At 53.7% G+C, this 68,155-nt stretch overlaps 5 protein-coding genes across 7 annotated transcripts in view; all 5 read left to right on the top strand.

Annotated features, from left to right (window-relative positions):
- The first annotated feature begins 12,262 nt into the window (after positions 1-12,262).
- nipal3 (NIPA like domain containing 3) lies at positions 12,263-16,075 on the top strand. Its single transcript, XM_018746130.2, has 11 exons — positions 12,263-12,525; positions 13,134-13,202; positions 13,298-13,469; positions 13,627-13,686; positions 14,038-14,183; positions 14,312-14,408; positions 14,887-15,022; positions 15,173-15,261; positions 15,356-15,419; positions 15,602-15,696; positions 15,814-16,075. Exons 1-11 carry the CDS (start codon positions 12,466-12,468, stop codon positions 15,996-15,998), a joined length of 1,173 nt encoding a protein of 390 aa, XP_018601646.1. The 5' UTR covers positions 12,263-12,465; the 3' UTR covers positions 15,999-16,075.
- Positions 16,076-25,385: 9,310 nt separating this feature from the next.
- rcan3 (regulator of calcineurin 3) lies at positions 25,386-34,403 on the top strand. Its single transcript, XM_029258779.1, has 4 exons — positions 25,386-25,611; positions 30,915-31,088; positions 31,343-31,514; positions 32,234-34,403. The coding sequence occupies exons 1-4, from the start codon at positions 25,525-25,527 to the stop codon at positions 32,386-32,388; spliced, it is 588 nt and encodes a 195-aa protein (XP_029114612.1). The 5' UTR covers positions 25,386-25,524; the 3' UTR covers positions 32,389-34,403.
- Positions 34,404-42,708: 8,305 nt separating this feature from the next.
- Positions 42,709-46,817, top strand: ncmap (non-compact myelin associated protein). Its single transcript, XM_018746131.2, has 4 exons — positions 42,709-42,810; positions 44,042-44,138; positions 44,907-44,991; positions 45,488-46,817. The coding sequence occupies exons 2-4, from the start codon at positions 44,048-44,050 to the stop codon at positions 45,762-45,764; spliced, it is 453 nt and encodes a 150-aa protein (XP_018601647.1). The 5' UTR covers positions 42,709-42,810; positions 44,042-44,047; the 3' UTR covers positions 45,765-46,817.
- A 540-nt stretch (positions 46,818-47,357) lies between these two features.
- Positions 47,358-60,150, top strand: srrm1 (serine/arginine repetitive matrix 1). Of its 2 annotated transcripts, XM_029258342.1 has the most exons (17): positions 47,358-47,470; positions 49,491-49,580; positions 51,113-51,235; positions 54,099-54,269; positions 54,430-54,533; positions 54,654-54,881; positions 55,510-55,689; positions 55,787-55,906; positions 55,996-56,252; positions 56,380-56,460; positions 56,822-56,908; positions 57,160-57,316; positions 57,845-57,937; positions 58,025-58,435; positions 58,532-58,718; positions 58,825-59,007; positions 59,143-60,150. In XM_029258342.1, exons 1-17 carry the CDS (start codon positions 47,450-47,452, stop codon positions 59,248-59,250), a joined length of 2,601 nt encoding a protein of 866 aa, XP_029114175.1. In that variant the 5' UTR covers positions 47,358-47,449; the 3' UTR covers positions 59,251-60,150. The 2 variants fall into 2 exon arrangements, with proteins under 2 accessions (XP_029114175.1, XP_029114176.1); XM_029258343.1 differs by lacking the exon at positions 56,822-56,908.
- A 4,841-nt stretch (positions 60,151-64,991) lies between these two features.
- clic4 (chloride intracellular channel 4) overlaps positions 64,992-68,155 on the top strand; it is a 9,383-nt gene continuing 6,219 nt past the window's right edge. The window contains exon 1 of one of the 2 annotated variants that reach the window (XM_018746142.2): positions 64,992-65,306. In XM_018746142.2, coding sequence (XP_018601658.1) covers positions 65,238-65,306 — 69 coding nt within the window. In that variant the 5' untranslated portion in view covers positions 64,992-65,237. Of the gene's footprint in view, positions 65,307-65,361; positions 66,105-68,155 lie in introns of those variants that run through there. The other variant, XM_018746143.2, reaches the window with a different exon arrangement.

Raw genomic sequence — 68,155 nt, 5'->3', positions numbered from 1 at the left:
ATTCAGCAGCCCTGAGTGACAGAGGGAGGTCATTCCACCACATCAGCAGCCTGGTTGGGGTGTAGAGCGATCATGTGTTGTAGGTGTCAGAGAGCAGATGTGTCAAACTGTTCCTTTTCAAAACCTGCCACTGGCTGAAACGATACGAGAGGACCTGGAATTTGTATATAAACTCTTTTTCCAGTAAAATGACCACACGACAGGAAAAACGCGTCGGCACCTCTCTCTTCGTCTCGTTGTCTGTCTTCTCGCTAATGTGATGAGCACACTGTTCGATTTGGAGAAAAGTGTCTGATAAATGAATGGATGAAAAATGTAAATGTAAAAATGCCTTAGTACTGAACCTCGGTGCAGCAAGTGGTAGGTAACAAACTAGGTTTAGTTGAGAGTCGCATGTCTGCAGCTGTGTCTCCTTCTCTTAACGGAAGGCATAAGTTGTACTTTTGCTGAGATGTACGTCGCTTCGGACAAAAGTGTCTGCTAAATGAATAAAGGTAAAATGTAAATGTAAAGCGGAGGGGGTGCAGTGGCGCAGTGGGTTGGACCACGGTCCTGCTCTCCGGTGGGTCTGGGGTTCGAGTCCCGCTTGGGGTGCCTTGCGACGGACTGGCGTCCTGTCCTGGGTGTGTCCCCTCCCCCTCCGGCCTTACGCCCTGAGTTGCCGGGTTAGGCTCCGGTTCCCCGTGACCCCGTATGGGATGAGCGGTTCTGAAAATGTGTGTGTGTGTAAATGTAAAGAGGGCGTGGTGGCGCAGTGGGTTGGACCACGGTCCTGCTCTCCGGTGGGTCTGGGGTTCGAGTCCCGCTTGGGGTGCCTTGCAGTGGACTGGCGTCCTGTCCTGGGTGTGTCCCCTCCCCCTCCGGCCTTACGCCCTGTGTTACCGGGTTGGCTCCTGTGACCCCGTATGGGACGAGCGGTTCTGAAATGTGTGTAAATGTACTGCATGATACAGCCATTGTACTGAAAAATGTACTTTATAGTCTTTTCTAGTGCTTTTTCATGGTATGGACTCTCTTACAGGAGTGCATGAGTTTTCCATAGGAAACACACATACACACACACGTATCCCTGCCTGTGTGTGTGTCTAAGAGGTGCAGGATACCTCCTTGGAGGCTGTGCGTATTTTCCTTCTCCGATGGTATCTCCTATTCCCACACCCCCACCCTCACCCCGGGATCTGGGATATTCCCGTGGGATCCTGGAGCCCAAGTGCTTTCCAGGACCTGTTGCCTCATTGTGGACGTGTCGAGACCACCGCCTTGCCCTCCAAACCGCGTGTTTGGGCCCACGGGGGGCGTGTTTCCCAGCGACTCGGAGTTCATCTCAGCCCGTGCGCCTCATCAGAAACACTCACGCCGAGTTTCGCTCGGGTGCCGGCGGCAGGTTCCGTCTTGCAGGGGAGAAATAAAAACATTCCCAGAGGGCCGTGCAGCCGTGTCCCATTCCAGGACGAGCCGGGCGCCAGGTTCGCCTTTCCGCACGCCCTCCCCGAAAGCCCGAGGCGAGCCTCAACCGCCGCGGACGTCCGCTCGCTCCACCGGCTGGACCGGCGGCTGGAGCGAAGGAGCCGGACGGCGTTGAGGCTCACGGGTCACGGGTCAAAGGTCGCCGGTCCTGCTGAGCCGGTGACCAAAGCCAGCGCTAAAACCGGCATGCCTCACACATGCTCACACACATGCGCAGAGCACAAGTGAGTTAAAGCAGCTCCGTGAAGTGCGGGCAACGCTCGGGACAGGTACGTGTCAGACGGAACGTGCCGGAAAGAGTGTCTGCGACGGGCGAGGACGGGAACCCGAGCTCGGAGGGACGGGGGGCAGCCGCCGAGCCGCGCGCGACAGCGGAGGGTGCGAGAGCTTCGGAGAAAGCACCCGCACCTGCACGGCTGTTCCTCAGGCACCTGTCGAGTTGATCCACCTGCTGGAGGGGACTGAGCGAGCGTCGCCGACAAGCGTGCGTCCTCTCATTATGTGGCGCGCTCGCCGAAAGACAACCGGTCGAGGAGAGAAATGCTGGATGTGGGGGAGGGTGCGCGGGGGGGGGCAACGAGTCGAACAAGTTTGAATCCAAAGCCAACAAAGGAGTGTGATTAGCGGGTGCTGAAAATACGAAGAAAGAGCCAAACAAAACAGAAAAAATCAAACAGAGCCTTTTGTTCGCTCGCCGGCGGTGTCGCCTCTCGGGTTCCGCCGGGTTCGGGCACTTCGGACGCCGCTCTCGGTGCCGGAGACACCGGGTGCGAGGCGTGACCGCGGAATGGCTGTCTATGTAGCCGAGCGTCCTGCAGCCATTGTGAGGGGTGTGGGCCCGCACACACACACACTCACAGGCACAATAGACACAGGCGTGTAGAGTCACACACAGATGCACGATATGCTGATAAACACATACATTCTCACACACTTTTGTCATCCTCCTTGTTCACGCTGATCTCGGGCTCCTGTGTGTCGGTCAGCTCCTTCCTGTGTGTTAATGCGTCTCCTTCCCCCGGATCGCTGTCTGTACAGCCGTCTTTTCCGAACATCCACGCGCATCCCTCCCTCTTTCGTTTCCTGCTGCTCCTCCTGGGCTGTTGGGGCGTACGTTCGAATACAGCTCAGTTTGTGTGGGTTTCCCCCAGGTGCTCCTGTTTCCTCCCACAGTCCGAAGAAGTGTGTTTTGGGTGAACTGGTGGCACTACATTGCCTGTAGTGTGTGAATGGGTGTGTGTGTGTGTGTGTGTGGCTATGCTGAACAGGCATCAGATCCAAGGTGTACCCTGAGAGTACCTCACATGACGTGTATACACACACCTCACACAGGCGCAAACCTGAGGTCATACAGTGTTGTAAAGTACCTGTGTGGGTCCTCATCTGAGCCACACACATCTACAGAGACACCAACTCGGTGTGTGTGTGTGTGTGTCTGTTTGGAGACTGACTATGATCCTGGTCAAATGTCAACAGTGAATGAAGCACACATGACACCCTCACCTTCCACAGGACTCCGCTCTAATGAGCGGGTAAAGAGCCGTTAGCTTAGCAGCAGGCGCTGGAGCAGTGCATTGTGGGACATTAGAGCGCAGGGTGGAGAGCGGAAAGAGCCAGGGAGTCTGAACTATCCGTTCAAAGCGGATGGTGCGCATTTGCCTTTCCCACGCGTGTGTCGTGAACTCACCGTCATCTGCAGGAATATCTCCCGTGTGCGGGAACCCCAGTCCCAACCGCGGTCCAGGTATCTGCGCACGGTGCTCGAACGGCCTGGGCTTCGGCGCAAAGGGTGCGCGGTGACTGCCGTTCCCATCGAGCACCTTTGGCGAGGACCCGCTGCAGGTCACCGGTGTCGGTGCGCATTTCCTAGCCAAGACACCACGGTACAATGGTGTAAATTGGCACAGTGCTCAGCGTGTCGGGTCGGGTCGGGTCGGGTCGGGTCGTCAGCGTGTTTGTTCCGTGTTCGATTTTAACGCACGCGCCTTGCAGAAAAGAACTGTCATGTTTAACACTGGACTCTTCAGCGATGTTACGGAGCATCGTCAGCTCTCAGGCTCTCGATTCTCAGCGCACACGCGTGTCCAAAGTGCAGTGTCACTTTTTTAAGGCGTAAACCCTTTGGTGAGCGTGCGCGTCTTAACAGACGTTCTCACGCAGAGCAAGGACCCTTCGGACATCGGGCGCGTGCGGCGCGTGCGGCGCGTGACGGGCTTCCGAGCCCGAGGCCCGCCGTCCATCCGTGCGGGGAGCGCGAGTGACGCAGCCGGGCGTTTGGGCGGATCCCGCTGGATCATCGTTCGTTTTCCCTCTGAAGAATCAGCAGGTGCTGCCAAGTTTCTCTCGGGACGCTGACATACATGCAGATATTTCTGCTATTCGGGTTTAATTGGAAGTCAGCTGAAAGGTATGCATAAGTGCAGACAAAATTCGGTTGAATATTTCCTTTCATGACACTTGTCGCTTGCGAACGCGCAGTCGACTCCCGGCACGCCAAAGTATGCGGCGGGCAAGTCGGAGCAGGCGGAACATTTTGGAAAATCCGGCTCGGCCGACACCTGGCAACGGAAAGGCATCGCCTCGCGGGCTGAAAAAAGTCAGCGGCCCGGTCGAAAGGAGCGCCGCCGATACGCTTCGGAGGCTCGGCATACTTTGTAACGAACACACATTCCTGCGTTTGGGAAAAATGCGCCGCCCCCTTTCTCTTTGTGCTTCAAAGCTGTTCTCCACATGTAAGCAGGGCTCCTCCGCTGCGCTGCGCTGCGCTGCTCGCCTGCTCCTAACGTCCACGCATTCCTCCAGGAGGCAAGGTATCGCCCACATACAGCGCAGGCACCTGTTCCGCCGAGAAGGGAGCAGCAGCAGCGGCAGCAGCGGCAGTGTGCCTGCCTGCGTGCGTGTGTGTCGTGTCATAGTTACGAAGCTAAAGAGTTGTGCAAGACACGGGTCTGATCATCTCACATGGAGGCAGCGAAAGGGACGCTGGACGTTCAAGATCTTTAAGGACACGGACCCAGCGCTGCGTGGTCCCTTCACCTGAAACACACACAAATGCACACTAAAGTTTTCACACTGGCTCCTCTGGTTACAGTACAAACATTTTGATTTTTTTCTTTAAACTATTTTAGTTCGTCTTGAGGGGGGTGTGGTGGCGCAGTGGGTTGGACCGGGTCCTGCTCTGCGGTGGGTCTGGGGTTCGAGTCCCACTTGGGGTGCCTTGCGACGGACCGGCAACCGGCGTGTCCCCTTCGCCCTGTGTTGTCGGGTTAGGCTCCGGCTCTCTGCGACCCTGTACGGGACCAGCGGTTTCAGATGGTGGGTGTGTGGGTGTGTGTGGAGTTTCTCTTTCTTATTTACACCGATCGGCCAAAACATTAAAACCACTGACAGGTGACATGAATAACACTGATTATCTCGGTTCAGTGCTACCTGTCAACAGGTGGGATATATTAGGCAGCAAGTGAACAGTCAGTTCTTGAATTTGATGTGTTGGAAGCAGGAAAAATGGAGAAGCGTAAGGATCTGAGCGACCGACAAGGGCCAAATTGCGATGGCCGGACGACTGGGTTGGAGCATCTCCAAACCGGTGGGTCTTGTGGGCTGTTCCCAGTATGTAGTGGTCAGTACCTACCGAAAGCGGTCCAAGGAAGGACAACCGGTGAACTGGAGACGGGGTCCTGGGCACCCAAGGCTCACTGATGCGCGTGGGGAGCAAAGGCTACTCCATCTGGCCCAATCCCACAGAAGAGCCACTGTAGCACAATTTGCTGAAAACCTCAATGCTGGACACGATAGAAAGGGGTCAGAACACAAAGAGCATCGCAGCCTGCTGTATACGGGGCCGCGTGGCCGCAGACCGGTCGGAGTGCCCATGCTGAGCCCTGTCTGCCGCCGAAAGCGCCTACAATGGGCGCGTGAGCGTCGCAACTGGACCACGGAGCAATGGAAGAAGGTGGCCTGGTCTGACGAATCACGTTTTCTTTTAGATCGTGTGGACGGCCGGGAGCGTGTGAGTCATTTACCCGGGAAAGAGATGGCAACGGGACGCACTATGGGAAGGAGTCAGCGTGATGCTTTGGCCAATGGTCTGCTGGGAAACCTTGGGTCCCGGCGTTCCTGTGGATGTTACTTTGACAAGTACCACGTGCCTAAAAACTGCTGCAAACCACATACAGCCCTTCATGGCGACGGTATTCCCTGATGGCAGTGGCCCTGCCACACTTCAGAAATTGTTCAGGAATGGTCTGAGGACCATGACAAAGAGTTCGAGGTGTTGACTCGGCCTCCAAATTCCCCAGATCTCAATCCGATCTCCATCTGCGGGATGTGCTGGAGAAACAAGCGCGGTCCACGGAGGCCCCACCTCGCAACTTACAGGACTTAAAGAATCTGCCGCTAACGTCTTGCTGCCAGATACCGCAGGACACCTTCAGAGGTCTTGTGGAGCCCGTGCCTCGACGGGTCAGAGCTGTTTCGGCGGCACGAGGGGGACCTACACCACATTAGGCACGTGCTTTTAATGTTGTGGCTCATCGGTGTAAAGTTCACCTAAGAAGAACAGGCGCGTGGGTCCACCTTCGCTCAACCCCCTTCCACGGTGTCTACGGCTGGACTCTGCTCTTCCCGAGTGTCGCCGATCCATCCCTAGATGAGGAACACAGCACATGTTTTTGGGGTGAATCGGTCAACAAACGGTGAGAACAGCCGTTTGTGGAGACGAAGCATTTTTATCTTCAGTCATTTTAATTTGGCCAAAGTGAATATAAATATTAGGAAGCATCCATTTTATTTCTTTTAATTTTATGGGAGGCTTTTACAGAACCAAATAAATGATAAAAGAATAAATAAGTAATAAGTAAGTAGTGTATCTAGCAGTGTAAGTCACTGCGGTGAATAAGGTGTGTGGGCTGATAACACTACACAGAGTTCATTGGGAGTCGCTTTGGAGAAAAGCGTCTGACTGATCAATAAAAAAATGTGTATAATGACTGTGTCCTCTCGGTAAAAATGAGTTATGAACAGACTTGCCGGAGCAGCCGTGTTCCTGAGCTCTGCGTAAATGTGTGCGAATCTGTCTGCGCAGCTGCGCATTTACTGAATCAATTAGTCGGCCGGGCGGTGCCACACGCGTGGCGAAGGTGCGGTCATGTGCTGGAGATCTGGAGCTCCGCAGGGACCCGGGCAAGAGCCCAACATGTTTGTCTGCTCGCCTGCAGCCGCGTGCGGCGACGCCCCGAGCCTCGGCGTAGCCCCGGGTCCTGCTGCGCGGCTCTGCCGGGAAACGGCGTGCTTCCTTCCGAGAACGCGGCGGTCGTTCGCACCCGGTCGGCGCGCTGACGGAACACGTGAGAAACGTGCCTCAGCGACAGAACAGGCCGTACAATAAGTTGCTGACAAAATGTTTCACAACCAAACAGTAAAACCATTACCTGGATTGCCGAGCACTGCAGCGACACAGCGAAATAATGCAGTACTTCGGGACCAGTAGTCCTGTGTCTCTCAGTGCGGTGGACAGATACGTGTGTGTGTGTGTGTGTGTGTGTGTGTGTGTGTGTGTCTGTGGCCGCCGGCCATTTAGGACAGAAGTGCACACTTTAGGAGCTGAACCAAAGAGATGCCCCCGGGTACCAGTCATTACTTTGGTAGAACCGGACAACAGGTGGCGCAGCGGTTAGAGCTGCCGCTTCCCTAAGGTACAACTCCCACTTCCTATTGCAGTACCCTTGATCGTGATACTTTACCCCAAACTGGCACAGTAAACAGGCAGCATGGCGGCACAGCAAGCAGCGCTGCTGCCTCTCAGCACCTGGGTGGTGCGAGAGGATGTGGGTTCGATCTCCGGTAAGTCTGCGTGGAGTTTGCATGTTCTCTCCGTGACTGCGTGGGTTTGACAAGCTCTTCAAGTTCCCCCATAGTGTGTGAGTGACGCAGAGAGTGTGCTCCACTGATCTATGGAAGAGTGACCCGGTGTATCTAGCAGTGTAAGTCACCGTGGTGAATACGGTGTGCGGGCTGATAACACTACCTAGTATCCATTGTAAGTCGCTTTGGACTCTGGAGTTCATTAGAAGTCGCTTTGGAGAAAAGCATCTGATAAATGTAAAATCTGCCCTGCTGTGTAAGTAGATAATACTGGAAGTCATTCTGGGGAAAGGTGTCAGATAAATGAATGAAAATACATGTAATGTAACGCAGCAACAAGACGAAGAGCAATCACGTTTACTGCGGTATCAGTATGTACCCAGGAGGCTCGTGGACCTGGGGTGCCGCGTCACTCGGAGACTGGGCTCTGCAAGCTGATCGGTGTGGTGGAGCAGCCTTAGCTGGGGGTGCTTTTACCCATGATGCACCTTGGCACACATCCAGTAAGGAAATGAAAACACTTTTCTTTGGCCAAAAAAAGCCATAACGAGGAATATGAAACTGCATTTTTCTGCTGTGCACGAGGGCAGCATGGTGGTGCAGGGCATGGAACTACTGGGCTGTGGGTCTGCACCCAGCTCAGGCACAGTGGATTATGGATCTTCTCACCATGATCATGAGGGTCTCCTCCAGGTGCTCTGGTTTCTTCCCACAGTCCAAGGACATGTGTTTCAGGTGAACTGGTGAGCCTAAATCTGCCTGTGGCGTGTGTGAGCGTGTGTTTGCCCTACAAGTGTCCCTTCAGGGGTCTACCTTGTCTCACACCCTGCCTTTCCAGCATAGGCTCCGGAGCACGGTGACCCTGCACTGGACAAGCGGTTACCGAAGATGGATGGATGAACGGAAGTTTGCGTTGAAGTAAACAGGTGAAAAGGGTGTGTGTTGTGAGCCACGGTGTGTATTTTCCCTCTGCCGTCCTTTGATTGCACGGAGGTCGTTGTTTCTTGCGATCTCAGGCTCCAGTTTATGATGCTGGTCATTTGGGTTCATCTCTTATCACCCTCAGGTCTGAAATACCGTGAAATGAACCTGAAGGGAGGCACTGTGTTTGCAAACGGGTTTTCTGCGGCCCGAGCACCTTGAACAGGTTCATTTTTCTCTCTCGCTGCGTCTTATCGGCTCGCAGGAGTGAGCAAAACAAAATGACAAAGCCAAATAACTTCTGCTCCTATCTCTCCATCGAGCTTCCGCACTGCAGAGCTGGGGATACGGCGCCAATATCTGCCCGCCATCAACGTCCCTCCAGGGGTGTGAGATGCTCCCACGTCTTTCTGCCTTCTCCTGCTGATCACACACAGCTAAGTGCAACACACACCTGCAGCTCGCACCTGGAAACTTTGTTACATTAAAGCGCTCGTGCAACAGCAGTAACAGTTTGTGGAATGTGAAAATGCATGAACTTCCACAATGAGCAGTTATTCCAAATCACTGCGCAACAGCCAGCGTCAGAGGTCAGAGGTCAGAGGTCAGTGCCTTAGACCTGGGGCCATTGAGCCTTCCTTTCGGCTTTTCTCCTTGGTGGGGACGCGGCCCTTGACAGTCACAACCAATGGGGACGTAGCATCTTTTTTTCTGCATATTTTTCTAGGGAAACAAGGTAGGAACCAACATAGGGCATCACAGCTGATTTTATAAGATGGGGCAGCGAGAGGAAGTTTAAAAGTGAATGATCAGAGCGCGGTTCCACCTGCGACCCACGACCCACGGCCTCCAGGAACGACTGGGCCTATCGGTGGAAGGGATCGGCGCCCTCCGATGGCCGAGAGCGGCGCTGCGCTCTTGCCCTGAGTAACGGGTCCACCACATCCGCATGAGCTTCATTGGATCGGTGTTTTTAATTTAATTCACATGAAACCTCCAAATGCAGAACATTATGTTTTTAGCTTAACCAACACTTTTACCTAATGAGCTTTATTATTTCAGCCATTCTTACAGCAGTCACGGGCCTGGATCTTAACCCGTTCATCGGCCCTCGGGGACACCCGCCGGCCCTGAGACAAGGAGTCCAAACCGAGCCGTGTTTGCGGTCATGCGGGCGGGTGCCGAACAAACGCCAAACTGGATGCGACTGAGATTTTGTTTCTAAAGGCTACGGATCACTGCTGTTATGTGGGTCGCTGTTCTCCATTCCAGCCTGGCCGGCAGGTGCCAAAGCGCGTGCGTCTGTCAGCAGCCTGATGCTCGGGAGCGGCCCAGCGCCTGCGGGCCTTTTGTGACGCAGCGCCAAAGCATGCGTGCCGTGTGTTTTGTTTGCGTCAAGTGATTGAGTCCAAGGCTCCTTCTCATTGTCCGTGGCATTTGGGAAGGAGGTGACGAGGCAATCGCTCGGTGTAAGAATAGCTCTGGAACTAAACCAAGATACACAGTGTCAGTTTTGGTATTAGAGGGCACACTGGGTGGGACACGGTTATGCAAGTAACCCAGTGTTCCAGAATTTATGTGCCTCAAAGAGACTTCATGAGCAACTGCATTACTCTGGTAAAAATGTACATTTGCATTTGCATTTATTTGTTTAGCAGACGCTCTTCTCCAGAGCCCCTTACAATTGAAGGAAGCAGAAGTGTTTTTGTAAACGGACGCACAGCTGTCGACGCAGTCATTGGGTCCAACAGCAGCCGTTTTCTTGACAAAGGTTTGAGACCTTTGTTGAATGTTGAAGGGGGTTCAGCAGCTCTGAGGGACATGGGGTGCTTGCTCTGCCACATCAGACATAAAACTGGTGTGACAGGTGGGACAGCTGGTAGCATAGTGGTCAGAGTTACTGCCTTTGGACCCAAAGGTTGCAGGTTTGATCCTACCTCTAGCTGCAGTACCCTTGAGCAAGGTATTTACTCTAAATTACTCTAGTAAAATTACCCACCTGTATAAATAGGTAAATAATTGTAAGCTTGTAATAACTGATGAGCTGCATCGGGGCAGTACAGTGGCACAGCAAGTATTGTTGCTGTCTCACAGTCCCTGGGTGGTGCAAGTGACACGGGTTCAATCCGTGCTCAGTCTGTGTGGCGTTTGCATGTTCTCCCTTGTGTCTGTGTGTGTGGGGGTACTCTGGTTTCCTCCCACAGTCCAAAGATGTGCTGTTCAGGTTCCCCCATAGGGTGTGAGTAACGGAGAGAGTGTGTTCCACTGAAGTATGAATGAGTGACCCAGTGTAAGTAGTGTATCTACTGGTGTAAGTCACCATGGTGAATGATGTGTGTGTGTGTGTGTGTGTGTGTGTGTGTGTGTGTGTGTGTGGGCTGATAACACCACATAGTATCCATTGGAAGTGGCTTTGGAGAAAAGCATCTGCTAAATAAATGTAATGTCTTACCCTCCTCATCCAGTAGTCACTGTATTTGGTCAGTCAGTTATACCACAGGGTCATTTTTACGGTATCAGTTGAGGGTGAACGCCTTGCTCAAGGCTACTACACCGTCTTTCCAGTAAAAAGTAGCGGCTGTAACCGCTCTGCCACCTGCTGGCGCAGTTTGTTATTCTATTGAATTAATAAGAAACAATTACAATATCAGGGTAAATTTTTAGCATGCTCTTCCTCAGTTACAGTGACATGCTGAACGAATGCAGCGACAGCAGCAACAACACACGATAAAACAGACAGTGCTGTGCTGTGCTGAATGTGACATTTCAGTTTTCTCTTCAAAAGCACCTTTTGTAACCAGAAAAACAATTTAAACAAAAATACGACTCTACACGTTGCGTGTTGTGACTTGTAGCCATGTCTCCCTGCAGATCTAGTGCTGTGCGGGGGTAAAAAAAAGGGAAGCGTCGAATGGGAAGGAAGGAAGGCCGCGCGGCGGCAACAGCCTGCTCATCAGAGGCACCCTGGACAGTGAGCTATAGCGCCACCTAGTGCCCCGTGTCAACACTTCCTGATACATGTCATACTGTACATTTACACTTTTCTTCAGAGCAACTTGCAACGTAAACATAGTACCTACAATTACTTGCCCATTTATAGAGCTGGGAAATTTTCAAACAAACCGGCTGTGCGCAAAACATATAAAGGTATTTCATAGTATATACAGTAAACAATAGTGATTCACACGTCTCCCAGTGCCGTTCAATGGGTGTCGAGTTCCGCTATTTCAGCGCCTCGGGGTATTCGAAGGTAAACAGGGCCCTTCGAAATCCACCGTGCGGGACCAACTTTACTGCAGCCGTGGGACGGCATCTGGGTGTCCTCGCTTCACCGCCACATTTCGCTCAAAGCTCAGTCTTCTCAATCTTCATTCAGCACTTTCGTTTTGGACCGAAGACTCTTTGTTTTATAATATTTCTACGGCAAAATTTTTCTGTAATCTTGTGTGAGAACATCCATCCCTTTGGCTTGTCAGCTCTGTCCTGTCGGCCGGGTTTGCGTTGTCCCATCGATTGCAGTCGATGTGAGGCCACTGGATGGGTGTGTTTGCACCGTAGGGTTAGTGGTGCGTGTGCAGCAGCACCCGGATGGCAGCACAGTCCCGTTTCCTGCCCGAACACCTCTTCCGGCATCGTCTTTTGAGAAGGTTTGCGTGGTTGAACAATATCATGTAATGTAACGTGTTTTAACACTCCTTGCAATCTGCAGAACTGGGGTGTCCTTCCATTAAAAGTGCCTAGTGAAGTTACAAGGCAGAAATCAAGATGTTCATTATTACTACCGTCATCCATCTATTCAATTTCATTTTAAATTTTACTTTGAACTACATTGCGGGGTGACGTCACACCCCGCAACATGAGAGCGGCGTCATTCACATGGGCGTGTCCTGGCCCCTAGTGGGCGTGTCTCCGCTCCTGGCGGGCGTGTCCTATTTCCTGTCGAGGGCGCATGCCCAGCGTGCGTTGGGCGTGTCCTGGGCATGTCCTGAGCCTATGGTGGGCGCCCCCTTCGCCCTAGTGGGCGTGGCCCGCTCTCGGCCTCTTCCTGTTGGCGGCTGCGCTGTTAGCTGTTAGCTATTAGCTGTTAGCTGCTCGATGGCGGAGACGCTGTGCTGCTATTTGCGCTGAAAGAGGGCGGTTCGTCCCACTTCGTTGCTGCAGCTCCACTGCGGTGCGGTAAAACACAGTAAACTGCGGTTCGTTTTCGCGAGGGACATGGCGGCGGTGGAGCTGAGCCGAGTGGACGGAACGCACTTCGAGTCCTCTTCATACACGGTAAACTTGCGCCGTCTTCTTGTTTTTTTTTTTTTTTTTTTTTTTTTTCTTTTCTTCACCTCAGCTGTTCTGCCTTTAGTTTCCTCTCTAGTCAACGTCTTGTTCGCATTGTATTTTTGTTGTTGTGTGTATGTAGATACATAATGATAATAATATTGTTGTTAATGGTAAGATACACGATCTGAACTGTCAGAGCGACAGACAGAATAATTGAATATCATCATCATCATCATCATGATCAGTAGCTCTGTTTGTTCAGTCCCACACTTTGTGACTTTTCCCTCCACTCTTCTTTGTTACAAATTCCACACATACTGGAGCTGAAACGCTGAACACACACCGCTGACAGGTGTCTCAGTTCGTCCACCAGTGTAGAGCACTGTGTGTATGTGCGCGCGCGCTCGATGAACACATCACGAGCTCTTGTGTGGAATAAATTCACACCGTGACGTCATCAGGGCTGGAAAACAAAGAGTAAATAAGCAATAGCATTCGGAACAGAAACCTCACACCCCCGTGCAAACTCATTTTCTCCGTCTTGAGCGTCGACAGTCGTGTCTCTTACCTTCTTCCTTTTTCCCGTGTCTGTGTGTGTTGGTTCTCCGCAGGAAAACCTCATCGGTACCTTGCTGGCGATCTTCGGCAATCTCCTAGTGAGCGTCTCCCTCTGCGTGCAGGTGAGCCAAGGGGACAGCGTGCGGTGCTTTCGCCCTGTTTTACCTGCTCTCTAACTTTGCTTTTACCTCCCTCCTCCGACAACTCGTCGCTGCAGAAATACAGCCACGTCAGTCTCGCCGGGAACAAGGACCCGCGGGCCTACTACAGAACCAAGACCTGGTGGGTCGGCCTGCTGCTCACGGTCCTGGGGGAAGTGGCCATCTTCGTGTCGTACGCCTTCGCCCCTCTGTCGCTCGTCGCGCCCCTCGGCGCCGTCTCCGTCATCGGTACGCTTTTCGCCCGTTCTGCTCCGCAACGCCACGCGCTGTCGTGCCAGTAAGGGGTCGTAATTGGCGGCGCTGAGCCGACAGACCCGAGTGCGTTTGTGAAGAGCCGCAGCAATTTGGAGGCCGCGACAAAAGAACGATATCTGTCTCTCCACAGCCAGCTCCATCTTGGGGTTCGTCTTCCTGCGGGAAAAGTGGAAGCCCAAGGAGTTTGTGCGTAAGTGTGAGCCCGGAGGCGCTGGTCCCTCGTGCAGAGTCGGCGACTCCCCAGGCAAATCGCATGGAAATGCGACACGCAAATGTCCCGTTTCACACAGCACCAAGGGGGAGGCTGGAGATGTGGAGATTTCTTTGGTCAGGCAGCGAGGGATACGGTATAACAGTTTGTCATGATATAACTGTAACAGTTACGCGCACACACAAAGTTTATACATGGAACAGTAATTTATAATGTTTACCACTTTGCTCACATGCGGCTCGTCTTAGGAGTAACGTTGGCCTTTCTGAGCGTGAACCGATTACCGCTGCTTGTGTACGGGATGCAACGTGCTGTGTGTGCACTGTACAGGCCGGTACATCGTTTCGTTTATCGGATGTGCGCTGACGGCCGGCGGGACGTACCTCTTCGTGACATTTGGGCCTAATTCGCACGAGAAGCTCAGCGCAGAAAACATAGTGAAGCACGTCATTGGCTGGCCTGTTCTTCTCTACCTGGTGAGGCTTCTGTTTTTCACCACACTGCATGTACCTCGTAGTTCCAGTACCGCTGAATACTACAGTATTAACCTTGCATATTCACCAGTGAAGTGATTCTTGTCCTTTTTCTGTTGTCATTTTTCCAGCTTCTGGAAATAATTGCTTTTTGTCTGCTGCTGTACTTCTACAAACAGCGGAACGCCACCTACCTGGTGGTCATCGTTCTCCTCGTCTCGCTGCTGGGTGAGTCCGGCGCTTCCTGTTTGCTTGTTTTCCGCCAGCTGTTGAGACCCTTAAGTGGCCAATCTCTGGAACCGGGGAAGGGCCCAGGAGTTCCCAGTCTTGATCCCAGTGTAGTGGAATGAGTTCCCTATGTCCCTCAGCTACTGAATCCCTCCCACATTGAAGAAGGGTCTCAAACCCATCTTTTTGAGAGCCGCTTCTCTCTTGATCTAACAGCTCCATGAGTGAGTCCAGCATCATCTGCTATGGTTATCTGTGTATTTGCTGTTTGAATGTCACTTCTATAGGAGCTACTGGAGGGATGTGAACCAGAAACATGGTGGTGCGAGACACACAAGCTTTGTGCCCATAGTCCTGTGTGTATCTTAAGCTCTTTGTCTGCTTTTGGTGCTTTTTTTTGTTTACTCTGTTTTATGTCACTGTCAGGGCGAGAAATGATTGAATTGAAATGTTTGACGCACCTTGTATCCGGCCTCAGGTTCAGTGACGGCCATCACCGTGAAGGCAGTGTCCGGCATGGCTGTCCTCAGCGTCCAGGGGAACCTGCAGCTCACTTACCCCATCTTCTATGTGATGCTCGTGTGCATGGTGGCCACCGTGGTCTTCCAGGCATCGTGAGTTCACTACAGGTTTCAAGTTTGTAAAGGACATCAAGTTGTGTGTGTTTGTCGCTCTTGTGTACGTATCCCGTTTCTGGGCGAAATGGCCCTGTTTGGGTTGTAGGTGGAGCTTTCAAGTCCCTCTCTTTCATTGATGGATTTCAGATTTCTGTCTCAGGCCTCCAGCCTCTATGATTCCTCCTTGATTACCAGTGTGAACTATATCCTGTCCACGGCGTTTGCCATCATCGCTGGTGAGTGCACTCCGGGCCCAGGCATCCATGCCCCCAGCCCACTGCTTTCCCACAATGGAAAGGTTCGAGCTCCATGTCTGTCCCTGTGTTTTAGGAGCTGTGTTTTACTTGGAGTTCAACCACGAGAGCGTCCTGCACATCTGCATGTTCCTGCTGGGGTGAGTTTGTGAGATCCCCGTACAGTCGCCTCACCAGGCAGAATGAAGGAGCGCAGGACAAAACCGCGGCGAAGAGGAATGATACAGAATTGTAGAGTGAAACAGAAATAATTGCCGAGTTTTGATGCGTTTGAGAATTGGAAAAGCTGGTAAATGAAGCTCCGAATGGTGTTGTCTTGCAGGTGTGTCATCTGCTTCTTGGGGGTCTTCCTGGTCACGCAGAACAAGAGGAAGACAAAGGCCTTTGAGCCCTATGTAACAATGGACATGATGCAAGGTCGGTGCTCCTCTTGAACCGGCATTCTTGTCCTCCATTCTCACGCCGTAGCTGACAGGTAAACGCGTTCTCCATCCTGAGTTGTGCTGAAGTGTCTTTTCTCACCTCTCTCATCAGGCATTCCAACGATCCACGACAAGGGCCGTGCCGTCCAGCCTGACTACAACGGCTCCTTTTCCTACGGCACCCTGGTGAACAGCGAGAGCGTGATCCCCGCGGCTCTGCCCGCCGTGCCCGAACAGGTGTCGGCCTTCCCCGGCGGCACCCCCGTTGCCAGGTCGGCTGCCTTCAAGCAGGACTGAGAGCAGAGCTGCAGGAGCCCCGGAGGAGCGTGGTCAGGAGACATGGGGACCCTTGGGGCGGAGGGAGGCAGTGGCGGCAGCGGCAGCAGTGGTTTGCTCTTGGCGTTGTCTTGGTTCCCTATTGGAGCTGCTCTTCCGGTTCCTTCCCTTGTGTCCGTCTCTGACTCGTAGTTTGGCACCTTTGAAGGACTCTGCACGCATTGGGCAGCTGCAGCTCAGCCCAACTGCTCTTTCTCGCAAAACTGCTGAGCAGGACGGGATCCTTTTGGACCAAGAGCATCTCTCCACCTGTCGCCTGCAGACTGTTGGGCTGCATGGCGATTTAGGACAACTGTGAGACTTGGACACAGACACAGAGCCGTGGCCGGAAAGTGGATCAAATGAAGAACAGGGACTCGGGAGTTGTGCCTTAATGCGTTGCTGTCTTAAGTTTGTCCAACGTGTTTGGAATTTGAGTCTTTGTGCTGCTTAAAATGGCTTAAAATGTTTCAGTGGGTTAAAAAGGCTGCAGTTACTGCAACACATCTGACTGCGCTTTGTGTCCAGAGGCCTCCCGGACCCCCTGCATACCTGTCGTGATCAATCAACAGTACAGTGGTTACAGTTAGTGACATAAGCGAGCTTTGAGCCAAGAAGACTGATTACAGCGGCTCCTCAACTTCCACACAAATATGGGACCAGAACTTGTTTTATTCATTACTTCAGAGTAAACTTTACCACGAAAGTGCAAGTAATGAGAAGTTACCAATACAGACTAAAATACCCTGTAATACTGCAGCTGCAGTAGTACCCTTGAGCAAGGTACTTACCCTAAAAATTGCTCCAGTAAAATTGACCAGCTGTGTAAATAACAGGTAAATAATTGTAAGTAGCTTTGGAGAAAAGTGTCAGATAAATGTAAATGTTGCATCTCTAGAAATCTGACAGTGCTGTAGTGGCAAAAAAGTACTCCAGATTTTCTTTTAATATCTGTACTAAGTTGGAGCTACATTAAAATAAACTAAAAGGGCTGAACATAAAAATACTCCACTGTTGACTGACTGGTCCCATAAACGTGCAGCGTTCCTTGTTGCTGATCAGCAACAGCACAGTGGAGTGTAGACGCTGCAGGTGAGTTCAGTTAAGGTGATTCCATAGTCCCGTTGCGTTTGGATGCTCTGTTCCGCTGGCTGTCTGTCGACTTGGAGGGAAAACACGGCTCGCGATTGCTCGGCTACACGCACAAACTTTAAATAGATAGGCAAAGAAAATGCAGTGATTACATAAAAATAAACAGTTTGAAAATTTGGAACTTGACTATTGTAGGAGGAGCCTGTGAACAGCATCTGCATGGTGTGGGGTGGGGGGGATGTTTACACAGTGACTGCAGGGCAGAATTTAGCGTTTCTGGTCCCAAAAGTCCAACAACTAGATGTGTGGTGTAATGTGCTGTAGCCGTCGTGGTCAACCGCTGCTTTGCCGTATCACTTGCTGACAGTCAGTGCTGTTCCAGTGACAAAACAAGCTGTTTAGTTAAAGGTCAACTTTCTCACACACACTCATTTCTGAAACCGCCGTCCCAAGCTGAAGCCTAAGCCGGTAACACAGGGTGCAAGGCTGGATGAGGAGGGGATGCTCCCAAGATGGGATGCCAGCCTGTCACAGGGCACCCCAAGCAGGACTCAAACCTCAGACCTGCCAGAGAGCGGACACAGGCCAAACCTGCTGTGCCACCACACCCACCTGGTCAACTTTAATCTGGTTCTAATACAGACCATCTGGAGTGCGTACGTGCGTGTGTGTAATTAGTCCTGTTTAACCTCATTACCTTTTGCTGCTGTATCTTTACATGGACTCATAGTGGTGAATAAACCAGAATGTGAATAACTTTCAGAAAAGTGGTTAATGAGTCATGATCACTGGCATGTAAAGGTCATTCTTCAGCTGTTCCATGTCAGCAGTTCTCCTTGTTCATGGAAACAGGTTGGTATTCGATGGAATGCGGATCCCAGTCAAACGGGAAAAACAGACTTCTTTCTGAGGTCAGTGGTTAAACTTCAGAGTTAGTGGTTCAAACATATGAACAGTTCTTCACAAGGCTCCCGGTGGAAATAAAACAGCAACAAATTCAGAACTTTTATTTATTGAATCTCAGAAAAAAGCTCCAGTTGCTTGACATTTTACGGTTCTGAACACTCCCTACGAGAGGAGCCCACATAGCAAAGCAACAAGCTGAAGTTCCCAGACTGGTTCCTATCTGAACATGTTCCTGTTAAGGTCTGCACGACTCTGATCGTCCTTTGTGTGCTTGAGAAGTTGAGAAGAGCAGCAGTGACTCCACATGTCAGAACTACAGGGACCATGTGAATAATTGCAGCATGTTCCATACTGTCAGTCCAATTCCCACAGTACTTTCACAGAAATGTCAGTGTCAAGTGTCCTCTGTACTTCTGGGTGGACGTTGCGTTTTTGTTCTTTGCTGCACGTTCAGATGAGCAGCAGAGCGAGGGCACTGGGCGGTGCTAAAACTCTCTTTCAACGATGTGCTTGGAGTCTGAACCTGAAATGGAAGACGGCACAGTGACAAAACCAGTCAAATCTGCAGTGGGTCCGAGGACCGTGCCTGGTGGAACCTGTCTAGCTGTGATGACGAATGTGCTGGTGTTGAGAAGAAAGGAGGATGCATCAACCTGACCTGTGAGACTCTCCTCTGGCTCATGCTCACCTTGGTCATTCAGGTGGTCCGCTGGCCTTTCCTGCACCCCGTGACCTCCTGCTGCGCTCCCTGTGTGGAGAGGAGAACCTCAGGGCCTTTGGCCTTGGTTCTTTAGGGAGGGAAGTCCTCTCCACATCCCTGGATTTATGCAACTAGAAGGTTAAAAACGTGGATGACATCTAGCTTTGTAGATGTGAAGCAGGAAACGGAATGTGTCTCTATCGTTGTGGAGTTCAGCTCTCACTTTGTATGCGCTGCACCTCCAGCTCTGCCAGGACCTCTGGCTCCTCCATTTCACCTTTATCTGCACCACAAGAGACCTTAATGAGCTTCTCCGTCATTTGAATGTTCCTTCATCCTCCTATGTTCCACAGAAGATATGAAACATCACAAAGACATTGGCTTCATAGCCCTTGTAAATTACTTCATAAGCCTCTTTAGAGATACTAATGTCCCCACCCCCAGTCACATCTTAATCATGGCATCAGGTGGAGTTTCTCTTCACGGACCGTTGGCAAACAACCCTCCCTCCAACACCCGCCCCACTGGTAGGTCTCTCAAAAAAATGACGACCAGCTGTCTGTAGTGACACCACTGAGACGTACAGTATATAAGGCGCCCGGTCTAACGGTGAGAAAGAATGGAAAGGCATTATGGGCACCTTGGTGCTTTTGCTGCTCGTCTTTGACTAGCTCTACAGAGGCCACACCCACCCCCATTTACAGTGGTTTATAGGCCACACCCCCGCCTTTTCCTCTTTCTTTTTTCCTACTGTTTAGTTCAGCAAAGGTCAGTGTCTGTCTGACTTCTGTTCTGCCCACATTCCCTCACTCACCTTCAAAAAGTGTTATTGATCTTTTTCATTTGATCCAGTACTGTGCTGAATCACTTAAATGCAAGTACTACTTGACTTTGAGGGGCTTTTCTCTGAAGCAGCTAACAGTAAGTAATACAGCTGGGTAATTTTAAGATAAATACCTCACTCAACAGAACTCTGGCTGAAGGGGGGATTTGAACCTGTAACCTTCAGATCTAGAAGCAGCAGCTCTAACCAACCATTACACTACCAGCTGTCTCTCTGTTGCCATGGTGATGGCACATGCTGTGCACCCAGCTGTCAAAGCTTAACTGCCCCGTGCGGCCCTCCCGGAGAGCCAGGTTAACGCGGGTCCTCGGCTCCGCCTCCGACCTGCAGCCTCGTGACTGGACCTTTGTGAGCTGCTCGCTGGCGGGGAAAAAGACCAACCGTTGATGGCTGTCAGGTCCTGGACCACTTCGGTGGAGAACGGTGTCGTGGGTCTGTCTGCGACAAAAATAAACGCAGAAGTCACATGGCGATGATGTCACATGGTGCGTATTCAGCGTTAAATGCCGCCCTGCCGTTTCGACAGGCTCCGCAAGTGGCTCTCATCGTTTGTTTGTTTGCCATTTATCTCAGACCCTGCGGAGCTTTTAAAGTTTCAGCCGACATTATAAAAGTGCTCAGTGACGCGTTTTTACCTCACCTCACCTCACCTCATCCATTACTCCTGCCTGTCCAGGCAGGCAGAAGTAATGGATCATGGAGTGGAGAATGGCACTTCTGAGATGACTCCGTGAACGTGTGTTCGCGTGGCACCGTCACACACCAGGCAGACACTTTGGTGTGGCATTAAACCTATAGCCACTCCCTGGGGGGTGAAGGGTCTGCAGGGTCCCTGCCATCGTACCATTGGCAATGTGTCTGTCCTCGAGCGCTCAGTGCTCAGGCCCCGCTCTGTACAAGCACGATGAGTGCGTTTGTGCGTTAACTCAGTTGACAGGTGACCGCGCTGCGCTGTCAGGGGTGTCGAAATGTGGGACGACATCCAGCAAAGCCCAGTGAACCTCGAGGAAAAGAGGTGTCTGCCGGCTACTGGGTAGCGTCCCCTGTGCCGACATCCCTCTTGGGTCCAACACACAGAGGGTCGCACCACACGTCCACTGACTGTAGAACATGGCGAGAACCCGGAAAGGGGACAGTGTGAGACTGCCGTCTTCCTGGGGGGGCGAGTGCCCCAGTGCGCTGGGAAGCCGTCCTACCTGTGGGCTCCGTAGGGGCCTCCGCCGGGGCGTTTCGCTTCTTGATGTCGGCGCTCGGCGTGCAGCCCATGGTCCCGATGGTCCCGGTGGTCGTGACGGTTCCGAAAGCACCGGTCCCGCTACCCCGGCGCTCTCAGGCGCGCTGCGGCCGCACCCCGAGACCCAGCATTGTGTTTGCGCTGCGTCCTCTTCCTGCAGTCCTGTCAAAGGTCTGATCCTGGCAACAGAGACACGGTCGCGTCGCCCCAGACCGCGGGGCGGGGCGGTCCGGTTTCACCGCACAGACAAGGCGTTCTGCGAACACAGAAAGAGCTTAATCTTTTAATAATTCACTCAGTTAATAGCAAAGCTCTGTGCGTGTGTGTGTGTGTGTGTGTGTGTGTGTGTGTGTGTGTGTGTGTGTGTGTGTGTGTGTGTGTGTGTGTGTGTGTGGAGTAGCCAGCTGCCAACACCATGTAGCCCTCATCTGTACCCGTACATGTCCATCGGCTCTCGGCTCTGGCCCATTTTTCGCAGCAGCCGGCACAGTGGTTAGAGCTGTCATCATGTGATCGAAGGATTTGGGTTCGAATCCCACTTCCTGAAGCTACTGTCCATACTTTCCCTGAACTGACACAGTCAAAATAAGTTATATTTAGCTGACACTTTTCTCCAAAGCAACTAATAATGTTAAGGTTCTTACAATTATTAACCCATTTATACAGCTGGGTAATTTTTACGGGTGGGGGGGGGTTTCGTCCCCTCGATTTTGCTCCGCCCCCTCAGAGCCCCTCCCTCTCCGTGCTCCGCCCCCTTCGCACCCTTCTCCAGCATGCTGCGCGAGGGAAGCGCGCCGTGCGGCGCTGGACGGGACGAGGACGAGGTGTTCGGGGAGCCGGACCACGTGTCTCTGTTTGCCTGCGGTGTCCATGAGGCCGTGTTTGAGGAAGAGTGTCACCGGGTAAGAGCGGCCCTCACTCCGTGTGTGTGTGTATGTGTGTGTGTGTGTGTGTTTACACACCCACCGTCATCACCAGCCGACAGTCCAGATTAGAGGCAGGGCTAAAGGGGGAGGAACCCCCCACCCCCCACCCGCAGGGCCTCTGTAGGCCACCATGGGGCCTGGTGCCCTCAGTTCGTCCTTTGTCAATCAATCCATCAATCAGTCAATCAAAGGTTATCAAATTTATCAAATGCACAACAATACAGCAAACAGCAGCGGTTACTGGCAGTGAAACGTCTTTTTCCACAACCTCACTGGAGGGTAAAAAAGAAACAATGTCCATTAAGATTACAAATAAGTTAAAAACGTTTGCAAAACAACAACACAATAGGCACAGTGAGACAGCGAGTAGCGCTGCTGTCTCACAGCGCCTGGGTGGTCGGAAAGGACGTGGGTTCGAACCCCGCTCGGTCTGTGTGGAGTTCGCATGTTCTCCCCGTGTCTGTGTGGGTTTCCTGTGGGTGCTCTGGTTTCCTCCCGCAGTCCAAAGACATGCTGTTCACGTTCCCCCATAGTGTGTGAGTGACACAGAGAGTGTGTGTGTGTGTGTGTGTGTGTGTGTGTGTGCGCGAGCGAGCGAGCGAGCGAGCTAGCGAGATTTTTGTGTAAATGCACTGCTGACTTGTGTGCTGCAGCGCCTCCTAGTGGACACTCAGAGCACAGCCATCCCTCCACCATGTGAACACACAACACAGTGAGCGCAACACCCCCCCCACCCACACACACACACCCATCCAGTTGACCTGTGAAATTAAACCCACTCCGCCCACGCCCCCCCCCGCACTCTGCTCCATTCCATACGCATTGCTGGTGCCCCCAAGAGGCTCTTTATCTGCGTTCAACTGACCCCCCCCCTCCATCACAACCAGAGCTGCTGTACTAATTTCCCTCTGAATACGTGTCGCAGGACGACACCCTTAGGAGAGGTGGACGGCAAAGGTTCGAGAGCCCTGGCCTGGCCCTGTTGGCGAAGAGGAGGAGGAGGAAGCGCTAGCGCCCCAGGGCGTTTGGCTCCTCCTCCTCAGAATGTTCCGGGGACAGAGTGACTTCTCCTCAGCGTCCTGCTCGGGGTCGTCCGCCGTTTTCACGACCTCCTCAGCGCACAAGGAGCATCTCTGCTGGGCGAAGACACTCGTGGCAATGGGGCGAAGGTCTCAATGTAAGCTGAGCCGAGACCCCCTGCGGGGTGCAAATGGGCGGAGCCAAAGGGATCACCGCCTTTCTACGCTCCTCACACACCTTGGTTAACTCGCCCTTTTCGTCCTCCGGAAATACGGCCGTCGAGTGCTTCGCAGGACTCTCACAAACGGCCGCAAAGTGAGAAAACCTCCCCTACGGAACCACGGTAAAACTTCTCGAATTTTCCTCATCCGCCATACTGCCATTTGTACCACGGTAAACTGTGGAACTTTCTGTAAAGGGGGGCAAAGAGGCTGTCCCAACTCGTGCCTCTTTGCGCAGCTGGGCTGTGTGTCTGTCCTCCTGCTGCTCTTTGGGTGTCTCCTGATCATCCGTCTTTCTCACAGACACGGAAGACGAGGGACGAGCGAGAGAGAGAGAGAGAGAGCGGGAGAGAGGGTCATCCTGCTCACCTTGCCCCTCTGAGAGGGTATTACCACGGTCCTTGGCGACCACTTCACACTGTGCCCTGGACTGTACTGCTTTGTCTGCATCTCCACCCGCCTACCTGTACCCCCCCACCCCACCCCCACCCTCTGTGTCGGTGCCCCTAACTGCCCTCTTCATAAATAGCTCGCCCTACTTTACCATGTTTCCACCACAGCAGGGTTCAGGTGGGAACTCTAGTGCTGCAGCTTCTCTCACTCTGAGGGCGCGGGACACTGAGGGGACGAGTGGGACAGGGCACGGGGACACAGGAAGTGGCACTGGTCGCTTGCTGCCGAATGCGTTTCCTCTGATGCCGGACTGCAGCGCCGTGTTGGACTTTACCGTCCGAGCCGTTTCCTCTCAGGACAAACCGAAGAGCTGATCCACCATAGACCGTGATCATCACCGTTCGGCTGATAGACCGGGACCCCCGCTGTGGTCATCGCCGTTTTGGTCTTGACTGCAACAACTGTGAGTTCCTCTCTGTCCATGAAAACATGAAACATGTTCGAGGAGACGCCGTGTTATGCAGACAGGAGGTGAAACCTCTTCCCCCTCGACCGTGTTCTTACGGTTGGTTGAGCTACTCTTTTCGTCTCTTAGCAGACAGGAGACTGAGGACTCGCTGCGGTCCGGAGACACCGTCCCACGTAAACACCGTGATACACGTACCGGGTAAACAAGCCGCGGGTGAACTGCGGCTCCACCTGCCGACAACTGGTCGTGGTCGCAGCGCAGCCGGTCGATGTGCCCACGCTCATGGCAGGGCTTACCAGAAGATGGGCGACCGCGGTGTTACGTAAACCGCGTTTCGCCAGTAGCAGCGTCTGCCAAGAGCTTCGTCACTCCGAGCGCTGCGGACACGATGGCCTCCGTCTGCTGTGACTGGACCGTGATGTTTGTTTGTTTGTTTGTTTGTTTGTTTTTGTGAGGAAACAGAGGAGCTGCGGTCCTCTTCTGGTCACTCACCTGGTGAGACGCCATGCTTTCAGCAGCACTGCTGTTTGGGGGGGGGCGCCTAACGCGGGACCGCCGTCTCCGTGGGACAGGGACAGTGGCGCACGTCCTCGTGGAGGACTGAGGTCCACCGATGGATGAGCGCAGACCTTCTGCAGACCATCGGCCTTCTACAGATCCTTCGCACAGACGAGCGTCAGTCCCCTGCAGACGGTCAACTTCGTAGCGACCATCTAGCAACTCCCTATAGACCGTCATCCTTGGCTTCAGTCACCACAGGACTTTGGGACCACGAGCTCCAGGTCACTGAGGGTTAAGACCGTCCCAGGCATCCGCTGCGTCTCTCCAGGCGGTCGTGACGTGGAGTCCGTTCCTTGCGGAGCCCGTGCTGAAGGTACTGGAGATGCTGCTGGTGATGAGGGTGGTGACGACGCCGGAGATGCTGATGGAGGCGCCGAGGGTGGTGACAGGTGCCCGGCAGCCGCTAGAACGCCGGCGAGCTGGACGTGGACATTCGGTGTCAGGAGGAGGAACAAGCGGAGGAAGTTCTGAGGAGCGCTTTTCCGGAGCGTTCTTCCGCGAACGCGAAGAGCGCAGCGGACTGCGGTCGCAGCCGATGGAAACGCACAGGGATGAAGGGCCGGCGGGGGGCGCAGCGGTTAGAGCCGCTGCCGTTGGACGCGAAAGAGGCGGGTTCGAATCCCACCTCCCGCTGTAGTGTTTACCCTGCACTCGTACGGTAAAACTGAGGCTCCAGTGTAAATGGTGTAAATGGCTTTGGGAGAAAAGTGTCAGGAGGAGGAGGAGGGGAGGGGGGGTCTCCTCTACAGGAATGGTCCAGTGCCCGGTCACCGCTGGTCACCGCTGGGCGCCGAGTGATGCGCTCGAGGCGCTTCTTCCTGTTTGCGGATCGCGGCTGCGGCGCGTGCTGCGGGAAACGGCTCTCCGCAGTGCCGGCCGGTCGCGCCGCACACGAGAGCGCGGAGCGCAGGTGACGTCAGGGCTTTGGCTGCCCGCGCGCTCAGTGGTTGGTGCGTCCGCGAGCGAGCGAGCGAGCGAGAGAGAGAGAGAGAGAGAGCGAGCGCGCCCCCGAACGTCCGGGACGGAGCACCGCGGACACCTGGAACGGAACGGAACGGAACGGAACCGAACCGAACCGAACCGAAGCGGATCATTTCGTCTCTCTCTCTCTTTCTTTGTTTGTTTGTTCGCGAGGAGACGGAATGCCGTCGATCAACATGAAGCTGGAGATGCGGAGCCTGGTCGCGTGCGAGGTGGACGCCGAGGTGTTTACTTCCCCCAAGATGCAGGTTCGGTCCTCGAGAAGTGTGTGTGTGTGTGTGTGTGTGTGTGTGTGTGTGTGTGTGTCTCACAGCGCGAGTTTAAGCGCGGTCTTAACGGCACGTTCACGCGACACTATATATGACGGATGTCGATATGAAGAGACGTGCAGCAGATGGGGGATCATGGGGGATGGGGGATGGGGGGGGCAGTGGACAGGTTAGACGCAGCGGCGACACTGCAGGTGCACGAGGCACAGCATTGCAGGTGGGGTGGGGTGGCGTGTTGTCCACTGGGACAGAAGGCCAGAGAGGTGAGTCCAGGGCCCTTTGAGACACAGCGCACCCCCACCCCCCCGACACCAGTCTGTGTACCTCAGGTCCGCAGCGAGAGTCACTGATTTGTCGCTGAATTGGGGCACGAGGTTCATCTCACTCTGGCTGCACATATTGACACTTCTCTCTCACACGCGCACGCGCTGCGACGCGCTCTAGGATCGGCGGCGGCGGGGGGTCCTGCGGCGGCGCGGAGCTCGGCGGCGGAGCCGTTTCACTAAAGCCGAGCACGCGGGCGACGCGGTCCGGGAGGCCGCGGTCGTCCCTTTCGCTCACCGCCAGTTTGTCTTAACGCGTTCCGCTGCTTTTGTCACATCGTGTCAGATCGTCGCCGTCACCGTCACCGTCGGCGCCGCCATCCGTCACCTCCGCGCAGGCGGCGTGCGCTCGGCCCGGGCCGAAAGACCCGTTGAGCGGGTGAGCGACCGCGTTGCCCCAGCGACGTTTCCCTCTGTCCTCGTGTGTGTGTGACGAGCGGCGGGGAGGATGAGAGAAGAGCTCTTCGGGACCCTCTGCCCTCATTGCTACGCTGCAGTCGCGTGAGCCGTGCCGCTCTCCGATTGGCGGAGGCCTTCGGGAGGCGGACGCTCGGACGCACGGACGGATGATTTATTCAGCCGAGAGCGCTTCGACCTTCGGGCAAAGGCGGCGCGTGCGCCGCGCCCCCGGCTCCAGGGGACCACGGAGACCCGCCGCGGACCGGACCGGACCGGGCGGCGCGGCGGACGCGATCGACGGGCGTCGCATCCCGCGCTGCCCCGGCGTGCCGATGGCAACCTCGCTCCGGGAGCGTGACCGCGATGGCCCCTGGGGGTCTGTGAAGATGCGGTGTTTCCGCACACGGCTTCGGCAAAAGCACGACATGACAGATTTCACTAATAGGATTTCCCCACCCCACACACACACACACACACACACACACCCCAGGTGATTAAGGGTTTTTCGCCTGGCGGCTCACCCCCCCCCAACGACGGCTGCCGGAGAATTCCAGCTCCAGGGTGCGTTTGGTTTTACCTGCAGCGCAGACGAAAGGTGCGTTGCTGCACTGTGAGCGCTCTGAACCCCCCGACACCACACCGCCGCCGCCGCCGGTGTGACATCGCTCTACTTAACCGGTAATTTGCTCCCGTCGTCCCCCAAGGAGCTGCTCTCCGATTCGCCGTGAACTTTCAAGCCCGCTTTACGAGTGCTACGCCCGAGCCTCGTTCGCTGCGGTTCGTACCCTCGCGCCGCTGTTGAAGGCCAGCCTTTGCTGGAGTGCAGGGGCCCCGCTGCTAGTCGTGAGGCTGGGAAAAGTGTCCTCGCTAGCAGCGGCAGCTGTCCAGGAGGTCCGGCCAGCCCTCCGTCTCCAGCCCGGCGAGGGCCTCCGTGAGACGAGCGGTAATGAAGCGGCAGTTAATTACCGACGGCTCCCTCACACTCGGGGCGTTAATCGAGGGGTTCGTTCAGACACCTCTGTCTGGGACGGTATCGTCTTAATGGCTCCTCTCGCGGACGAGCTCGCGAAAGGGCCCCGGCACCGCGGACCGGCGCTGACCTCGAACCCCTACGCTTCGGCAAATAGCGAAGTGCGTCGGCTGCCTCCGTTCCGGCGCAGTTCCCACCGCGCCCGTCCTCGTTCTCAGGCCAACGGGGTTCAGGTGGAGTGGTTCCAGAACCGTTCTGGCCCACCAGGCGTGAGACACCGTGCTCGTGTTGCCATCGCTGCGTCCGCTGCGCAGCGCGTGGACGCGTCCACCACGGCAAACTCTACACGCGCCTCCTCGACCGGAGGACCTCGGTGACGCGAAAGGACCGAAACCCACGTCGCTGGAGGCTCTTGAGCTGCAACCAGGAGCACCGGAGCGTTTCCTGCAGGAAGGAAGGAGCTGCCGACGCATCGCAGCCGCTTCTACCGCGGTCGATCTGAGGGCGTGCGTGATGGGGGCCACCTGGACGCGCGGTCCGAATCGCACCGCGAGGATGGTCGTCTGCAACCCTATCCCTGCGCAGGAAATTAACGGTCATCGAGAGCGCATGAATAAGTGAACACGTGCGCTCGAGTTACACTCCCTGTGGGGCAGGCGGTGGCGCCCGGTGGTCCCTCTGGAGGGCTGTGCCAGGACCGGGTCGGGTCCCGACTGCGCCAGCAAGTCACTCGTAATGAATTAGTTCCTAAAGCTTTTGCCTCTGCCTCGGGGTTGATGGTCTCGGAAGGAGAGCAGGACCGAGACTGGGTCGCGGTCATGGACTGGGAGAGACGGACGTGGAGATGGACCGGGAGGAGTAAACCTGGGCTCAGAAGGTGTGACGCTCACAGGAATCTTTCCGCCAACCAAACCCATTTGTCCAGGAGCGTTGGGCCACTGAGCAGAAGCACAAATCCCTCACCGGGTCTTGACGCCATGTACTACTGCAGCCTCTTTGGGATTAGTGAAGTTCTCATCTGTCTAACCGCGAAGCAGATGTTTGCAGTGTGTCCACGAGCCTCAAGAGCGATGTGGTCGAAGAACGGTCGAAGAGCGGTTATGGTCCATTTCTTTCTGTCCACTCCGGCACAGTGGAGGCTGTGTGTGCTGTGCTTGACTGTGTCCTGTTGGCCTGGAGACACAGCGAGCGTCGCAGTCCTCCTCTTCTCTTCTCTGCTCGCCTCTTCCCTCTGGACATCGAGCACTCAGCATCTCCCAGTCGGAGGGACACGGGGGTGCGTACGGTTGCGTGTTGGCGGCACGGCGGCACGGCGAGTAGCGCTGCTCTCTCACAGCGCCTGGGTGGCACGTGAGGACGTGGGTTCGATCCCCGCTCAGTCTGTGTGGAGTTTCTACGTTCTCCCTGTGTCTGCGTGGGTTTCCTCCGGGTGCTCTGGTTTCCTTCCACACTCCAAAGACATGCTGTTCATCTACAGTGTGTGAGTTACACAGAGAGTGTGTGTTTCACTGATGGGTGACCCAGTGTAAGTAGTGTATCTAGCAGCGTAAGTTACCGTGGTGAATAAGGTGCGTGGGCTCATAACACTGGATAGAGTTCGTTGGAAGTCGCTTTGGAGAAAAGAGAATAAATGTAAATGTACGGCGGTGTGTACCTCCTTCAGCTCGCGTCCAGACCCGTTAAACTCCGAATGGAAAAGCTGTAAGTGTTCCGCTCCCATACCCATCTGACATAACTGCACTCAGTAGAGCAGCAAACACATGAAACCCCTTCATGTTATAGTGGAAGTTTCTCCCCCAAAGGTCACATGTTCTCCCCTGAACCTTAATGGGCTCCGGTTCCTGTCGCTGTGTCTCTCACAGAGGTATAAGACTGCGGTCCAGTAGAGCTCCTCGCCCTGGCCCTCCAGGTGACTCGGACGTTAGAAAGACATCTCCGGCAGCAGAGATGACCTCCAGGAATATCCACCACTCGGTCCCAGTCCATCTCCAGGAATCGTGTTCTCACAGCAGCTCCTCGTTCCGTTGAGCCCCAGGTGGACGTGTCACGAGGTCCCTCCCAACTCTTGGAGCTTCTGTGACAGAGTCTCGTTCTCATGACCGCACGTGGAGCGTTCGCACGCCGCACCTCCCTGGCCTGTCCGGCTTTCTTGCTCGCTCCCCTTTTCCTCCGCTGGACAGGATAGCATGTTGTTTCTGCCACGCCGCACCGCACGCTAACGCTGCGGTACGTGCTGCGGTACACGGATCGGCAGAGACCACGCACCCTTTCGCTCAGCCCTTCGCCGTCCGCGGATGCGCACGTGTTTCCGGGGCCGTGCCGGGGCTCCCGCTGCCACGGTGGGTCCTTCTCGTTAATCGGCGAACCCTTTTTCCGTCTCGGCGGTGTACTTTCGTGGTATAACTGGCCATTGAGGAGGGTAAAAAAAGCAGCAGGGGCTCTTTGACTGGACAGGGCAGTTGCAGCCGACACAAAGAAAGCCCTGTCCTCTCCGGTGGTCCGTTCGCCCCGCGGAGGACGTGTCCGGTCTAGGGCCGAGGCTTCCCGGGACCTCCGGTACCGACCGCCCAGGAGACGCAATCGTTTGGACCGGTTGACCCAGGAGGGGACAGGGACGGCGGGACTTGGTCTCGGTTCCTGTCCCACATCCCGAGGGCGAGAAAAAAGCCTCATCTTCCCTCCAAACCGTGACCGTTCGGGAGTAGGAGCTGCAGATGACCGTCGTCCGTCCAGCGCGTCTCTCGCGGTTCCCCCGGATCGTTGGAGCGGCTGGACGCGTGGAGGAGACTCGACTGTCCTACTTTGGAACGCGCCAGACGGCGGGCCCTGGAAATGGACCCGCTGGCGAGTGGCTGCCGAAGGGACCTGTAACTCGGTGCTGGGAGGTTCGTCCCCCGCGTGTCCCGGCGCGTGTCCCCGGAGAGGGCGGTGCTGGTCCGGCCGAGGGGGTCCGGGCACCGCGGGGGTCCCGTTTCTAGCCCTGGGTGACGAAGAGCGAGCGTGTTACACTGCAGGGCGCAGCGTGGGGAGAAATGCGTGGATGACAACATACACACCTGAGGGGATGTGTGTTCCTTCACCAGAGGACGGCGTGTGCGCGCACAGAGGGGAGTGTGCGTGCAGGTCCGCATTGTTCCCTGAACAGGTGCCCCAGATACTGAAACACTGATCTTTCGCAGAGCAAGTTGGCGGTGAGCAGGAGGAGTTGGCGCTGTTCTCTTCCCTCCTCTCCCGTCCTCTCCTCTCCATTCCGATCCTCTCCTTCTTTTCTCTCCTCCCCTCTTCATTCCCCTCCTCTCCTATCATCTCCTCTCCTCTCCATTCCTCCCCTCCCCTCCCCTCCTCCTCTCCTTCTTTTCTCTCCTGTCCTCTTCATTCCCCTCCTCTCCTATCCTCTCCTCTCCTCTCCATTCCTCCCCTCCCCTCCTCCTCTCCATTCCTCTCCTACCATCTCCTCTCCTCTCCATTCCTCCCCTCCCCTCCCCTCCTCCTCTCCTTCTTTTCTCTCCTGTCCTCCCCTCTCACAGCCACTCGGTTCACTGGAGAACTTTGATTATGGGATGACCCGTCTGACGGACCTTCCTTTGCAGGAACGCTTCGAGTCGCTCTTCAAGATCTACGACGAACACGTCTCCTTCCAGATGTTCCAGAGTTTCCGTCGGGTCCGAATCAGCTTCAGCGCCGCCGAGGCCGCAGCCCGGGCCCATGTGGAGCTGCACGAGTCCGAGTTCAACGGGGAGAAGCTCAAGCTGTACTTTGCGCAGGTCTGTGTGTGTGTGTGTGGGCAGGCACACTGAAAGCATGTTATTGTGCAGGAAACAAAATGTACAGATACCTGGATAAGGGAAGAAAACACAAAAGCAAGAATGTGAGGAACTGCTGGAGGGACTCAAGTGGCTTCATGCTGGACCTTCAGCCACAGGTGTAGGTCCTCCAGCAGCTCCCTGTGAAATACAACAGCAGTTCACACACACACACACACATCAGCACCTTTCACCTCTACCTTTGTCCTCTGCAGGTACAGAACTCCGGGGAGGATGTGGACAAGGCCTACCTGGCGCCCCCCCAGCCCACCAAGCAGTTCCTCATCTCCCCCCCGGCGTCGCCACCCGTGGGCTGGAGCCAAAGCGAGGACCCGACGCCCGTCATCAACTACGACCTGCTGTGTGCTGTGGCCAAACTGGGCCCCGGTGAGAAGTCGTCCCTGCAAACACCGAGGGGGTCTGGGTCTGGTTGCGGCGAGAGACCAGGTGTCGGGTTCGTTGTGTCCGGGGAACATCGGCCGTTGAGGGACTAACGGCTTTTGGCGACGACGAGAGTAATCGTGGTAAACGTGAGTGCAGACAGAGTAAGATGCTTCGTTCCCTGTAGCTGTGCCGTTTGCCCCCGTCGGAACCCCCGGCAACCGTGTGGAAGGGCCAGAGTGGCCGCCCCGCCCCGCCCCTCCGTGACGTCACGGGGGAGGGGCATCGTGACGCCACTCGCAGGGCAGCGTCTCGCTCGGGAGGAAAAGCCTCGCACCCAGTGCCGACCGCTCCGCTCCCGATGAACGCGGTCAGAACGGCTATCGCTGGTGGTCCGTTCACGCCGCGGTGTTACTGCGTTCAGTAGTAAACGTGAGCGCACCGTGCCACCTGCTCCAGCGGGACATCACAGCGCCCCCCCAGCTGGCGACCGGTGGAAGGACAGACACCGGAGAGCTCGGCCTGGCAGACATCAGTGCGGGAAACCTCTCCTCGCGTTCCCTCGGCCTGTCTCGTCTCCATGACAACCCCGATGCGGCCTTCCTGTTTCCGTGTGCGCCTGTGTGTTTGTCTCGGTGCACAGCAGCCCGTCACACGGAAACATTTACCGCGTTTACGTGCTTGTAACGACACGCCGACGTCTCGCTCTTTGGCTCCCCCTCCAGGTGAGAAGTACGAGCTGCACGCGGGCACAGAGTCGACCCCCAGCGTGGTGGTTCACGTGTGCGAGAGCGAGGCGGAGGACGAGGACGAGGCGAGGTCCAAGCCCAAGATGGTCCAGACCCGCCGGCCCGACGGACCCCCCGCCGTCTTCAACTAAGCGCCCCGGCGACGGCCCGGACCGGCCCGGACCGGCCCTCTCTCGCCGAGAAAGACGCCCTTCATTTCAGATTCCAAAAAGAATAAAAGAGAGGGATGGAAGTGCGGCCGGCGACCTTTGAGGAGCTCGCTGTTGGACGGGAGCCGCCGCTCGGGTGGTGTCCGCACGCAGCACGCAGCACACACACGCACCGCACCGCATCGCACCGCAGGGAGCACCGGGGGCCAGCAGGGGGCGGCGCTCCCCGCTGAGAACGCAGCAGCCGTCCATTCCAATCAGCGCGCCTCCTCGACGCTTCCGCACGTCACCGCTCTCCTTTTTTGTGTTGTTACGACCACTGTTATTGTTACTGTCTTTGTTATTGATGATATTGCGATTGTTGTTGTTATTCTTGTCGACTGTGTTCAGGTCACCGAGGCGACGCTTCCTCTGCTGGACGCTGGACTGAGTGACCTGCTGCTTTTTATTTCTTCTCGTGTTCTGATTGGCCTGCTTTGCTCTTTAACGTATCGACTGACCCTACTGGGAACAGACAGACGTTTCGCATCGTTATGGCCGCACGCACGCACGCACGCACGCACGCACGCACGCACGGAGTGTAAATAGCGTGGCTGCCCTGTGTCCATGCTCTTCGCAGTGTGTTTTCCTGTGGACGTTCCGGCATCTTTTCCGCTGAAGGACACGTGTTCGTTTGCTCTATGAGATGTTTGTTCTCCCCACGGACTCCCAGCACAGGAGCCCATCCTTTTCTTTTAGACCGGTTCTGACGGGAAGCTTCCGGAAGTGTGGCGACCAGGTGAAGACAGAAGGGAAGCAGATTCGGTGAAGATTTGGTGAACGCGAGGACTTTGGAGTCTCTGGGACACAGGCTTTATTGACCGTGGACCGCGGGGCCCCAGAACGGCGCTCCTCCTCCGTTCGGCCCACAAGCTGCGAGTCTTGCCGGCGCTCCTAGAGCCGGACTGTGGCTCCCATTCTCTCCGTTGTCCACTCGGCGAGCAGCTTGAGGACACCGATGACACACACACCCACACACACACACACGATCCCATCAGGGCACAGGCCACAACCTCCTGAGGCCTGCTGTCCACAGCAATGGGCTGAAGTGATGCGGCGATGCTCTAGGCGACGTCAGGGGGAAGGGGGGGCCGTGGCGCTGACGGGAATGCTTCGTACTGCTCTTGTTGTCCATCCGTTCGTCCGCAGTGCGATGGGAGCGCAGACACGCTCGCCCTTCTTACAGCTTCCCTTCGCTTCCTTATTTTCGTTCTCGCGCCAGAGCGCCTGTGTAGCCCTGGGTCTCTTCAGCCGAGCGAGCAGCGTGAGCGTAAGGTGCGTGTTTCACGCTGCAGGGCAGGGGCTCTCGTGGCCTCGCGAGCGCTCGTGCGTACGGTGTGTCACGGAGTGCGTTGCCTCTCCGAGGGGCACTTTCACGGAGCCGGTGTACGCGGCGGTCGGAGCGCTCCTGCCACGACTCGAGGAACGATGCTCGGAAGATGCGTATTTGGGCGGCGCTTTTCTGGCCTTCGTGGCCGTGCCGTGCCGTGCCGACACCGGGTGCGCTTTCCGTCGCCGAGCGGCGAGAAAGGCGTCCATTTGTTGATATATTGATCATATTTATGTATATATGCCAAGTTTAGCGAAACGGAGGCCGGCGGCCGTGCAGCGTTTACCGCGGTCTTTTTTGCACCTGTGTCCAGTTAAGGTTCTTCAGTTTTTAAATTCATCACGGCTTTAAGTAACGTGAGAAAAAAATGACTGCGGCCGCGTGCGTCGACGAACTGCGCTGGTGTCGTGTTGAAAGTGGACTCGGGAAGGAACCGTCGCGCTTGTGCTCCTTCGTTCAAATATCGGTTTTGTGTCTTTTACTGCAGTTGAATGGAAAAAGTAGCAGCAAAGCAATAATTTTACAGTGATGTGTGTGTTTCCTGCGTCACGTCTACTGACCCACACAACGGTTTTCTCTCGCGCCTCTTCCCGCTTGTACCTCTGCGCAACTGTCAGTGTCTCTTGTGTCACACGGAAAGATAAACCATTGTTCTCAAACACGTGTTCGAGTCCCATCATTCGCCTCTTCCTCAAGCTGCGGGTTCACAACAAGGGTCTCGAGTAGCTCGTTTCACTGGGTGGGAATCGACGGGAAGCAAGGTAAGCCCCCCCAAGCGGCCAAGTCAAACTCCAGGAATCACGTGTGTCGCGAGTCTCACGCCGGGGAGTCTCCTGGAGCCACGTCCCAGCGGATGGACTGGTCCCCTGGGGGTCCTCTGCACAGGGAACCTCGGTTGCGGCTCCGCTCGCTCTCAAAGAGGCATTTCGGTGGGGGGAGCATAATGGGGCGGGGCGCCGTATGACATGTTGCTCCGTGGTCCTCGTGTTGACCGTTGGACATGGGAGTGGTTCACGGAGACAGCGGAAGGGACTCCGCCCCAAAGACGACCCCAGCTCGTGGAGGAGCTCTAGCTTGGGGCTCTTCTCACCTTCGAGGTCCTTGGCGGCGATGGCAACCTCCTCCCGGCGCGCAAGCGGAGCGAGTTCGGGATTGGCGAGCTGCCAGCAGAGTCCGTGTCTAAGAGGGGGGCCTTTTGGACCCTTTTACTGTTTGTGACATGTGGACATGGGCTCGTGTCCCGCCCTTTGCAACACTTCCTCGGTGGAGGTGCCTCTACAAGGGTCCGTTTCCTCTAGAAATCGGAAAATAGGATGCATCTGACCCGTCGGCCTGCCTTCGGGGAGAGGAAACGGTCTAGGTGTACCTCCCTCCAAGGCCACTCCTCCCCTCACGTGCTGCTTTCCTGCACCTGATACGAAGGGGCAGCTGCTCTCCTCACGTTTCTACCTTCCAAGTTCCACATGCTATCAATGTGTGTGCGTGTGTGCGTGCCCACACATTCAGAGATGCTGTTCGTGCTCGATTCTGAGATTGCCCCGCCCACTCTTGTCACTGCCCTGAAGAACGAGGACGGGGCATCGAGCACCAAGGCATCATTCCCCCTCTCGGCAACTGACTCACAACTTCCTTTCTCGCCTTACACGCCACTGGGTGTGAACTGGAGCGGGCGATCTTGCGCGTGTGTATCCTCTCCGTATCCCGTAACGCACACCGCGCTGTAGGAGTCACGACCATCGGCTGGAATCCGGTAAAGTCGGGCAAGTGCCATGGGCTCGAATTTGAGTCGTGAGGACAGCTCACATAGCATTCGTGGTAAAAGAGGGTACGGAGGAGGTTTACCATGACCTTCTTCAGCGCATGTCTTTGTGGGAGGAAACTCATTTGAAGATGGGGCAACACTCCAACTCCACACACACTGAGTGGGGATCAAAACCCGGATGCAGAAACACAGCCCAGGAGTTGCAGGGCACCGGTGCTACCTGCTGTGCTCTGTGTGTGTGTGCGCGCACGCCCTGCTGCGCTGTTACCGACGCCGGTTTTCCCAGTTATTCGTCCCACACATACCTCCCCCTGCAAGCCAGGTGCTCGTCCTCAGTGATGCTCTCCAGGATGAGCGTCCCGAGCCGAAGCAATAAAAAGGAGCAGGAGCAGACGAGGACAGCAGCTCTGTGTCAACACTTTAATCTCGCGCCGGGCGCCATGCGGGGGGGGGGCTGGACCTGCTGAACCTGCTGAGAGCGCCTCTAACTGCCCAGACAGAGCAGAACCTGGAAGCACCGTTCCATTTTCACAAGGGTCAAACGAGACGGGGTCCCGCGGCCAACCGCTCCCAGATCCCTCCCCGTGCGAGAAGCAAAGTAGCGCAACTGGACACGCAGACGTCCACGGGACGGGGAGCGCGGTGTTTTTCAGCGACTTCGTTTCGGGTTTCTACACAGTTCACAGGGAGATGTCCGTGCTGAGGACAGGAACCCGGAGGACAGAAGGTGTCGGTCACTGACACGCAGCTCCCCGCACTTGTGATTATGATTTGCGTGTCACGGCTCCGCACACAGTTCACACAACATCGTCTTCATTTCACCTCCTGCAGTAGGGGGCAGTAGAGCAGACAGACCTGTGAACCGCAGTTGGTGCGTCTCTCCCAACGAGAGAAAGCTTCGATACTGGAACGAATGTGTGGACGTGCTTCGGGAAAGATGGTTTCCACACAGGTGTGTGTCGCCGAAAGGAGTCGTTCGGCCATCCTGGTGCCTTGGGCGTCTGAAGGCTCCACCAGAGGATCTGACTCCTGTCACTGGATGCTCTGTTGGATGCATGAAGGCCTTCTGCTGTCTGACTATGCCTGCTGATAGGTGTGTGTGTGTGTGTGTGTGTGTGTGTTTGGGGGGGTTGGGTGCCGAGTGAGAGAGTCTTTCTGGGTCACCAAATGGAACGGCCGCCTTTCACGGCGCCTGTGAAAGGAAACTCTACCGTTTGTGGCGCCGCAGTGAAATCCAATGCAGCTCCTCCCCTCGCTGTACCGTTCGTCCACACACGGCTCCCACGGGGGCGGTCCGGCGCTCCCCAGGGGACTCGGCGAGCTGCGCGAAGAGCTCTGCTCTCCCTCCGTGTCCAGAAACAGCCGTGCATCACCCGCCAGACCTGGCACTGTGGGGTAAAGTCCATCACCGCGGCAACTTGGCGGCACAGTGGTGCAGCAGGCAACGCTGATGTCTCACGGGACCTGGGTGGTGCAATCGGACGAGCCGTCCTCTGTGTGTGTGTGTGTGTGTGTGTGTGTGTGTGTGTGTGTGTGTGTGTGTGTGTGTGTGACAGAGAGAGACACTGTTCTGCTGAACAGATGAATGACTGTGCGCAGTTTACTGTACCGTATCTAACACTGTAAGTCACTTTAGATACAGGTGTCACATAAACACGGTAATAATCAGTGTATCACTGTGGAGAAAAGCATCTCCTGAGTGACACGTAGGGGTTAGCTGAGGGTGACGCTCGGAGACAGGGATAAACGGACAGAGAGACGGACGGACGGAGAGCTGGAAAAGTGCATCGCTTCCCTGTCAAGTGGCCCACAGAGTCGGTCTCTCTTTGTCTCCCCCTTTCACTCTCTCTCTCCTCTTTCTCTCTCCCTCCCTCCCCCTGTACACCAGTGGCCATCCAAGAGGGAGATCTGTTCTGCAGATCCTGAAATAAGTGGAAAACAAAGGCATTTTGTGAAAGGGCGGGGGGGGGTTGTGGTTGGGGTCCACAGAGGCTGATGAGGACCCCCAGGTACATACACACACACAAATGGTGCAACTGGACAGGCCATGGAGTTTCCAGAACAACTGAAACTGTCTGACTGTCAGTTGCAACATAGCTAGTGAGTTGTAGTGATTTTTTTCTTCTTTCATTATGGCGCACACACACACACACACACACACACACACACACACACACACACACAGACCTATAGGAGATGAACAAAGCTTTTGGAAGGGGCTATGGTCCACCCCAGGGCTCGAAGGACCTGAAAAACCTGCTTGCTCTGGGGTTGGGCCGCGAGCCGCCGGGCACACAGTCATCGGCCATGCCGCACCTCCTCGCGCTCTGCCTCACGGCGTCACAGGAGCGCCCCCTGCAGCCCTCTCGCTTCCTGTCTTCTCTCGCTTTTCTATTTGACTACTGTCGGCCGTGTCCCCAGCCTTAACTCCTCCTCCTCCGGCGGACAAGGGGGCCAAGGGGCTGAGCTCACCTGGGACACTCGCTTTATGGCCCTCAGACGCCTGTACAGGTAAGCGGCTCACCTGGCCTCCGTCCCTCCCTCCCTCGCTCTCTCGCTTACTTATCACTTGCTCTCGCCCACTCCTGCCATCACTCTCGCCTGTTTGCTCGGCGCAGCTCACAAGCCCGTCTGGAGGGTGTCCTGGTCCTCAAGGCCACGGGTGAGTTTCAGGTGGACTCGGCCGACTCTCGTTCCGGAGCGTTCCGCGTGCGCAGCAGGACCGGAGCTCGTACCGTTCAGCACCTCCGCCCGCCTTGGCTGTGCGCCTCCTGCCAGCGTTTCTTTCGAGTCGCTTGACAATGAGCCCAGTGTAGTGAGAGGGAGCCGCGCTGCACTTCACCACAAAAGTCAACATTAATTCCCGATGGTTCAGTCACGAGAGGTTACAACAGAGGGAGAACGTTTCAGGCTCACTTTAATGTCTCGTTGTCGAGCGCATCGTTTGAAGCTGTGCGTCGTGATTTAGCCATGGTGCGGGAGGTGTCACGCAGGACTACGGACACGTATAGTTTTCACGAGACAAACTTTCTGACAAGGGAAAAAAGATTCCTAATAACAGGGAAAGCTCAAACGCGGAGGCAACGCTTTGAGCTGTGTACCATGTTTTACCCTCCACCGCGTGGACGTGTGCCTCGGTGGGAGTTCTCACCACCACCACGGCTCTGTCCTGGGCTCGGTCTCTCTGCGGGAGCTGGGTCTCGACCACAGAAGTCCCGGCGACCACAGCCGGCGGTGTGGCCAGTACTGTCGTGGCTCTGCTGGTTACGCTCTTCGACACCGGTGCCAAGGGCTCAGCAGGCGTGCTGTGCTCACGTACATCTGGTCTGGTTGCCCACTGTCGGGGGGGACGGTCTCGGGTAACAGAGGCACCGGGAGGCTCTCAGGTGGGAATCTGGGTCCGACGACCAGCTCTGAGGTGCTGTAAAGTCCCTGCTGGCTCTGGCGGCACATCCAAATATTGACTCCGGTTATCCATGTTGGTAGCACCGTTAACGCTTCGCTGTGTTGCGGACCTCAGAAGGAATTTCGTCCGCTGGTTCCGCCTCATGGAGCGTGAGCGTGGACATGAGCGGACGGGATAGTCCATCAGCCTCAAATGCTGCTGGGGAACGTTCTGGCATTCCGAGAGCTGCGTTTGCGCAGTGGTCCTTTGTGCTTCACCATCCAATTCAGCGTGACCCCTGAGCTCTAAAGAACAAGGATATGCAGACATTGCAGAGTGTGTGAGTGTCTGTAGGAGTGGGTGTGGAGTTCGCACAACCTCGTTGCTATGCTGCTTTGGGGGACACGGATGGTCGCGTCCTTCACGAAGGACCTGGTGAGGGACAGGTCAAGAGGGAGGTCTCGCTGCTGCAGGGGGGCGATGGGGAGGCGGGAAGGTCGTTCAGGTTTCTCCGAGGGCTCCCGTGCCTCTTTTCGTTTCACGCAGAGGCACAGGGTATCTGGAGCTCAGATTCCTCAGCTCGCTGCCCATCAACACACTCCATCCACCTTCTGAAGCGGAGTAGTGCAATGCAAACGACCGGCTGATTTGTTGCTCCACCAATGGATGGGCTGCTGAAGAGGAAATGGAAAAGGTTCTGTTTTGTGGTTCACGTGAACAGTGTGGATTGTTGAGCGCTAATCATCTTCGAAAAAAGGGGAACATGAGGACCCTGTGAAACCTGCCGTTGTTCTCCAATCCAGCCGTCTGTCTGATTGATGGCCATGGGGTCGGCCTCTTCCCGAGAGCTGTAAAAAGGTCACACGTGAAACATTTCCATGAATCGTGTGAAATAAGTGGAAATGTTTGCTCTTCTGTTCAGCGTTTCTCAGCGGTCAGCTCTCTTCATCAATATTTACTTGAGGCAGGACTCAATGAACCGACATCATGTCATACGTTTACCTAGCGCATGACCTTACCTCGAGTGACTTGCATAATCTTCAGGTGTACCCAGGTACAGAACAGTGTATTCGTTGAGGCGAGGGTCAAGGGTGTGTCAACGACATCCTTCGTGACACCTGGACCTGCTTCCTGCTCCTGTTGACCCCCGATGAAGAACAATGGCGGCTCAAGGGGATGACATGTGGCAGCTGTCTGGTGGGACAGTTAACAGGAGGCAGTGGGGAACAGTGCAGTGGTGTGGTACTTCAGATGCTCTGGGTCCTGTTGAGGGTCAACAATTACCCATAAGGCACTAAAAGACTAGAAGGAGAGTTTTGTCCTTCTTCCCCAACATGAATGGATGTCCAGGCTTGCTCAGATGTTTAAGTAGTGACTCACCCTCTTAAGTAAGTATTCATTGAGAGCTGCCCAAAGTGGAAAAAACAAGGTTTCTCCAAATCGCCAAGCACTGCTGAGCCAACAGAGATGTTCTTGAACAGAGGTGAAGTGATGCCCCAGCCCTTTTTTGCCGAACAACAGATGTCAGACCCCGTTTTCGAAGACCTCAACGGTGTTCATCACCAGCATGATACTGGAGGTTCACAGGTTCACACTGACTGGTCACACCGATCGAATCACTGTGGAAGAATACAGGAAAGACACAGGAAGCTTGTGCACTTCCGCCCACTGGGCCCGAAACCTTCTGGTCTTACATTTACATTTATTCATTAAGCAGACGCTTTTGTCCAAAGCGATGTACAGCTCAGCAAAAGTACAATTTATGCATTACATTAAGAGAAAGAGACATGGCTGCAGACATGTGACTGAAGTAAACCTAGTTTGTTACCTACCACTTGCTGCACCGAGATTCATCGTTCCAGTAGATGCATAAGATACAGGATAGACAAATCCCGATACCCTCCCACCAATTTTTAAAAAAAAATATTATAAGATACACAAATAAGCAAGTACAATGCCAGAGTAGTGGCTGAAAAAAGGTTGCATCTGGGGATGCTTATGGAATTACGATGCGTGAACAGTTACACCATAGATGAGTTGGAGGTTTGATGGCATTAGCAGGAAGGCCACACAGGAGAGAGTTGCAGTGTCCAGATGGGAAGTCACCATGGCCTGGACAAGTAGTCGGGCAGAGTCAGTTGTGAGGTAGAGACAGATCCTGCGGATGTTATGCAGGATGTATCTGCAGGACCGGGTTGTGGCTTCGATATGTTGAAAGAAAGACAGACTCGTATCAATTGTTACTCCCGGACTCTTAGCGAAGGAGGTGGGCGAAATGAGTGAGTTGTCCAGTTTGATCGAGAGGTCATGAGAGGCGGACAGGCCAGCTGGGAGGTAAAGAATCTCTGTTTTGGAGAGGTTGAGTTGGAGGTGGTGATTGTACATCCATGCAGAAATGTTTGACAGGCAGGCAGCGATGCGTGCGGAGATGTCTGACACACCAGGTGGAAAGGAAAGGAAGAGCTGGGTATCATCAGCATAGCAGTGGTATTTGAATCCATGGGAGGCTATGACCGGACCGAGGGAGGAGGTGTAGATGGAGAAAGAAGAGGACTCAATACCAAGCCCTGCAGAACACCGGTTGAGAGAGGCAGAGGAGAAGAACAAGAGCTCCGCCAGACCACTTGATAGGAGTCAGAGAGGTAAGACTCAAACCATCTTAGTGCCACACCTTTGATCCCAAGCTGGTTAAGAGAGGAGAATAGACTCCGGTGGTTGACTGTGTCGAATGCTGCAGACAGATCGAGGAGGATGAGGACCGAGGAGAGGGAAGCAGCTCTAGCAGCTTGTAAAGGGTCAGATACCGCCAGAAGGCAGTCTCAGTGGAGTAACCAGCTTTGAAACCAGACTGATAACCATCGAGGAGATGGTTCCGGGTGAGGAAATCAGACGGTTGATCACAGGCCGCCCGCTCTAGGGTTTTAGACAAGAAGGAAATGAGGTCTTCATGCTGATGAGGCAAAAGAAGTGATGGGGTTCCCATGGAGCCTTTATATCTCCAGCCACTGGCTTGAGTCTTTGGCAAATGCTTCTCTTCAATAGGATGCAGATGGCTTGGAGGTTAAGAACTTGAACTTATGTGGACGAGAACTGGAATAGTAGAACTCCTCATTGGCCACGTACGTTTGCACATATGAGGAACTGGTTGTGGAGATGCCCCTTGAGACACTTTTAACATGCCAGGTCAGCATTAAAGTAGCAGAGTGAGTATAAAGTAACAGTCTGAAGAAAACACAAGAGAAGCACTAGACAAAAGGCACAGTTATTCACAGGGATGCATCTGTGTGCTAACAGAATCTAACTGTGCCTTCAACTGGGAATATGGATTATAATGTGACCTTGAGACACTGATGAGGGACTGAAAGACAAAAGTTTTTGTGCCACGGTGTCTGAGTCCTGATATTCCTGTATTGCTTCCTACAAGGGAGGAATTGGAACGTGATGGCCCAGGTGCGAAGGGTCTGATCTTGCCTGCACACTTTCTGGTGCTGGATGTGTAGAGGTGGTACATGTAGTCACAGCCAGTCCCTAACTCTAACCCTAACCCTAATAGTCATTAATGTTACAATTTCTCCATTGGTCCCTCGGTCTCCGCCCGTCCTCCACAAGTCCAGAAACATTTGTTGTTTGTCGATTGAGAGTTTTTGTTTTCCTCTCCTCTGTGGCTCTCAAATGTGAACAGGGGGCTTGGCTCGGGACACATGCAGGACCGATCTGTTGGACTGGGGACGGACAAGGCTGGATAAGAGCTGGGGGAACGTACCGGGAGATGTGCGTCAGGTGTGTGTGGTGCTCGGGAAGCGCTCCTGTACCCTGCGACAATTTGGACGGCCCTGCCGAGCAGGCCGGGCTGAGGGAGAACGGTGGAAGGTCAAGCACCTGCGCCAGGTGGGCAGGTCTGTGAGACAGAATGGTGCTCTGACCTGTTTGTTGCGATATTTGTGTAAGGATGGGGGTTTCTGAAAAGGGTAGCTAGAATAGGTCCACATCCAGGTTCACAATGAGACGTCTGTTTAGCAGTTTTGTGACACCAAGAGAGCAGCAGCCAACTGGCACCTGGCCGTCACCTGGCCCACAGGAGAAGTGCACATACACACACCTTCAGAGGTGGCCTGGTTCCTCATTCATCAGCCCAGCGGCTTTCTAAGCCTAACTCCTGCCTGGGACGGCAACGATGCGTCTCTGCAGAAATTACAGAAAATGCTGAAGACGTAGCTTCATGTAGAAAAGCACGTAGTGCCATCTAGGTGAAAGAAGAAGCAGTGAGCCTGCTGCGCTACCCCTACTTGGCCCACCTGACAACAAGCTGTCTTTCTTTAGCCAGCCAGGTGTGACTCCATGTGCTTTCGCACACGTTGCACCTTCTCGCATGCTTAGTATTCAGCGTTGATGCTATCAAAGTGTCTCCCACTTCGGGGTCTTGGTAAGTCGGGGACCGTAGCGATGTCCTTCTGACGTCACCTGTAGGAGGCACGAATTTGGAAAAAAAAGAGGAGAAATGAAGACGTACCTGTGGGGACAAACAGATGAGTCGAGGAGAAAGGGTGGCGATGGGAACCAGAGGACCTCGGCGTTGGCCACCGAGCTCCTCTTACCCCACAAGTGACAGTCGAGGAAAGAGGCGCTGAATCATCAGGAAATGTGTGTAAGTCTGTGAGAGAAGGGCTGCAACACATGGAGACACACTCCTCTCTGTGACAGGAGGGCTTTGGACTCTCCTGCAAGCAACAGGTGACCATCGTCCACTTCCATCAGGTAGTGCTAGGGCTCCAAACTGGGACTCAGACAAGGGCTATTAACCGTCCAGCGCAAACATGTTGCCGCTGGCAACCGGATGGACAGACACTGTTGCCACAGCGAGCACACGGCCAGCGGCTGAGACACAACATCTGCTGCCCAGGATTGAATGTACTGCCAAATGTGTGGCTCCCTCCCTGCTCTCAATGTGTTTCTGGAGCCAGTGGCTTTCTCCAAAATATCTTGCAGAGCTTATATGTTCATAATTACACGCCCATAGGCATGGTTCAGCAGAGGGGCTGTACTCATTACCCCTCCTGCTCTGGAGTGAAATAACACACACACATCCTAACAGCGCTTCTTCACTCCTGTTGTTTTACAGGTGAAAATGCAAAGTACAAGTGCCCAACTTGTGACCAACCTGACCACAGCAGCCCAGAACACCACCACCAAGTCCTATGAGCAGATTCTCATTCAGAGTACGTACCTGAGGGCACAGGGCTCTCTGTGAGTGAGTGAGTGAGTGAGAGAGAGTGTGTGTGTGTGTGTGTGTGTATGTATGCTGTGCTTGTACCTGGCCTCCACACTGACCTCTGAAACTGTGGCATTTACCATAGCTCTGCACAGAATTACTTATGTGGCTTCAGTTACATGGCTGTCAGCTGTAAGGGAAATTTTATTGAAGACGACAGTACCATAGTACCATAGGGACCGAGGGAAAGCCAACGGAAGACAGCATTTTTCAGACAAGACATAATGAGCCTTTTTGTTTCTCTGATGCTTTTCTCCAAAGTGACTTACTGTGTTCAGCTACTTACACCGATTTATCCATTTGTACAGCAGGGTCATTTTAACTCTGTTAAGTAGCATGATTAAGGGTAATACAGCAGGAGGTGGGATTCAAACCTGGGATCTTAGAGTCACGAAGCTGTGGCTCCAACTGCTATAGTACCTGCTGCCTCTATATCTGTACCTAAGTAACATGAAATGCACTGTTAACGAATTCCAAGTACAAAATACAGTAGTAACCGCCGGAAGGGAGAGAACTACGGCACGGTTACATGTCAGGTTGCAATAGATTCCCCAGAAACACCAACTAGGACAAATACTGCAAAGTTGAGAAGCAGATAAAGTGAAGTGAACAAAAGCTGCCCGGTTTCGAGGCCCTTCGGTTCAAATTCACATGGAAGTTCACTGCAGGGCCCAGAGCTCTTCATCACACTCTGCCTCCTCTCTTTGTCAACCAGGCTCGGGAGCCATGATCGCTGTGATCGTCATCGGCATCATCATCATCCTTACGACGCTGCTGATCATTCTCAAGACCTACAACAGGTTTGGCAACATGCGCAACACATTGCTTCGTTCACGAGTCATCGATTTGTTGTCAATGAGTTGAGAACCAGAGAGCCTACAAAGCAAGAGTTGATTTCTTCTGAGGGGGACGCGGTGGCGCAGCGAGTTTGGCCAGGTCCTGCTCTCTGGAGGGTCTGGGGTTTGAGTCCTGCATGGGGTGCCTTGCAGTGGACTGGTGTCCCGTCCTGGGTGTGTCCTCTCCCCCTCCAGCCTTAAGCCCTGTGTTGCCAGGCTAGGCTTTGGTTCGCCGCGACCCCGCTTGGGATAAGCGGCTTCAGCTAGTGTGTGTGATTTCTTCTGTCTCCATCATGCTCATCAGGAACCTTGAAAAGCAGAGATGAAATGAGGAACGCTTCCTACATGTAGACAGCACATCGTTCCAGCCTGAAGGATGAAATCTGCACACGTCCACTGTAATGACCGTTAATATGTGTGAGGGTGTGTTTCTCAGCAAAGTTGTGTTTTCCCTGGACAGGAGGACGCATGCATCCCGCATGCTCACGGGGGGCCCCAAACATCGACAGAAGTCCTCCTCGACCGTTCAGACCAACGTGCCCCTGCACAGCGTGGGAGCAAACTCGAACTCTGTGTCCGGAAGTTTCGGCCAGCCCAACGGCAACGTGGGAAATGGCTTCCGGTCGCCCCAGGTCGACCCGATCGGCCAGGACCGGAACCGCGTGGAGCAGAACAGCACGACCAGCGGTTCCACTGTGGTCACTGTGCACGACACACCATCTCTGGAGAACACATAGCCGCCCTGCGGCACTGACTGACCTCCAGCGCTCGAGGCACGCTTGGGAATGGAAAGGGCGGAGAAGGTACGCCATCGGACCCCCGAGGGCTGGGCCACAGCAACCGGCAGACCCTAAAACACTCAAACGCTCCGTTTAATGAAGGACAGGATCACCACGAACCGGGGCTTCGGTCAGTTCCAGAAGCGCCATCTCTGGCCCAGCTGTGAGGCGGCAAACTTGGAGACTTGTGTGGCGAAGGGCCAGAAAGATCGCAGACCGAAGAGGTTACAGGTGTTCCTCGTAATTTCTGTTCCGTCTCTTTACATGTATGTTTTCTTAATACTAATAATAATAATAATAATAATAACGGATAAATACATAAATAAAATGAGTTGATAGCGAACATGCAGCGTTCCCCATCCCGAACGCAGCGGCCAGTTATTCTGCGCAAGTCGTTCAGCGTAACAAATGAAAAGGCGTCATAACTACCCGAACTGGTTTATCAAGTGCGAGGAAGTGAGTTAATCGTAGGACACGGGCACGTCGGTCTCTGCTCTAGCTACCGGCGCGATTCTGTTTTCGGTGTGCTCGGCCGTACCGAACGACGTGAGAGAAAACGACGAGGACAAACGCGTGAAACGATGACGGCGAACGAAAAGAGCAAAGCGAAGGGGCGCCGCATCGAAGGGCCCGTGGCTGCGAGCGGGAGCGACGACATCCTGGCGCAGGATCAGAAAGAGCCCGAGGACAATGAATGCATCCCCAAAACACACCCTGCTCGCACAGCTTCTGCGACACAAATTTTCCTGGAATCTAAAAAAAAAAAAAGTCTTGTGTTACTGGGCACTGGAGCCAAAGTGAGGCCACACACACACACACACACACACAAAGAGATACACGTTTCTGTTGAGCCTGTGTTGTGTGTGTGCGGGTCATAAATGGGACAGAACGGGCCAACTAAAGTCAGAGACATGACTCTGACGAGTGCGTGTATTTACTTGCACATTCATCCCTTTAATTCAGCTCAATAATATTTACATTTATTCACTTAGCAGATGCTTTTGTCCAAAGCAACTTACAACAGATACTATCATCACTATGTATGTAGCGTTACTAGCCCACACCTTATTCACCAAGGTGACCACGCTGCTAGATACACTACTTACAAGGGTTACTCCTCCATACAGCAGGGAAACACGCTCTCGCTCTCTCTCTCTCTCTCTCTCTCTCTCTGTGTCATTCGATTCGCACACTTCGGTTCGGGTGAACCTGAGCAGCAGCAGCATGTCATTCTCATTGTACAGCCATTGAAAAGGAAAGCCTTCCACTGAGCTTTTATAACGACGTATGCAAGACATGAGAAACGATTATTTAATAATAAAATATATTTAAAAAAAAAAAATACTACTTTATATTATTATCATTAGCAATAATACTATTTCGTGCGAGAAGCCGTACAGTGGGAGTGGGTGTGACGCGTGACGTGTGTGACGTGTTGAAGTGACGTAACGTGCGTGTGACGTTGAGTCGTTTCCTCCGCACGGCACAGACACAGCGCCGCGCGGCGGCTTCTCCTCGCGTCGTTAAACTGTCGTGGTGGCGCGGTGCATTCTGGTACCAGGGGGACGTCTCTCTCTCTGTCTCTCTCTCTCTCCCCCCCCACCCCCCCCCCGCCCCACACGCACTTCTCGAGCTCGAACAAGATGGACGCGGGCTTCTTCCGCGTAAGTATGCGTCTTTTTCCCGGGCCCCATCGGTGTTTCTGGCCGCCCGGGCCGTATGTCGTTACCGGCGGCTGTGTCAGGCGCCCGGCGGGTTTGCTGTGAGCGCACCGCGACGCCGCCGTTTGCTCGTGCGCCATTCCGCGACCTCCGCAGGCGCCGCGCTTTGGGAGCCCAAAAATGGCGGCCGCGCGCTGCACGTTAGCTTGAAGCTAACGGTACGGTGTGTTTGTTCGGCGCCGTGGGCTTCCGTGGCCTGGCCGCCGAGGTCCTTTTGCGTCGGCACTCACTCCGATACGAATCGGCTCGCGTTTCCTCGGACAGATGGCCGTGTGTGTCGGCCGGGCTTTGGGTGTCCTCGGCCTGCCGCCTGGCCTGGGCTCGATCATGGATCACGTCGTCGTCACGTCAGCCGAGGCCCGGTCGGCGGTCCCCCGAGGAAGCTGGAGAGTTCCGACCTCCGGGGGGTTTATGAGCTCTTCTCGAATGCCTCAGTCCTGCCTTCGCAGGGCTTATATTATTATTGCGTCCCATAATAATAGAAGTAATAACAACGATTGGTTGTCTCCTCGTCGCTGGCTGTGTCAGTGGGCGGCCTCCCTCACCTCGTATTACCCTCAGTTGTCGCCCTCACCTCGAGGTAAAAAAAAAATGAAATAAAATAAATAAATCAAAAATAAAGAGCTCACTCCGTCCGTCGTGTTCGTCTCCTGCTCTTCCTGGGTTAACTTATTGCTGCACCACTTTTTGTACTACAGTCCACACGTCAAAAAAGCACCGCTGCCCGAATCATGTGCTGTTCTTCAGCGTTGAGGCCTCAGGGGACAGGTGCGGTGGGTGGCTGTGGCCCCTTCTGGACGTCGGTCCGGACAGAAAAAGGGGGTTCCTCAGATCCAGTACTCGGTCCGGCTCTTTTTTTTTTTTTCCCCCGTCCGCGCTTAATTCCGTTTCCTCGCTCAAGGCCTCTCGTGGCTCCGACGGTCGGCGCTACGCAAAACGACGCCTTTTCTCCAGCCATCGCGGACACATCCTCGCACGCTGCCTCTAAAATCTCCACCTGCGCCACCAGTCGCTGTCTTCAGCTCCACGAGTCAAGGTGGACGTCTTCGGTGTAGCCCTGCTGCTGCTAGGACCTCCCTCTACTTGTCTGTAGCTCTGTTAAACTGGACAGTTTCCTCAACAGTTGACTTAAGTCCCTCTCGGGACAGTGAAGAATCCTCTTGCTAAGGACTCCTATAACAATCAGTTGTAGGGTTAGGGTAGCTCACGCCGCATTGCTTTTGATCCAAGCCGTGACGGTATCGCGACTGGACTACTGCAGCTCCCTCTGTCCGGTCTTCTGACATCAGGTCTCTGCACGTGATTCAGAATGCAGCTATATGAGTTACGCAGGAACACTTTAGCAGGTCAAGTATCTTCCTTCCTCATTTTCTCTCCATTGGCTTCCTGTTTCTGCCTGTATCATGTGCAACACACTTCATGCCCTACAAGATCATCAGTAGATCTGCACCCTGATACCTGCAGGATCTGAGCACTCCTTACAACCCATCAATAGCACTGCTCTGTATTTGGCTGCTCGGTGGTCCCACTCATAAGGGTTCAAATGGAAAGTGTGTGGTTTCTTGCTTTTGGCCTCAATGTGATGGAATGAGCTCCCTGTGTCTCGCCTAGTAATGAAAAAGGATCTCAAACACATCTCTTTCAGAGCCACTGGTCTCCTGGCAGTTCCATAAATGAGTTGAATAAATACCATGTTGTTATTACCATGATTTCAATCAATCAATCAATAAAGCAGGGACAGATCAGTATTTGCTGTTTGAATGTCACTTCTATAGGAGCTACTAGGAAGGATGTAAAACATCAACAAGGTGATGTCACACAGGCTGTGGATTGACAGTCTTGTGTCTAAAGCTCTTCATCTGTTGATGTACTTTTGTTTACTCTGAGCTGTGAGTCATTTTGGAGGAAATACATCTGACAAACATGTACATTTAAGCACAAACCACTTGCTTCTCCCTCACAGGGCACCAGCGCAGAGCAAGACAATCGCTTCAGCAACAAGCAGAAGAAGCTACTGAAGCAACTGAAATTTGCAGAATGTCTGGAGAAGAAGGTAACCCTCTAACCAAATCCCATGGGGAGATCAGACACCTTACTATGTAATATACTGGCTCTTCACCTTACAAACTGAGCTGGGACTGAAATTCTCTCCATAACTCCCTTTGAAAATCCAAAGTTACTTTTAAACTTAATTAATCAAGAATAAGTAATTTACGGTTGTCCAACATTTTGTTCAAGGTTAAGTTTTAGCAAAATCTCAGGTAAAGCTGTACTAATTAAAACTTCACATTTTAATTTCAAACAATTGGATAGATTATTGATCTCAAGAAAATGTATGAGGCTAAAGCACTACCGACAGCAAAGGGCTGTCGGAAGACACAGCCACAGCACAGGAACAGCTGAATCGCACAGGGAGGCAAGAGTGCAGATAAACAAAAGGCAGAACTGGCAGCTCAGATGGAGCAATCCATTTCTGAGCAGTCAAGAGTGCGCAGTGAGTGCGCCGGAGTAATTTATCCAGTCTCACAACTGTAGTATTGATGACATCACTTGCAAAATTAAATTGTTAAAGAGCATCTTATTGAATGCTGGCTGATTGATCACTCATCCATCCTATACATGTGTGCAGAGATTGTCTTCTGCCCACTTTCAGTTTTATCTACTATATCAACACACCTTTAATACAATCTTTCCATTTATTTATAAAATGCTTTTCTCCAAAGTGACATATCTTGGAGAAAAATGCAGTGAATGCATCACATCAACAGAAAGCGATGCAGACGTGCAAGTCTAAGCACAGTTAATTCGTTACCCTCTGCCATATGAACCAGTGGGGGTGCTGTAAAAATATTCTGTATATCTGTAACAAATACTTTTTTAGTTTTCAACATTTTAATTTATATCCACTTTAGAGCTGATTTTAAAATGATTGGGGGAAAAAAAAACCCTGTTCAGTGCCAATTTTTTGACTGATCCTGTAAGCACCCCTGTCTCCTTTCTTCTGATCACTGATGTCAGACTGTGCTCTAAACATGTTACTGCCATTTACTGGCTGGGTGTGTGAATACACATCTTTGTGTAGAAACATTCAAAATAAGTAAAGAAAATTTAGTTTAAAAAATAAACTTGTTGCTTGTTTATGAAATGAGGAACCTCTGAAGAAGGAAATGTTTGAATTGGTCTTCCTGCCAAAACTGAGAAATGAAGTATGAGGCAGAAGAAGCTAGGAACAGCTGGTAGTGTAGTAGTTGAGCTACTGCCTTTGGACCCAAAGGTTGCAGGTTTGATCCCCACCTCCAGCTGTAGTACCCTCTAGCAAGGTACTTGCCCTCAATTGCTCCAGAAACATTATCTAGCTGTATAAATGGGTAAATAGTTGTAAATACCTCAACATTGTAATGTGCTTTGGTGAAAAGCATCAGCTAAATGAATAAATGTAAGAAACTGAGTGTTTTTAGATGGAAGCGCAGACATCTTCAGCCACTCAAGTCCGTGAGGGTAGTTTACTGACCCAAACCTTACTTCAGCTCAGTCACCCTTTGGCAGTGCAGCCGGGACTTCAGTGTTTTATGATTGTGATTTCAGGTGGACATGACCAAGGTGAACCTGGAGGTTATCAAACCCTGGATTACCCAACGAGTGACAGAGATATTAGGGTTCGAGGATGACGTCGTCATTGAGTTCATTTTCAACCAGCTGGAGGAGAAGGTAATATTGTTGACTTGGTTTTGGCTCCTGTTGTTTTTTGTTAAATTGATGAAATAGATTTTATTTTTCCTTTTTTTGTTGGGTTTTCAGTGTGGGTGGGCTTAGAGAACTATATAAGAAATTAATGAAAATGGGGGGAAAATAATAGTAAATGTAAATGAAAGAAATTACATTTGGTGCGTTGACTGTCCAGCTACAGTTTGGCAAAGACAATGTTTGTTGAACTATTGCTGTAATATGTGACAAAGTGACTTTGACAGCATTTTTCTAATGATGATGTGATTTATGATTTAAAAGGCCTGAACCAATATGGATGTTATTCCTTGCATCAGAAGTATAGCACCAACACCTAATTAGGTCTCTCCTGAGCCCAAAGTGTCAATGAGCCCCAGCTCCTTTGATGATGCAGTGTTTGTTTGGAGGTGAGTTGTGTGCAGGGCCGGACTCGTGAAAGTCGAAAGAGCGGGTGGATGCTGCCATGTTCACTTGTTACTAAGAAAGATAGAATCAGGCACTTTGTGTGCTGTAACCTGGCTGTTCATGTGCACCATGCAGTATGCCTTTTTCACACCCTGTTTTTAGGCTCTGCTTTGGTTATCCCAGTAACTACATTTCAAGCTAAACCTGGGTCAAAAGGGGATACTGCTGTAGTAGAAAAAAATAAAAATTTGGATTCAGCTTGATAAGTCTTTTTCTTTTCATTTAAAGAAAGTTTTGCCCTTAGATTAAGAGTAGGGGTGCACCGATCTTCTAATACTCCGTCGTGGAGGGAAACCCGCACTTGTGACACCTGTGCACACATTCACTTCTGTGGGTTGTGCAACAGGTCTGGAGTACAGTTTTGTAAGGTCAGCAATCCTGGTGTAGGTAGCAAGATTGTTGGGTAAATTGTTATATTAATAATGACAGGATTATGTAAAAGCCATTCTGGTTGGGCTTTTTGGAGATTTGCATTGCATCAACACACAACCCAAAAACCAGTTGGATTTCTTTCAGACAAAAAGAAATTCCATGCCTTTGATCATTTAGTCGTATTAAGGCATTTTTTCCCAGCTGATGAGCGAAGAAGGTTGTGTGTCAAGAAGCTGCAGTGTCTTTGCCAAGGACTTGAATTTCATACACATTTGCACAGATTGGTAGCTGTCCTGAGTGATGTGTGCCATAATGTTCATTTGATTAACAGCAGGTGGCATAGTAGTTAGAGCTATACCTTGTAGTCTAGGGACTAGGGATCAAATCCCACTGCTGCTGTCATAACCTTGAGCAAGGTACTTACTGTGAATTAATAGAGTAAAAATTAGCCAGTTGCGTAATAGGTAAATTAGTGTAAGTAGCTTAATTCAGTTTGGAGAAGTATCTAATGGTAATTTATGGTAAAGGCTAATTTAAATATATAATTTGATCAAAAATGTGTTTAGTAAGTCAGATCACATACTATGTGAACCCCCCCCGTTGGCAGGTTCAAGAAATCCTCACCTGGGTACTTACATCCAGTGTGCTGTTGCTACTTGAGTTAAAATTTCTGCAGTTTTTCTGAGGCTGGTGAGTTAGCTAGAGGGAAGCTAACACAATCACCTGTTTGTCATTTAATCGCTGGTCGGGCGCCTACTAGTGTTTTTGGTCGAGAGCCGCTGTCTCCTTGGTTACAGATGTAGCTCAGTCCACCAAAGATGGCCGTGTTTACTGTGCCCAGGCACATCTTCAGCATCTGCCAAACCTTGCTTGTTCCTCTGAAGCCCCTTCCTCCCTTATCGGTGCACCCCTAATGATCAGTGTGTGTTGACCTAACCTTTTCAAGGTGATTTTGACCCATTCTAAGGTATTGTGGGGACTCCATGCAGGTACAATTTTCCTTTTGTCTTACATTATGGAGAAGACACATGTACTGTCACTTTCCAGAACACATAGTTTTGATTTGATAGAGGATATGATAAAGTAAGCTTTGGGGGACACTACATTCTGTAACTGCTAATGTATGACAGCACATGTAATGCTAAAGCTTTGCTCATATTGACTTTGTCAGAGTTTATGAATAGCAAACTTCACCTTTCTCATGGCTTGTGTACTCATTATTGCTTGTTCATTTTTTGCAATTTAGATAAATGGTATAAGATTAAACTCAAGGTGGTTGAGTCTCAAGCAGTAGGGAGGCGGAACCGAGCCCAGAAAACGTCTCTCTCTGCAGGAGACTCCCAGAGCTTCAGAGCGCCAACGACACGCGGAAGACGCCGGAACTGTACTTGCTTTGTTGGTCTTGATGCTCTCTGTTCAAAGCAACTGGTTGCTTAGAGACAAAAACTGACTGTCAAAATAGTGGACGGGTGGGTGATGGGGAGGCAAACCTGAACCCTTAGCAAACAGGGCAAGGGTGTGGCTGGGAGACTTTTGGGCTGTTTGTCATTTGAAAATGAATTCACTTTAGTTAACAGTCCTATCTTTTCCTTCTGTGAAACCTGTAATAAAGGCAATGTTTTGACTGAACACTATAGTAGTGCATGCAAGGAAGACATGTTTTTGACTGATAAATTAACTGCAGCTGGCTCAGGATGCTCAAGGGGGAAATGTTTAGGTTTAATGTTAAAGAGCAAACAGCCCAGGGGACACTGCTGTACCGCAGCGTTCAGCCAACGTGAAGTTACTAGGCCGCACGGCTCCTTGGGCCGTCAAGAAGGTGGCAAGGCTCCCTCCCAGAGCTAGCCTGATGGTCAGGGCTGTACTTGTTTCTGCTTCTGAGCCACTGGAGGGATACTGTAGTTTAGCGGTGAGGAGTAGACTGACCTGACAGCCTTCCCAGTTCTCGCGTGGCTCCTCTGCCCCAACTGAATGGCTTGCCCTTCTCTGCCCCCTCGTATCTGTCTTCCAGAACCCGGACAGCAAAATGATGCAGATCAACCTGACGGGCTTCCTCAATGGGAAGAATGCGCGGGAGTTTATGCGCGACCTCTGGCCTCTGTTGCTGAGCGCCCAGGAAAACATTGCCGGAATTCCCTCTGCTTTCCTGGAGCAGAAGAAGGAGGAGATCAAGCAGAGACAGGTGAGGTGACTGGGCCCCACAGCAGACATCTGTGCTTCCTCGATGGGTGAAGAATGGTGAGGGTTCTTAACTTGAAAAATTGGGGGTCTGAACCTCTAATACCGGCATGCTGCCCTGCTGGGTGGCTGCAGTGGCTGACACTGCTAATGTTGGCTTGCAGTTGGAGCAGGAGAAACTGGCCTCCCTCAAGAAGTTGGATGAAGACAAGAAAGAGAAGGAGAATAAGGAAAACCGTGAGAAGGACCAGTCCAAGAGTCCCAGGAGGTTGGTTCAGTGTGTGCGCGCGTGTGTGTGTGTGTGCGCGCACGCATGTAGTTTGACAGCTCTTCCAAGGGGGGGTGTGTGGGCTCATTATGATACCTGTTGCTTCTCTGTGGCTGACAGGAGGAAGTCCAGGTCACCATCACCTCGGCGGCGATCCCCAGCAAAGCGGGACAGGAAGCGAAGCCACTCGCGCTCCCCCCGGCGCAAGCCCAGCCCCGGACCTGCACCCGAGTCCAGCAGCCCAACTCCCGCACAGCCGCGAAACCTGGAACAGCCAATTCCTGAGCCAGACCAGTCGGAGAGTGCCAAGCCCAGGCTGCTGATACAGGAAGCATCCTCCACCACCAGGTGGGGGTCAAATTCAACTTTGTCATTACAGCAGTATGTTTAGCACATAGAGAACTGGTGTTTCTCCTGGACCACGGTGTGAACATATTGATACTACAACAATTTACAATAACAAGCTACAGAACTAAAGACATTCTGGAATAAAGTACAGTGGTGTGTTCAGTTCAATAGAAATATAAACACATTTTAAAGAGGTAGTGCAAAAATAAGGTTTTTCTTGTGCAATAATTGTGTGTGGAAATGAGCGGTAGTGCGACCTAATGTAGAATGTATTAAAGAAATATATCAGCTTTATTTGGAACGGACACAAATTTAAGTGAGGTTTCATCAGAAACTGTCAGTGGCATAAGTGTCCATTGGATAGGGGGTGTGGGTATGGAGGTCAGAGTTCAAAGTCAGGTATGTTAAAGGTGGCAGACTTCATGATCCTGACAGCTTGGGGGAGGGAAAGCTGTTAAACAGTCTGGTGGAGCCGCCTCATGCTCCTGTATCTCTTGCACCTCTTGCAGTGTCGTTGGGTCTTGTCTGCCGGGGTGTTTCGCACCTGGTTGATTCCTGTTTGTTGCTTTAGACTCATACATGGTGTTGACTTGCCTGTGCGTGTGTGCGTGCGTGTGTGTGTGAGCAGCGATCTGGCAAAGGAGATGGACTTGCAGCCAGACTCCGCTGTGGAAGCAAAAGAGGCCTCCCCCGAGAAGGCCCCCCGGAGGGAGGAGAAGCCACGCCCACGGGATAGGGAAAAGGAGGCCCGCCGGGACAGAGCGCGCTCTAGCTCTCGTTCGCGCCGTCGGCCCCGTTCCCGCTCCAGGTAGGCCAGGAGACACACACGGGCAGCCATGCATCTTTAAATGGTCCTCACATGTGCATGTGCAGGAAATGTTGCCTCCTGTCCTCTTCTCCACCAGGTCATACTCCCCCCGGCGCCGGCAGAGTCCCCGCAGACGTGGGTCGCCCCGGCGACGAAGCCCCCCCAGGCGTCACCCCCCTGCACACCGACATCGGCGGAGTCGCTCCCCTGCCAGGCGGTGAGCTTCTTCGTGAGCAGTGGCTTTTCCAGCCATCCTTCTGTCTTCACCAGGACACGTCATTTGATGCTCTTTGGTGTCTCCTCCAGGAGGCGCTCTCCATCCCCATCTTCATCTGGCAGCAGCTCGTCCTCTTCTTCTTCACGCTCTCCCCAGAAGAAAGCGCTGAAGAGGGTGTCAAATACACCTCCACGCAAATCCCGCGGCATCCCTGCCAGCCCTCCCAGGAGGCGTGGTAGGACACCCCCCCCAGTCAGCGGTGGCAGTTCCCCTCCAAAGGGACACCGGTCTGCCTCCCCCCGCGGCAGGAGGGGTCGGGCCTCCGCTTCGCCTCCCAGGTCCTCAGGTCAGCACAGCCTGTGTGGGGGTGGGGGGACTGATCAGCCTCTACATCTGTGTGTTTGAAAGGTGTCAACAGGCCGCATGTGTCCAACTCCTGCCCCTCTGTCTGTCTGTCTATCTCCAAAACCCAGGATCCAAGAGGAAACCTGGAGTGAAGAACGAGTCTCCATCTCCAGCCCTGAAGCCACGGCGGTCAGAGCAGTCGGAATCAGGTGTGTGTCCTGTGCCTGGTGTGCTTTCAGTCCAGAGACAGCGATGGCTTTCGCTGGACGACGTGTGCTGGACGACATCTGCTCATGGCCGCCCCCACCCACCTCTCGCCGTCGCCGAAGGCCGACTCGGCAGGAGTAAACTGTATGCTGTGAAACAGTTTATTCCTGCTCAGCGCTTCGGTAGACGGCTCGCAAGTAGATGGGGTCACCAGTGGGTGGGCAGGGCTGCCGGGGAGGTGCTTGCACTCTGGGTGTGTTGTCTCGTGTGTGTGTGTGTGTGTGTGTGTGTGTGTGTGTGCGTGCGTGTGCGTGCGCGCACTGTGCGTGTCGATTGAAAGGCCACGCCTCCTTTGCATTTCAGAGGATGATAAAGGTGGGAAGGGGGCTACAGCAGATTCAGTGCAGCAGCGGCGTCAGTATCGCAGGCAGAATCGGCAGTCCTCCTCAGGTTATAACCCTTTTTAATTTCAGTCCCCCCGCACCCCCCACACACCCCATTCCCGACTAACCTCTGTGCTCATTGGTCTTGCCCAGCGCCCTCCCCTCTGTAGTTTGTGAAGTGGTCTGGCCTGTCGTTTCGCTCTGCTCTAATACCTCTCTGACATGTGATTGGCTCACGTTTCTGCTCACCTCTCCCGCCATTGTGTACCACTGTGAAATGACCTGGTCTTCGATGTGCTCCCTCTCTTTGAATTTCAGACACAGGCTCCTCGTCCTCCTCCTCTGAGGACGAAGGTGCGAAGCGACAAAGCGCAGGGCCCGGCCCAGGGCCTGCCGCTAGAAATGGTGAGATAAAGAGACGGAGGAGTCCGTCACCAGGCTCCCCCCGGAGACGTCACCGAGATGTGTCTCCCAGGTTGGTGCCTCCCCTCCACTCCCAGCTCTTTTGTGATCTGTTTTCCCACTCACACACTGATGCACCTCACAGTGGGGGGGCAGTGAGGACTGTCACTGGAAGAATATGTAGTCTTTGTGGCAGAGGTGCTAACCCTACCCCCGAAGGGCCTTCTGTTTCCATATACAGTCACAGCTGTGCAAAGGTAAAGGGGAGGAGTCTACAGGGGATGGCTTTTTCATACCCCTGCCAGATGAAGTCTAAGACAGTGTTATCGTGTCACACTCCAGGGCCCACAGGTGGGGTTGAGGGGGGGGGGCAGGGCAACCACATTCTTGTTCATGTGGTTCCTCCATGCCCATTAGAGTGACATTGGTGTGTGTTGGTGTGAAGACAGTCATGAGCTGTGTTTTACGTGGGTGTAGAGTACTCACCAGGTCCTGCAGGTTTTTAGGAAACACAAACACACACAAAGGTAGATGGTCCAAGTAATGTATGAGAAGTAAATGTCTCCTCACACATTCTTGCTTTCTGTCTGGGGACTTTTAGGAGGAGGAGGAGCCCTTCTCCTTCAGGACGGCGCCATCGCTCCCCTTCGCTCCCCCGCCGCCGCCGTTCCCCGTCCCCCTTGCCGAGGCGCAGGTGACCTTTCCGCTCCATGCCTGTTCAGTGTGTCCTCATAGGCATCTCTTGGCTCTCTGATGCATGATTCTTGCCCCCCCCCCCCAGGTCTCCGACGCCGCCACCTCGCAGGCGCTCTCCTTCTCCCAGGCGTTACTCTCCTCCCATCCAGAGGCGCTATAGTCCCTCTCCGCTACCCCCGCAGAAGCGAAGGCCATCTCCATCGCCCCCTCCCAAGCGGCGGGCGTCTCCGTCACCGGCGCCGAAGCGGCGTGGGGTCTCCAGGTCCCCCAAACGTCGGAGCTCCCCGTTGCCCAAACGCCGCACCCCGCCCTCATCATCCTCGCCACCCCGCCACAGGAGAAGCCCCCTGCCTCCCCCTGTGCGGCCCGGCAGAGACGTCCGTTCCCCACCTCCTGGGAGCCCTCCACAGCAGCAGAGGCGCCAGCATTCGCCTTCCCCAGCGCGGAGGCCCATCCGCAGGGTGTCCCGGACCCCCGAGCCCAAGAAGACCAAGAAGTGAGTCCTATGCTCACTTGGGGGGCAGGTGTGTGAGCGAAGAGCTGCTCCACTCTGCTGCCCCCTCTCACTTCCTGCCCCAACTTCCTGTTGCAGGGCTTCTCCAAGCCCCCAGCCTGTGAGGAGAATGGCCTCTCGCTCTCCATCTGCCTCCCCGGAGCCCCCAGCAAAGAAGCGGCCCGTGGCGCCGTCCGCATCACCATCACCCTCGCGCTCTGCCAGCGCCTCACCACCGCCCCCTGCCAAGGCCAACAGTGATTCCGGCAGCCCCTCCCCTGCAAAGGTAAGCTGTACTTGGGGGGGTGCAAGGGGGGGATTGGGGTTAGTGGTGTATGTGGCATGAGCAGTCGCCTGCGGTGTTGAGTGCTGATGAGCCGCTCTCTTCCCAGAACTCGGACACAGAGGCTGGAGGGAGGAAGAAGAAGAAGAAGAAGGAGAAGAAACACAAGAAGGAGAAGAAGCACAAGAAGCATAAGAAGCACAAGAAGGAGAAAGGCAGCGGGGGGGCTGCAGCTGTGCAGCGCCCGGGGAGCGCCGGCCCCGATGGGGAACGGGACTCGGACCCCAAAAAGGTGAGGTCTCCTCTTCCGTTCCACTGGAACCCAGCTCGGCGAGGTGTTCTGCCGTAATGCCGCTGGGCTTCGGGGGGGGGGTGGGCGCCGGGGCGGGGCTGCGATGGCGCGTAACTGATGCTACCTTCCTTTAAGGATTCAGACAGTGAAGTAGAGGAGAGTCTCGACGACCTGGAGAGACATCTGCGGGAGAAGGCGCTGCGCTCCATGAGGAAAGCCCAGACGTCGCCCTCGCAGTCCTGAGGGCTCGGGCACCTTCCTCTTCCTTGCATCTTCCACTTGTCTTCAGTTTGTCTCGTAAATCGGGTTGAGCTTTAGAATGTACAAACTGCTGTCCACTCACTAGGTTCTGTCTTTCTCGCTCCCTCCCTCTTCCTTCCTTTCTCTCCCTCCCACCCTCCATGGGTTGTAGTGTCCCAGCGGGCGTTCTGTGTAGTGCTGGGGGCAGGGCTAGAGCAGTTTGCTCGGACGTTCACTCTTGTTTGGGTCTTTTTTCGTTTGCCTCGGGTGCAAACCTGACGTCCCTCCTCTGTAGGCGCAGGGAACCAGGAGACTCCGTACCTGCATGTGTGCAGCTCGCTGTTTCTTTCTGGATCTGCATGAGATGGACAGTATAAACGCAGCTTACTCGCATTTCCTCCTTGGATGTTTCCCTGTTTTGTACACGAGGCCCATGGGATCTTGCTGTAGAGTTTAACCACATTCATAAGTGGCATTTACCCCAGTTTTTGTGAAGAACTTGTTGAAATTCTCATAAAGGAAGCAAAAATTTAAATGTCAAAGGTGAGCAGGAGCTGAGTGTTGGAGACTGTCTCTGAGTCATGGCCCTGCTGTAAACTCGTTTATAGACTAAGTTCATGAAGTTGATCAGTAACTTGCATTTTATTTTGAGCTGTTTTGTGTGGGACTACATTGAACTGTATTTAAATATCCTCTTGTCATCTTTTCAAAAGTTAAAGTTTTTGTATAAACAATTGTGTTTTGAGTTTTTTTTTCCCCCCACTGTACAAAGGGGGGGCTCGGGAGTCCCTCTCACTGTGAAGCTGGAATGTGTTCAGTGTTCCCACTCCCCCCTCCCCGCTTCCAGGAAACTACTGAACACAGGGCCTGTGTTACAATTAAAGACCATGTTTTACCCCGTGAGACTGCGCATATCAGTCCGTGATTTCTTGACATTTCACCTTCAACCTGGACTGTCCTCCAGGTGGCGCTGTGTCAATGTAAGTGGGTATCATCACCCTCATGGCCTAAGAATGCACCCGTGCATTTCTCCTGTGCAAATCTGTAAAATGTAGGTAAAACCATGGTCATAGCTATTTGAAACTGTACTGACCCATGTCAATGTCTGCTGCTTAATTTTTGGCAGTTTACTTAATATGCATATTGAATAAAGATAAGTGTCTCACCTCCAGGTGGGAGTGCTCATTGGGGAAGCCCCTTTACATTCACTTGTTCATTTACCTGAGACTTTTTGCCAGATCAGCGTACCATGTTAATATGCTTAGTTATTTACCCATTTATACAGCTGGGTCATAAACTTAAGCAATTTGAAGTTAAGTAGCTTGATCAAGGCTACTACAGCAGCTGAGATTTGAAACCTGTGACCTTCATGCATCAAGCAGCAGCTCTTGCCCCTCTTCCAGTTGTTGGCTCAAAAAACTTGATCTCACGGGGTCTGAGTCACTGCTTCCTAGGGGGCGCTTTGTCCCCACACCACCCCCGCAGCTGCTCAGCTGCTACTGCTTCCTTGTGCGACTGTGTCATGAGGTCAGTGGTGTGGCCTCGACGCACCGGAACACTACAGCCCCACGCGACGTCCCCCAGCAGTACAAGAACACAGTGCGGCCCGAGCGAACTGGGTCTGTTCGTACAACAGGACAAGTAGGACAGGGACCTCTGTTTGAACACCTATCCTCACCTGTGGAGCTCCTGTGGGGGGGAGGCTATGAGTGGCTATACAGTCCAGGTCGGATGTTTCCTTGTGTGCACGAGGTCAGTGCTCCAGTGTGAGCATGCTGGCACAAGGGAGGTGATGGCAGCTGGATTAACCATAGTAACAACAGGATGTGCCTCGTACACCCTTCATTGCACATGACACTTTTTCCAAATATTAAATTCCAAATTTATATTTTCCACATTTTCAAATTTTAAAAATAAATACTCCAAAAGTACAAAACACTTGAACACATTTTCCTTGTATTTCCATGAAAATCTTTATCATCCATTACATGATTGAGGTTGTTCACTCCTCAGTTCAAAGTGGGGGAATAACATCAGAGGTTAAAAACAACCATAGTAACTATAACATTAACGAAATCTTTACAACCCTGTAATTTTAAGAGGGTTTTCAGAAAAACAGTGAAGAAAAGTGCTGGATGTTGCTGTTGATGTCATCTTTTCCAGTTGAGGCCCAATCAGATGCCTGGGGTTGGGGGGACACATCACGTGCGTGGTTTGCACTGTACAGGGTGCTGTTATGACTACTGTATATGAAGTCACCTGCCTGTCATCTGGCGACCAGGTGTGCGACGCAGGACTAACGGCTCAATGAACTCGCAGTTGCTCTCGCCATAAGGCCCTTTTACCATACCAGTACACTGGGACACTGTCTTTCACCCCACAAAGTTCCTATATCAAAGTTGTACTGCATTCTAATTGTGTGTTTATAACAGCGCTCTGGAGGACAAAAGTGTCGCGGTGCAGTCATCACTGAGGACTGTACCGTACGAGACAGGACGCGCTGAGCGAGACGGGCCTTAAAGGGACAGTGCACGATTCAACCCCTCAAAATACACACCTGCTTTCCCAAAATAGAGCTATATGTTGTGTGAGTCTGTCTGGTGATGGTGGGTTGGTGGGGTTGTAGGTAAATAGCTACTTAGCTACTTTTCACTCTGCTGTCTCTTCAGCTAAAACCTTCTACTACAACTAAAAAACCACACAGACTCTTTGCCTCCTTCTCATCCCTTCTGTGTCCTCCGTGGCCCCCTCTTCCTCCTCCTCTCACTGCCGATGACTTTGCTTTGTTTTTCAGAGACAAAGTCGATGCAATCACTGACAAGTTCTCAGCATCACCCTGCCTGGTTCGCGCTGGACCTCCTTTTGCAGTTATGCTCTCCAAATTCAAACTGCTCTCCGAATCTGAAATCACTGACCTCCTGATATCACACAGAGCCACCTGCTCGCTTGATCCGATCCCATCAGCAGTCCTTCAGAACATTTCCCCGCAACTCTCCACCTTCATCTCTAGGATCATCAACTCCTCGTTCTTCTCTGGCTGTTTTCCAGCTGCCTTCAAAACTGCTCTCATTTCACCTCTGTCAAAGAAACCCTCCCTGGATCCCAATCCTCTCCTTCCTGTCTAAAACCCTAGAGTGGGCAGCCTGTGATTAATTGTCCAATTTTCTCACCCGGAACCATCTGCTTGATGGTTATCAGTCTGGTTTCAAAGTTGGTCACTCCACTGAGACCGCACGTCTGGCGGTATCTGACGCTCTCCAAGCTGCTAGAGCTGCCTCCCTCTCCTCGGTCCTCATCCTCCTCCATCTGTCTACAGCATTTGACACTGTAAATCACCAGATTCTACTCTCCTCTCTTAACCAGCTTGGGATCAAAGGTGAGGTGCGGCGCTAAGATGGTTCGAGTCCTACGTATCTGACAGATCCTATCAAGTGGTCTGGCGGAGCTCTCGTTCTTCTCCTCTGCCTCTCAGCCAGTGTTCCGCAGGGCTCGGTATTGGGTCCTCTTCTTTTCTCCATTTACACCTCCTCCCTCGGTCCAGTCATAGCCTCCCAAATACCACTGCTATGCTGATGATACTCAGCTCTTCCTCTCCTTTCCACCTGGTGCGTCAGACATCTCCGCAACATTGCTGCCTGCCTGTCGGACATCTCTTCACGGATGTCTGATCACCACCTCCAACTCCACGTCTCCAAAACAGAGATCCTTCACCTCCCAGCTGGCCTGTCCTCCTGTCATGAACTCTCCATCAAACTGGACAACTCACTCGTGTTCCTACCTCCTTGGCTAAGAGTCCGGGAGTGACGATTGACTCGAGTCTGTCTTTCTCTCAGCACATCGAAGCCACAACCCCCTCCTGCAGATACATCCTGCATAATATCCGCAGGATCCGTCCTTACCTCACAATTGACTCTACCCAACTACTTGTCCAAGCCATGGTGACATCCCGTCTAGACACTGCAGCTCTCTCTTGTGTGGCCTTCCTGCTACTGCCATCAAACCTCTACAGCTGATACAGAATACCGTGGTACAAGTTGTGTTTGACTTGTTGAAGTGTTCCCATGTATCTCCTCTTCTCATTTCGCTGCACTGGCTTCCTATAGCTGCCCGAATCACATTCAAGACCCTGGTTATTGTCTACAAATACATCAATAGAACTGATCCTAAGTGTCTACAGGACTTGATCAACCACTAAACCCCAGCCAGACCCCTTCGCTCCCCTACTTCTGCTCGCTTGGTGATCCTGCGCATGAAAGGTCCAAAAGCACAGAGGTTCTCGGTTCTGGCTCCGTTGTGGTGGAACGACCTCCCCCTCTCACTCAGAACTGCTGAAACTCTGTCTATATTCAAGAATGATCTGAAAACTCACCTTTTCCAGACCCGCTTCGCCCAAGATCTCTCCAGTTCACGTAAGGTGTAAATGTTCATCCACTGTAACTTTATGATCATCCCCAGATAAGCCTTCACATAGCCGCTACTCCTGTATTGGATGTAAATGTTTGTGTGGCGAGGGGGTGCGGTGGCGCAGTGGGTTGGACTACAGTCCTGCTCTCCAGTGGGTCTGGGGTTCGAGTCCCGCTTGGGGTGCCTTGCGACGGACTGGCGTCCCGTCCTGGGTGTCCCCCCTCCCCCTCCAGCCTTACGCCCTGTGTTACCGGGTAGGCTCCGGTTCCCCGTGACCCCGTAAGGGACAAGCGGTTCTGAAAATGTGTGTGTGTGTGTGTGTGTTTGTGTAGCTTCTAATAAAAAAAATTGTAGGAAGGTGATCAGGGTTAGTCTATTCTGAGTACTGTACAGCATTGAGAAGATGAGTTCATTGTTGCCTCCTGCTACTTGACTCACTTGATGCCGTGACGTACAGCACAGTACAGTACACTGTAAACACAGTACCGGCAGAGTCACAAAGTGCATTTACACAGTCAGTGCGACATTTGGCTCTCTTCATTGATTCATCTCAATTTTACACCCTCGTCGAAGACCGGAAGGTTCTTACAGTTCGTGTACTCCAAACCAAAGTCACAGTTTTACTACACTTTTACCGCACTTCCCTGCGTTAACGTGCGCGGTGCGTTCCGTACACACTTCAGTTGTATCACAGCTGCAATAAATCAACGTACTTGACGCGACACTTCTCGCTGCCAGCTCTGCGGTCAATCGAAGTTGGTTTCCATGGTAACGGGACGCCGCTTTTACTCGGCGGACCAGCGGACGGACGCGTTTCGTTCACGCGCGCGCGCCGAGCTCCGGTAAACAGAAGCTTTTAAGAAAAGTGCAGTTTTTGTACCACCATGTTACATGTTAGCGAGGTATAGTAGTGGAGACTCGTGTACAGTGAGTGAGTTAGTGCGTGCAGTGGAAACGCGACGGACAGAGTAGTAAAATGTACCTGCTACCAAAGTAAAATCAGTGTACGCGTATTTCCACTACTTTTAATTGCAGTTAATGTTTCCATGTGAATTGTGAGTCAAAGATCAGAGTGAAGATTCGATCTGGTGGGGGGTGGCGAGAGAGAGAGAGAGAGAGACACACACACACGCACACACAATGACGTCACTGGAGGTCACTCTTTTCCAGAAGACTCTCCGAGGAGCTCGCGCAGCACAGCCGCTCTTTGCTGCCTTTGTCCTGCGACAGGCGGGTCCGAAGGCATCTCCTCCTCCTCCGGGCGTGACATCACCGCTGCAGCTGCTCCCCCACCCCACCCCTCCCCTCCCCTCCCCTCCCCTCCCCTCCCCTCCCCCACCCCACCAGCATCTGCCCGCCCGGGAGGCGCGAGGCCGCACAGTGGCGCGTTCCCGGCAATGGTCGTGTAGCGCGGCGGCGGTAGCAGCGTCTCGAGAGAAGCCTCGGCCACGCGCTCGCTCGCGCTCATCGGAGAAAAGGCTGCGGGATCCCGCGCTCTCCCCGCCCCCCCCCGCATCCGGGAACATCCCAGAAGGTCCGAGAATATCCCAGAACAGAAGGTCCCGGGAGCGGCGCGCAGGAGCACAATGTCGCTGTCGGTCCCGCAGAACGGCGTGCGGGGGGAGCGCGAGCCCGTCATCGAGCTCTTCATCAAGGTTAGGTAGCGCGCGCCGCCGGCCTCCCGTTACCGCGGCCAAGTTGGAGAAAATCGGTCCACGTGTCGCCGCGGGGGGGGGGAACGCGCGCGATTCGACCGGTCCGGTTACCTTTACCGCGTAGTCGTGGGGCCGGGAAACACGTGACGTGTCCAGTGTGTCGCGTGAGCCCGGGGGACAGGGAGGGAGGGAGGGAGGATGTCCGACAGAACTGGAACTTGCGCGGTCGAACCACCCAAGTGGACAAAGCCGAAAATCACACACACGTGACGGAGGACGTAAAACACCGCGCTTGACTAAAGATGAGTAGCGTTGCCATGGCAACACCTGTTTTGTCCACTCCTGCCTTTTCTGGGTGCGGCCGCCGCGTTTGTCTGGCTCTCGGTCCACCTGTGCCCGGCGTGTCCCGTGCTCCCGCTCGGCACACACACACAGGCGCCGTGTCCCACGGCCCCCAGGTGAGGACGGCGAGGTCGCGGGTCGGCGGCTCCGAGCGCGTCCCCGGCCGTCGTCCACGCCTTTGCTCGTGTGGGTCCAAAGGGCGCTTTTGTGTCGTGTCCTCTTCACCGGCCCCCTGCGCTCCTGCTCCACCGACCGCGACGTCGCCGTGAACCTCGGCCGTGGTCCCGCAGGACGTGTCGGACCCGAGCTGAGCAGAGCGGGAAACGAGGGTGTGTGTGTGTGTGGGGAGCCTGGTGGTGGAGGAAAACAGTGTGTTGAAGTGGTGTAAACGCAGTGAGGATGATGACGGTGGTGGTGGTGGTGATGATGACTGCTGGACTTGGACACCAAGTGAAGGTTTGTGTCTCCGCTCTGCACTCCTGGTGGAAACCTGTGGACTGACTGCGTGTGAGGGTTACGCACGCACGCACACAGAGCTCTTGCGGGTCTTGGAATAGCGTCAGTTTGCATTTCGGTGTCGTCGTCCCCAGGAAAGTGCGCGGCACGGTGCCCCCCTCCTCGGCACCAGGGCCGTCGAGGAGGATGTGTGTTTTGCGTTGCCGTTGGACACGCCTCACCTCGGCACAAAGCGTGGCCCCCGGGGGCCCCGGTGCGGTGACACCCCCGCCCCTCCCCTCCCCCTCGCGGCCCTCTGTTCTATTTGTGCTCCATGTGTCTTACCGGGGTGGTGTCCATTATTGATGAGCTGCCCTCTTTCTGTCTTTGTTCCCGAGACAATGATGCAGTGGGGCCGGGCGGCATGCTTGCGCGCGCTCGCACACGCACGCACGCACACACGCACGTGCGCGCGGCTCCTGAGGCACCGTGAGGGACAACCGTGTGGTTTTCTGCATGGCTCTTCTCATCTGTCCCAGACCCAGTAGTTTGGTCCCTTGCGAGTGCCAGGTTGCTATAGCGACTGTCTTTGTGTTGCTGGGGCGGGGCGGGGCCTCCGGGGTGTGACCGCGTCGTCATCGGGGCTGCTGGCAGCATCAAAGCAGGAGGACGTCCTGATCTCAGGTGTTCCCGCGGTCGAGATCCGAGGGCGTGTCCTGTCTAGTTGAACTTGTGCGGTTTCCCCACAGCCGCTCCATCCCGTCGGCCGCAGCGGTTTGACTCGTTTGCCGCAGACGGAGCGCAGGCACACGCTGTACGCGGTGTCTCCATCGAGGTAAACCTGCGTGTTTGTGTGTGTGTCCGTGTTCAATCAATCCCACGAGCCCTCCGCTGACACAACCAGGTGGTCCTTACCTCTACCCTCCGATGAAGACGGGCCCAGCGGGGGGTCGTCCTGTTGAGCTGATGTGGGACCTCTGTTACTATAGTAACTGTCAGCGTGGAGGCCAAGAGAATAAGCATGCAGTGTGTGTGTGTGTGTGTGTCTCCGTCCCTCCCCAAAGCGAGCGCACCGGCAGCGTTCTGTACTCACGGCTCTGTAGCTGCCGACCGTCTTGGTGTTCTCGTTGGTCCTGCAGCTCCCTGCCCTGCGGTGTGAACTGCGGTTCGGTCAGTCCTGCGCACGCAGCTCTGTGGTCGGGGTTAAAATGACCGTGCAGCGTCATTCTGGGGTTGAAGTTCACATCCGGCCACATTATTGATTCGCTGTGGCACAGGAACTAGGACCACAAGTGAAAGCACTAGAACGTACTTGGTGAACCTAAAGAGTCCAGAACGCGGCTGGACGGGGGGACCTGCGGTCGCGTAGAGCGCGGCTGGACAGATGCTCCTTTGGCTGTTGGAGCGGTCAGTTGGACCTCATGTCTCGTGGTCCTGCCGGGAGGTCCGGCAGCGGTCAGGAAGATGAGCGTGACGATGACTCCTCGGCGGCTTGCGCCGGGGACGCTGTGGTCGAGAGGCTGAGTGGCAGCGTCCTCCTCACGCTGCACGTACGGTGCCACGGGACCTCGAACCCATCCTGTTGGTCCATGAACGAGGACAAAACTGAGAGCTCTGGGGGGGTGGCGGATGAGAGGACAGTGGGTGTGAACTGGGGACGGGTGGAGCTCCACCGTAAGGACAGAGACCAGGCGGCGCTGCTGCTGCCGAACGGTTTCCTCCTGCCGGGGCAAAGCTCACCAGATGTAGTGGGTAGAGCTGTTGCCTTTTGTTCCAAGGATCGCAGGTTCGAATCCCACCTCTGGCTGTAGTGCCCTTGAGCAAGGTACTTAGCCTGAATTGCCCTAGTAGAGTTACCCAGTGGTGTAACTGGGTCTGTAGGAGGTATCTCAGCACTGTGAGTCATTTTCTTTTTGGAGAAAAGTGTGAGATATGCAAATAAATGTAAATGTCGATAGCAAGGGGCGGAGCTTCTGCATTAGAGCCACACCCTCATGTCCAGTGTGAGTCTGGAGCCGCCGCCCCGTTTCCTGCCCGTCGTCAGCAAGGAATGCACTTTCCTTATTGGGTAA

Source organism: Scleropages formosus, chromosome 15 (assembly GCF_900964775.1).
Source record: "Scleropages formosus chromosome 15, fSclFor1.1, whole genome shotgun sequence".
Taxonomy (NCBI): domain Eukaryota; kingdom Metazoa; phylum Chordata; class Actinopteri; order Osteoglossiformes; family Osteoglossidae; genus Scleropages; species Scleropages formosus.
This window is presented reverse-complemented; position numbering and strand designations above follow the sequence as displayed.

What these genes read in the sequence shown, in the direction of transcription:
- nipal3 (XM_018746130.2), top strand. Translation starts at nt 12,466, where the DNA reads ATGGCGGCGGTGGAGCTGAGCCGAGTGGACGGAACGCACTTCGAGTCC. An exon ending in GAAGCCCAAGGAGTTTGTGC is followed by an intron (nt 13,687 to 14,037) that starts GTAAGTGTGAGC and finishes TGCACTGTACAG; the next exon opens with GCCGGTACATCGTTTCGTTT. An exon ending in TCTCCTCGTCTCGCTGCTGG is followed by an intron (nt 14,409 to 14,886) that starts GTGAGTCCGGCG and finishes ATCCGGCCTCAG; the next exon opens with GTTCAGTGACGGCCATCACC.
- rcan3 (XM_029258779.1), top strand. Translation starts at nt 25,525, where the DNA reads ATGCCGTCGATCAACATGAAGCTGGAGATGCGGAGCCTGGTCGCGTGC. An exon ending in TTACTTCCCCCAAGATGCAG is followed by an intron (nt 25,612 to 30,914) that starts GTTCGGTCCTCG and finishes CTTCCTTTGCAG; the next exon opens with GAACGCTTCGAGTCGCTCTT. An exon ending in TGTGGCCAAACTGGGCCCCG is followed by an intron (nt 31,515 to 32,233) that starts GTGAGAAGTCGT and finishes CTCCCCCTCCAG; the next exon opens with GTGAGAAGTACGAGCTGCAC.
- ncmap (XM_018746131.2), top strand. Translation starts at nt 44,048, where the DNA reads ATGCAAAGTACAAGTGCCCAACTTGTGACCAACCTGACCACAGCAGCC. An exon ending in TGAGCAGATTCTCATTCAGA is followed by an intron (nt 44,139 to 44,906) that starts GTACGTACCTGA and finishes TTTGTCAACCAG; the next exon opens with GCTCGGGAGCCATGATCGCT. An exon ending in ATTCTCAAGACCTACAACAG is followed by an intron (nt 44,992 to 45,487) that starts GTTTGGCAACAT and finishes TTCCCTGGACAG; the next exon opens with GAGGACGCATGCATCCCGCA.
- srrm1 (XM_029258342.1), top strand. Translation starts at nt 47,450, where the DNA reads ATGGACGCGGGCTTCTTCCGC. An exon ending in AGGAGATCAAGCAGAGACAG is followed by an intron (nt 54,270 to 54,429) that starts GTGAGGTGACTG and finishes GTTGGCTTGCAG; the next exon opens with TTGGAGCAGGAGAAACTGGC. An exon ending in TTCGCCTCCCAGGTCCTCAG is followed by an intron (nt 56,253 to 56,379) that starts GTCAGCACAGCC and finishes TCCAAAACCCAG; the next exon opens with GATCCAAGAGGAAACCTGGA.